Below are 71,742 nucleotides of genomic sequence, written 5' to 3'. Positions count from 1 at the left end.
TTTTGGGGCCCGGCACTCATTTCCAGTCGCCCAAACCCCCCCTCTCCCTCCTCACTTGACTTACCATAACCTGGCTCCTGCTCCCCATCTCCTCTTCTGCTGAGCTGTAGCCCAAAGGTCCCAGAGCAAAGGATTCTTCAACTCAAGATCCCGGCAGACAATTAAAATGCAGCACCAGCTGGTGAGCCAATTAGAGCTTGCGTACCGTCTGCCGCTCTGATTGGCTGCTGCCACGCAAGCTCTGATTGACTCAAAAGCTGGTGCAGCATTTTAATTGGCCGCCAGCGTCCTGGGTTGAATAAGCCTGCGCTCAGGGACATGCTTTGTTCAGCACAGCGGAGGCAGTTGGGGGGTTGTGGCGGTCAAAATGAGCTGCCTGGGCCCTTCCAGAGGTCGGGCCCCGACAGCTGTAACCATAGCACCCCCCTATTGGAGGCCCTGAGTAAAGGTAATAGATGAATAGGATTTAATGGATAAGTTACTGTCTACAAGAGCATGAGAGGCCAACAGCACTGTGGCTGATTGTTCTAACTGCCAGCACTGCTTGTTCTAACTGCCAGCACTGCTTGTTCTAACTGCTGGCAATGCTTTTTCTAATGGGCCCCATACATCAGCAATCACAATTTATGGATTTCCAGATCCAGGGATTTTTTGGCCAGATAAATGGATTTTACAATCTATCTGACTTTGCCCACACATTACAGATTTATTTCAGTGATCGCCAGATTTTTCCATCTAAAGATTGCATCTTCATATCTGGAAATTGCCCAATCGATTGCTGTTCATAATGTAAATAGATGGAGAAGACGAATTGGGAATGCCCACACATATAAAAAAGATCTGCAGATAATACCAGATTATTAAACATGTTTAAAAACCTGATTAAGCAATCGATTGGCGATTTTGATTGGGATTGCCAAAAGGGGGAGCCCACACATCTAAAATTAATTGTGGCAATCATCTCCATATCTGAAAATTGTCACATCTCCATATCTGAAAATTGTCACAATTAATTGCTGATGTATGGGGCCCTTAACTGCTGGTACTGCTTGTTCTAACTGCTGGCACTGCTTGTTCTTAAACATTTTAGCACCTCATGTGTGTGTACCTCTAGCATGTTAAACCTTAACTTAACTTATCTTAACATTAAACCTGAAATAAAGACTCGGAGACATAGGTTTGGCAGAAATTGTTAGCTGATTTATTATTTGAATATTTAAGCTAGTTTTTGATTTGATTAAACTAATTTAAATAAATGGTGGCCAAGAAAGAACGGCTACTAAACTAAACTCCACCCCCAAACTCAGCATACGTAATCAAACTACCCTACCAAGCGGTATACACTCGACCTACTACATTGACTACCACCCAGCCAGGTGGTCTCGCTGCCCCCAAGCGGGAGATCGAGCGAAAGGCATAAGTCAATGAATAGGCGAGCGCACCGAAAACAATCTATATACGTTGCATAAACGGGTAATGGACAGGGGCAAACGCAGGATTTTCAGAAGGGGGTTTCCAGAGGGGCGGAGCAAAGCACGGAGATGGACACTTAGGTGACCCAGTATATGCTTTGATGTCCCGCGGGTGGTAGGGGGTATTATATCAACCGCTCTGCCTGTACGGCCTGGATCAGTAATTTCCACTAATTACCCCTTTACTGCACAAATGGTGGGAGATGGGGTGGGAGAAGGGGGCATTGGGCTGAAAGAAGGGGCCCTGATACATAACTTCCAGGGTGGTAGAGGATGTTTAATATGCAGAGATGGGGTGTATAGTGGAGTGGGCTTATTATTCATAATTTTCTGGTGGGAGGACAGCTTGCTTGACTGCAGATATCTCCAGTTCCCGGAAATAGATTTCTTAGATTTTAATGGAATTAAAAACTAGAGAATCTCACCTACCAAATGGTATTGGGGACTAGGGGATCAGAGTTCAGGAGGCAGAGCAATCTGCCAATGAGTATATAAAACTACATACCAGGTGTGTGGAGCTGGAGCAGTAACCAGCTGCTGGAAGGCTGATATCTCTGGTTCTGGGCACAGTAGAGACAAGCTTCTAGTGTCTTTCAAAGGGGGAGAGTCCCAGCTTTTGGGATATACCCCCAGAAAAACTCTATGTCAGAAAAAACCTGAAATATCTGACTGGGAAGAGCAATTAACAGGCTTGGATGGGGACCACTGCTTTGAAGTCAGATATCTTCGGTTCCCAAGGTCCGATTTTAAAAAGACTCCTGGGGGGGTTTCTGGGTACCCGGAAACCCCCCCTGCGTGCGCTACTGTGGAGGCTAATAAACTATTAACCTGCCGTTCTTTCCCGCAAAGGCATGAACCCTGATCCCAGGGTACAGCCCCACCACCAGTCTAAGACACCCAAGCAACAACCAGAAGCAGATCCTCCAGAAACATAAACAGCCCCTCTGGAAATAAATGAACCCCATCAGGCCTATACAGGTGACGGCACTTAAACTTAATCCGAGTATGAGGTATAACAGCACCGCCGGCCGTTAAAACCCACCTTGTAACAGCCGAATTAAGCTTCTGTCTGGCCTCGTCAACCACCTTAGCATCTCTGGCCCCTCTCCAACAGATACGAGGCACAATAAAAGTCCACACTAACGTACAGTGTGCCCAGGCTGCACAAATGGCCTCCAGATCACTCAGGATCTGGGCCCGCAATCTCAATTGGGACATTTTCTCGAGGTCGTTGCCACCGAGATGAAGCACCAGGACTTCGGGCACCCCAAACCTGCGAACATTCACCATAAGGAATGACTTCAGGGTGCCCCAAGTCATTCCCCTAATACCCAACCACCTAATGTATTGGGAGCAAGGAAACTCAGGCCCCCCCCCCAGAGGCAACCAACCTAGCAGCCCAATAGATAAAGGAGTGACCCACTTGTGACAGTGCCCCTGTACGGTGTGGTGCAAGATGGCGTACCTTAATCTGGAGCTGGTGACGGCGGCGGCTTCTGGATTCTTCGCGGCTTCTGCTGGAGAACCTGTGGCAGGGAACGGCACAACCCAAGGGACCCACAAAAGACAACGCTACTTCGGGAAACAGCGACAAATATTTATTGAAGAAAAACAACTGCACTAGTCGCTGTGATATACTCCTACACATATGCAAACATCAATAACCAAGACAAAGACATTTAAAGAAAATACTATTAAAGAGAGAAATATTAAAGACAATAATATGACACTAAAATGCTTAACTACACCTGTACTACTATAAATCAGATTGTCCACTGGGTGGCGCTGCACACCCTGTAACTGCAGTCTCAGACACCATACAGAGTTCCTGAGGGCAATAACGGTCCCACGACGCACAAATCCTCACTCTGAATTAGGCCCTAACAGTGTGCACACTACTATGAATAGTACAGAACAAATGAACAATCCCCTTCAAAGGGGTACAGGCGGGTTCCCGTTACCTAGGGCAACTCCCTGCGAGGTTGGTGAGGAACAACTGTAAGGGGTGAGGTTGGGTGCAACAACACCCTGGCGATGGGGTCACTGGCTCCGCCAGTGGCTGATGGCAGCGGTGGCTAGTTCCCTTTGGCTGGGATAATGGGGCTGCAAAGTAGCCGGGCATATGCAGAGTTTTACACCTCACACCACTGTGAGGGTACTGTGTGGCAGTGTGGCCGACTGCTGGGCGGCATAGACTAGCCAGGTACAGGTCAGGCCAACAGTGTCCCAGGGGGACTGGGGTGTCAAGGGTGCAGACAGGAGGATTGAAATACCTGTTTCAGCTGCTGCTGCTGCCAGCTCCTGCTGGTCTCGAATCAGGCCCCTTCTGTGATGGCTGCTGCTGCTTCTTCTCACACTGGGCTGACCTCTGCCCTCTCTGCAGGTCTTTAGGCTGCCAAGTGTCCTCTCTCTCTCTCTGTGCACAATCTCTGCCTTCTCTCCACTGCAGCAAGTTTTCTCTGTCCCGTTCTGCTGGCTGACCCCTGACCTCTCAGCTTCCTGTCTTCACACACTCCAGGGCAGCCAATCAGGGGAATGTCAGGTTCTCTGCACGTGGATGTGAGCTGGGTCTGTTAACCCCTCACATCCCTGCAGTGTCTATGAAGCTGCAGTCTTTCCTAATAGCAGCATTGGCTGCCATTAAGCCTTTTTGAGGGCACAGGGGCACTCAGAGTGGATTGCCACATACCTCCCTGCTGGAAATTTGCCATCTTTAGGCATGTCTCACCTCTCGAACTTGCCTCTTCGACCTCTGTATCGCCTGCTGGATTCTGAGGGCGAATTCCTCTCCTGAGATGGTCGTATATTCACCACTTGTTACCGGCTTCCCACCGATGAAACAGATCTTGGCCTTGTCTTCTCTCTCTGGTGCTTCTACTTTGGCCTTGGATTCAGGCAGTGGCACCACTGGTTCTGCTTCTGACGGCTCCACTGTCTGTGTCACAGCCATGTGAACCTCAATCTCTGGGCTTCTCTGCTGGTCTACCATTCCGACATTTCTCGGCCTTAGATTCGCCACCCGGTAATCGGCATCGTCCATCCTGGGCACATACTCCCGCGTCGGTTCCGGAAGTTGAGGCCTGGTCGCTTCTTGCCAGTTCTGATGGACTGCCTCACTCCGCACTACCGGTTTCTTGCTTGACCTCGTGATGTCAGGTTCTGGTGGGCGGGGCATCTGTCCTGGTCGAGGAGGGTTGGTGTTGACCCTTTCGTTCTCCTGCTTGACCTCTCTCGGTTCAACTCTGCTTCCGCTATATTGGTGGTAGGGTGGAGGCTCTTTACGGTGCGGGTAGTGCCACTGTTGTTCCGGGGCATGTCTATTGCGTAGCACCGGCGTTCCATTCGGCCCAGTCACTTTTGCGGCCTTGGTGCCTTTCTTCCCGCTTGTTAATTCAAATTCGACGGTTTCACCATCGCTAAGGCTCCGGAAGCAATTCTGGGGGTCTTCGTTCTGTATGGCGGTGTAATGGACATAGACGCTACGCCCGTTGTCTGCACGTCTAATGTATCCATATCCGCGTGGCACATCAAACCACAGGACACGACCTGTGATCCTTCTTGGGCCGGTTCGCGGCCTATCGGTAATCTGAGTTACACCGGATGCTCTTGACGCGTTCTGGAACACTGCCGGTGGACCTCTTTTCCCGTGCCTTCTCATAGTCTGTGGGCATACATTGTCTCGGTCACTGTGTAGTCGTTCCGACCTCCATTGGTGATTCTGTTGGCATCTATGCCTTCTGCCACCTTCACGTCGCTGTCTTTCCTTTTCATCCTCCGCCCATTCCTGACGCATCTCACGGATCATCCTGGTCATTTCAGTCATCGCTTCGATGATTGCCCCAATCGAGTTCTGATTGGCTTGGGCTGGTGGGGTGGCGGTTCTTCGCATCTCCAGCGGTTCTATGTACTGCGATCGCCACATCTTGCCGTTCACAGGGGTCTTGTGCAATCCTGTTCGTAGACGCCAAGTGTGACAGTGCCCCTGTACGGTGTGGTGCAAGATGGCGTACCTTAATCTGGAGCTGGTGACGGCGGCGGCTTCTGGATTCTTCGCGGCTTCTGCTGGAGAACCTGTGGCAGGGAACGGCACAACCCAAGGGACCCACAAAAGACAACGCTACTTCGGGAAACAGCGACAAATATTTATTGAAGAAAAACAACTGCACTAGTCGCTGTGATATACTCCTACACATATGCAAACATCAATAACCAAGACAAAGACATTTAAAGAAAATACTATTAAAGAGAGAAATATTAAAGACAATAATATGACACTAAAATGCTTAACTACACCTGTACTACTATAAATCAGATTGTCCACTGGGTGGCGCTGCACACCCTGTAACTGCAGTCTCAGACACCATACAGAGTTCCTGAGGGCAATAACGGTCCCACGACGCACAAATCCTCACTCTGAATTAGGCCCTAACAGTGTGCACACTACTATGAATAGTACAGAACAAATGAACAATCCCCTTCAAAGGGGTACAGGCGGGTTCCCGTTACCTAGGGCAACTCCCTGCGAGGTTGGTGAGGAACAACTGTAAGGGGTGAGGTTGGGTGCAACAACACCCTGGCGATGGGGTCACTGGCTCCGCCAGTGGCTGATGGCAGCGGTGGCTAGTTCCCTTTGGCTGGGATAATGGGGCTGCAAAGTAGCCGGGCATATGCAGAGTTTTACACCTCACACCACTGTGAGGGTACTGTGTGGCAGTGTGGCCGACTGCTGGGCGGCATAGACTAGCCAGGTACAGGTCAGGCCAACAGTGTCCCAGGGGGACTGGGGTGTCAAGGGTGCAGACAGGAGGATTGAAATACCTGTTTCAGCTGCTGCTGCTGCCAGCTCCTGCTGGTCTCGAATCAGGCCCCTTCTGTGATGGCTGCTGCTGCTTCTTCTCACACTGGGCTGACCTCTGCCCTCTCTGCAGGTCTTTAGGCTGCCAAGTGTCCTCTCTCTCTCTCTGTGCACAATCTCTGCCTTCTCTCCACTGCAGCAAGTTTTCTCTGTCCCGTTCTGCTGGCTGACCCCTGACCTCTCAGCTTCCTGTCTTCACACACTCCAGGGCAGCCAATCAGGGGAATGTCAGGTTCTCTGCACGTGGATGTGAGCTGGGTCTGTTAACCCCTCACATCCCTGCAGTGTCTATGAAGCTGCAGTCTTTCCTAATAGCAGCATTGGCTGCCATTAAGCCTTTTTGAGGGCACAGGGGCACTCAGAGTGGATTGCCACACACTACCCACACCTTTAACCTATCGTACCCCACACCTATAAAGGAGAAGAAAAAAGAAGCCATTAGTACGGTTGAATTGTTATGAAGGGACATGGTATTGGACTAGAGGATCTGCCAAAAAAGAAAAAAAAATTTAGATTCTGATTGTGGCACATATTGGTGCCGGAGACATGCTTCAATCACAATTGAAGCCATACCAGGACACAAAAGGGAAGAGTCACAAACAATTGGGGGTAACAAATACGTTCTCGACCCCGGGCACGTGTTGCGCCCTGAACAATATGTTGAAGCGCAAACATTGAAGAAACAGATGGCTCAACACGCGCAACACAACAAGCGACTTGGCCCTCTGGTTGTTAATGGCGTGAACCGCCCCTAAATTATGACACCAGAAAAGCAGACTCCTGTTTGCCAGGCGAGGCCCCCAGATTTCCATGGAAACCATAATGGGGGACAACTCCAACAGCAGCAAGTCACGTGTCAGGCCCGACTCAAACCAAACAGAGGGCCAAGGAGCAACAGACCAACTACCAGCTAAAAAACAACCGAAACCAGTGGAAACTGCGGCATCAGTGAACAACTGCAACTGAAGATTGTCCACTACCGGAGCCAACCAGATCCGAAATGCTGGAGGAATGCAGCCCAGACCTCCAGGTCTCACCTGATCTCGCTCGACAGGCGGACTAGGTGATGCGCTCTGGCCACCCCAGCAGTGGCACGCTCCAACTTCCTACAAAACAACCTGCCCATAGGGATAACTTTGCACCGAAATTCAGCTGCCCCAGCAAAGACTGAGCTTGACGTAATGGGACTTTTCTGGCTTGGCGACACACTTCTATGGCCTCCCCGAGTTTCGTGACCTTATCCAGTGGCAGCGAGCAAAGCCCCTGCACTGAGTCAATCTGGATCCCCAGAAAGGAAAGGCACGTGACAGGGCCCTCCGTTTTCTCTTCCGCAATCGGAACCCCGAATTGATGGAAAAGAGAACGGATATTTTCTAGGATGGCTGCACAACGGGTGGACCCAGCCGGCCCCACACACAGAAAGTCATCGAGGTAATGAGCGATCCCGCTCTCCCCAGACGACTGCTCCACACACCAATGCAAAAAGGTACTGAACCTTTCAAAAAAGGCACAGGATACTGAACACCCCATCGGCAAGCATTTGTCGATGAAATACTCCTCTCCTATGCGAAAGCCCATTAACCTGAAAGCATTGGGGTGCAATGGGAGCAGCCGGAATGCGGACTCAACATCGATCTTAGCCATAAGGGCCCCTGCGCCGTATGACCTAACCATAGCCAGGGCGTCGTCAAATGACTGATAAGCCACTGAACAGCACGCTTCTGGGATGGCGTCATTGACAGAGAAACCCGCAGGGTAAGACAGATGTTGAATTAGGCGGAATTTGCCAGGGACCTTCTTGGGCACGACTCCTACGGGGGAGATAACCAAGCCATCAACTGGGGGCTGATCGAAAGGGCCAGCCATACGCCCCAACTGTAACTCTTTGTCCACTTTATCCCTTAACACTTCAGGGAGTGAACAAGCAGACTGCAGGTTTCTGAAGGAGCCCCCTCTAACTACACCCTGAACTGGCAACTGGAACCCCTGACTAAAACCCTGAAACAAAAACTCTGCAGTCGCCCTATAAGGGTATCGACTAAGCCAGCCGGCCATCGCCTCGACCCTAACCGGGGTATGAGCCCTATCGAGGGTTCCCGGAGGGAACCGCCTTGGAGGAGGAACCTGCGCCCGCCCCTCTACCGAGGCGACCCCCCCCGAAAGCAATTGGAGGCTGGGTGGTTCCCAAAACAATTGATGCAGACATGTTTAAACCTGCATTTCTGTCCCAGCTGGCAAGAGTTGTTGTTATAGGCAAAACACTTCCCCTTCGCCTGTCCTGTTCCCGCAGGCCTGGCCCCAGGGGCAGGACGTTGCGCCTGTGGGGTGCCCGGTGAAACCCTGGGAGCAGTGGAGGGGGCCGCGGCTGCCGCTGTAGCCACACCCTCGACTGCACTCAGATGGACCCTGAACACTTCCATCCACACCTCCACATCTCCACATCCTTACACCCCAGGTCCAATATGTGCAAGCAATCCTGCTTGCGTCGGAACTGCTCATCGTAAGTACGCCAATCAGTGCCCCCATACTTGAGGTGCATGTCATGGACCATATGGATGTACCTTATGACATTCATATGCTCCTCTGGCCTGTCCTCCAGGTAGCAGGCCGCGAAGACGCAGAAACCTGCCAGCCAATTATCGTAGGAGCGGTACGCCTCCGCCACTATCCCCCCTTTACCCTTGGCCTCTTTAAACGCCTTTTTGGACTCCTCCGTAAGGCTAAACACATACACAAAATCTCCTTTCTGAATTTTTACCCTACAGCTCTCTCTAAGGCCCCTCAGCACTGCCGTGTAGTCACAGTGCACCACCCCGGGAAGGTTACGCCTCTTGCGTGATAAGGCCGCCTTCTTCCTCCGTTTTGTCCCCTGCGCCAAGCGCCCTGCGGCCTTCTTAGCATACTTGGCGGCCCGCTTCGGGCCTTCGCCGTGCTGCCGTGGTCAGACCCACCAGCAGAAGAAGAGGAAGAAGAGGTGGATCGGGTACCCTGGGAACTGCCTGAAGACCCCCCAGAAGCAGACCCTTCCCCGTCCTCATCAGAGGCCTCACCTGCCGACTCTGGCTGAGCAGCCCAGGTATCATCATCCGTGTCGGTATCGTCAGCCGTGTCGACCTCCTCATCGACAACATCGTCGACATCTGGGAAATTCTCCTCCATGGCCGTATCATGCTCATCCGGGACGGGGGCTGAGCAGCCTGAGGCCCGGCATGAAGGACCCCGCCTACTGGCCCGCCGTGGGGTGGAATGAACGGTATTGGGGTTACGGGCAGACCTCCCCCCCAGCACCGCTACTGCGTCCCCCATATCCTGGATGGCCCGCATGAACTGGGAGCTCCCACTAGCACCGTCACCCCTCGCGTCCCGTGGCATTGCCTGCACCAAAGGAGCCAGAGCCCCAGAAACCGAGGACCAAGCAGCAGAGAGGGCCTCAGGGTCAAAGGCCATGTCGGCAGATCCCACTGCAGAGCCCCGACCAGTCCTCCGACCGTGTCGACCCCCGCGGGCGGAGCTACTGCCCCGAGCATGTCCAGAACGCCCAGGACCCCCCACACCTCCCCATGCCCTAGCTGGCATGCGCACAAGCAATGCCCTCCGAGCCCCAGCAGCAGGCTGGATGCTCTGAATCAGGCCCCTATCAGGCAGAGGAGACACGCTCCTCTGGGACCCCGCGGATTCACCCCTCCCGGGACCCCCCCGCCGACTCCTAGCAGGGGCCGGGGGAGCTGAGGCAGCATTAGGCCCACGCCCACCCGCGGACGCGCACCGCGACACGGCTCCACGCCGCCCACCAGCCGACACGGAGGAGGCTGCAGCCGCACCCGCAGCCCGGGGGCTGGGGCTAGCAGACACAGCCCTCCTCACACGCCGACCTGCGGGAGGCGCGGACGCCGTTGCCGCGGGCGACCGCGCGGTAAGCGTGGCGGCGGGCAGCTGGGCATCCTCAGCAAAACGGGCAGGCAGCCTGGCAGAACGCCGTGGGCGTGGGGACCGTGAGGACATGCTAGCAGAGGGAAAGGTGCTTAAATTAGGACAAGTGGAAGCTCAAGGGAGAAACGTCCACTCACCAAAATCTCAGCAGGAAAGAGAGGAAGACTCCTCCCTTTCCTGACCCCATATTCAGCTAGCTCTGCCATTCCCAAGCAGTTTATTTGATCCCCGAGTCACATGCTCCCTAATGGTCACACACACGCAGCCTGGGACCCATTCCATGCCTAGTGCTAGCATTACATTAATCAACTGCCGACATTGCTAGTTCTAACCGCTGGCGCTGCTTATTATAACTGCTGCCTCTACTTCTTATAACTGCTGCCTCTACTTAATGTAACTTAGGATGCTGCTCATTTCATTTGCTATGACGACTTGGCATTACTGCTGTGTACAATTGTAAATTGCCCAGATAAAGCAGTCCATATTGACATGTTATGTGGCATGAAAGGATACTAGTTTTTAGGGTCATAATAAGCATGCCCCTTAAGAAGAGTATGTCTGAGCTCTGTCATCCCAGGCCAGAAGAAGTGCACGGGTTTGGCTCTGTTATCTCTGTATTATATGTGTGCACCTGTCTGTATTTACATACATTCATACTCATCATGTTATCGACACATAGGTGATTTACTTAATGCTAAAGTGTTTAACATGTAACTCTTCCTCTCTCTCTCGGCGATACAGTATGTAGTAAACACAAAAAAATTATATAGTGGAGAGTGATAAAGTACCATCCAATCAGCCCCTAACTATCATGCTAAAGGCTGTTTGAAAAATAACAGTTAGAAGCTGATTGGTTGGTCATTTATCATTCTCCATGTTGTCAATTTTCAAAGCTTAGTACATCTGTCCCTCCCACAATCTCTCTCTCTCTCTCTGGATCTACCTCCATCTCTCTCTCTCTCCCTCTGCTTTGTCTGTCTCTTTTTCTTTCTCAGTCTGGATCTACTCCCGTCTGTGTCTCTGCACTAAGGTGGGAGATGTACTGAATATGGGATGGCAACCAGATTTTATCTATTATCTTCTAGAAGATGCTAAATAAATTGTCTCTGTCTATCACTTTTTCATTCTCTTACTCTGAACTTTGCAGGTCTCCAGAGGTTATCCTGGATTCACCGTATAATGAAGCCATTGACATGTGGTCTTTGGGCTGTATAATGGCTGAGCTGTTTTTGGGGTACACCCTGTATCCTGGGTGCTCGGAATATGACCAGGTAGGTAGTGCTGTGCCAGATAATCATGTTTTCTATGTGGTTTATATGTATACACTGAACTATTCAGTGCTGTATCTATATAAGGTGCAAAGAGTGCCATGTGCATATGTACATAGTAACATACATAGTAATTAAGGCTGAAAAAATACATTAGTCCATCGAGTTCAACCTATCTGACTTGTAACCACTGACTTGAGTAAGTCATATCTTTAGGATTCCCTTAGTGGCCAGAAATCAATTTTGATTTAAATTCATTAACAGTTGCTGTAACCACCCCCACCGGCCATGACTTCCAGAATGTTACTGCTCTAATGGTGAAGAATCTTCTTCTTAATTCAGTTTGGAATTTCTTTTCCTCGAGCCTCAGTAGATGCCTGCGTGTCCTAAGGGAAGCGGTACATCTGTCAGAACAGACTTAGGTCTACAGTCATTAGGTCGACCCCGGAAGGTCGACTGTCCCCAAGGTCGACAGGGTTAAAGGTCGACATGGCTCAAGGTCGACATGACTTAAGGTCGACATGGGCCAAGGTCGACATGGGTTTAGGTCGACAGTCATTAGGTCGACATGAGTTTTTCACTGGTTTTTGACCCGGATGTCGACACAGTCGACATGGACACAGTTGGAGTTGAACAGCAGCCCCTTGCATCGCTCGCAATGCTTCGGGCACGATGCCTCGCTGTGCTCGGCACACTATTTTATTCTCCCACCAAGCCCTAGTGGAGGGTAGGGCATGAAATACCGCCTGTCGGCACATGTCGGCTCAAAAAACAGTGAAAACTCATGTCGACCTAATGACTGTCGACCTAAAACCATGTCGACCTTAAGTCATGTCGACCTTGAGCCATGTTGACCTTTAACCCTGTCAACCTTGGGGACAGTCGACCTTCCGGGGTCGACCTAATGACTGTCGACCTAAGTCTGGTCTGACAGATGACCGTTTCCCATCCTAAGTATAGGCCTGTGGGACCACAGGGCTCGTCAGACCAGGGAGAACCACATTGCATACTCTGCACCCATATAATCATTACTTCTTCTCTGAAGTCCAACATCAGCGGCGGCACCACACTGCAAATCACAAGGTGGCCATTCTCCTGGTAATTCTGGAATCCTGGACCTTGTGTGCTGTGGGGTCCCGTTTTGAGGCCTAGTTAGGGATGGCCATCGATATGTAAAAACATCGCTGGTCATCCGTTGCATAGTTATACACTATCGATGGCCAGTTTTACTTTTGAAACGATGGCCATCCCTAGACCTAGTTGTTGCTCAAGGTGTTTGTAATTGTCTTTTTTGTGTAATAATGCGTGTCATGTGCATCCACACAGATCAGATTCATCTGTTGGACCCAGGGGCTGCCGCCAAAAAACACTCTCAACTCAGGGAGAAAAACCACCATGTTCTTCCATCGTGACTCTCCTGCTTCTCCGTGGTGGCTGAAGGTAGGAAAACTTTCCTTTTTAATCCATGTTGTGTAGCAAATAGGATACATAGTAATGTGACATCTAGGTGACATCATAGTCCGCACTGCTCGGCTATATTATATACTATATAGTGACATCATAGTCCGCTCTGCTCAGCTATATTATATACTATATGTTATTAATATCAGATCTCCAGTAATGTCAGATCTCCAGCACGTATAGTTCTCTGCTCTCTAACAATTGTTTCTTTGACGCAGAGACCTGAAAACTGTAGCCAAGAATCACAGGAGTTCAGCGATGACAGATTTCTTAGTCTGGATGACTTACCGAAGGTACTTCCCTATGAGACACTGTTTGGGGTATATTGGCTCGCTCTAAAGGTTTCATGTATGTACTTTGTGGCACAGATGTGCACTCTACAAACATGTGTATATGTAAGTGTAGGTTCACAGAAGTAGCCGCCAATCAGATTCTAGTTATCATTTATCTAGCACTTTCCACGAGATAATAGGTAGAATCTGATTTGTTGTAAACCTGTAAAAGTTATACTTTGGCTTCCATAGAGCACCTGATGGGACAGTGTGTGGCAGCGTGTGACTTTAGGTGTTCCATCTCTGGATATCCAGAGTGGTGAGCAAGGGTTTTTGCCAGAGGTGTTATGGGAGCCAGAGCCTGGGGGCTTATCGGTTTTGTTATTCTCTACAGACGGACAGACTGCATTACTGACGTAACATGTCCGCTTGGTCTCTTTGCAGGTGAATGAGCGAACAGATCTTGATGGCTTTGACTTTGTTGTTGAGCGGGCAGACAGAAGACAGCTGGTTGATCTGCTGAAAAAGATGTTGGACCTGAATGCGGCTACAAGAATGACACCCAGTGAGGCTCTGAGGCACCCGTTTCTCACCATGGCCCACTTCAAGGATTTCCAACACTGCTCATAGTACGGAATTTATTTGATGTTTTGCGGCGCACTGGGGAACATAGTGGTAGCAATATAGGGGGCACTGGGGAATATAGTGGTAGCAATAAAGGGGGCACTGGGGAACATAGTGGTAGCAATATAAGGGGCACTGGGGAACATAGTGGTTGCAATATAGGGGGCACTGGGGAATATAGTGGTAGCAATAAAGGGGGCACTGGGGAACATAGTGGTAGCAATATAAGGGGCACTGGGGAACATAGTGGTTGCAATATAGGGGGCACTGGGGAACATAGTGGTAGCAATATAGGGAGCACTGGGGGACATAGTGGTAGCAATATAGGGGGCACTGGGTAACATAGTGGTAGCAATATAGGGGGCACTGGGGAACATAGTGGTAGCAATATAGGGGGCACTGGGGAACATAGTGGTAGCAATATAGGGGGCACTGGGGAACATAGTGGTAGCAATATAGGGGGCACTGGGGAACATAGTGGTAGCAATATAGGGGTACAGGCAAATTGGCAGCGTTACTTCCAAACTGTCTGCAGCCCAAAATGTAAATCAATGTTTACTTAGAAGTCATGTTACTGCATGTGGGGCTATTTCATGTAGTGGGGTGACAGGGGTCCCAGAAAATTATTTTACGGGTAAAATGCAGATATTGAGGGTCAGCTGACAATGTAGTGGTTGAAGCTGTACATATACATATGTGTATAACTAAATGTTAATAGATATGAATTAATTATTTAGATAAGGGATGCCTTGTCCTTTGCTCGATCTGAGACAGAATATTCTCTGTATAGTGTGAAGGCTTTCTTCTGCCTCATATGATTTCTTGTTCACTCAGTGACATTGTGTCTTTCTTCCATCTTCCTTTCCCATTTTCGTCTCAATGCACAATTGAGTCCTTCCTTCTCTATAACGTCCCTCTTTCTCTCTCTATATCATAGTATAGACAGTTGTGTCCGGAATATGAGAATATGCAAGAGGCCAATGGATAACTGCAGCACTGCAACTAAGCTATCTCAGGTGCAGCAGAAGATGCAACCTCAACCGGTGCATCAGCATATCCCGCCTCGTCCAATGCCGAAGAATATCCAGCCTCGCCCAATGCAGCAGCATATCCAGCCTCGTCCAATGCAGCAGAATATCCCGCCTCGTCCAATGCAGCAGAATATCCCGCCTCGCCCAATGCAGCAGCATATCCCGCCTCCTCCCATGCAGCAGCATAAACCATCTTGCCAGATGCATCAACATATCCCGCCTCCTCCCATGCAGCAGCATAAACCATCTTGCCAGATGCATCAACATATCCCGCCTCCTCCCATGCAGCAGCATAAACCATCTTGCCAGATGCATCAACATATCCCGCCTCCTCCCATGCAGCAGCATAAACCATCTTGCCAGATGCATCAACATATCTCGCCTCCTCGGGTGCAGCAACGGCCTTTTCAACATGTAGAAACCAGAGACATACTGCGCCTTCTCGCACGTTTGGAAGCAGAGAAATATTATGCCTAATTCACACCTCTCAATGTATAACCTTAAAAGAACAATACAGATATCACCATTTCTTTCCAAATAGATTTTGCATTGGAGATTTCTCAGACGAGTGATAGTATCTGAAAAGATAACCACCAATTCTCACATAATATGTGAGTTGGTGGAATAGAGGACAATCATAGTGCAGGTTATCTTTGGTTAAAAAGAGGTTTTAATACAAGTCCGCACTTACAACAAGTAGACTTTTTCACAGCATGTATGATAAAACCCTCAGGCAAAGCTGCTGACAATCAGATGGAACAGGAACAAAACAGCATCGATAGGTCCATATACCAGTCCGGAACCAGATGATGGAAAATCTTTGCTGTACCGCCTTGTGGATCGCCAGACAGCCTCTTCTTCCTGGGGGGTCGTCACATCAACACTCAACGCGTTTCGATAATCTTCTTCAGGAGTGTATCATACACTCCTGAAGAAGATTATCGAAACGCGTTGAGTGTTGATGTGACGACCCCCCAGGAAGAAGAGGCTGTCTGGCGATCCACAAGGCGGTACAGCAAAGATTTTCCATCATCTGGTTCCGGACTGGTATATGGACCTATCGATGCTGTTTTGTTCCTGTTCCATCTGATTGTCAGCAGCTTTGCCTGAGGGTTTTATCATACATGCTGTGAAAAAGGCTACTTGTTGTAAGTGCGGACTTGTATTAAAACCTCTTTTTAACCAAAGATAACCTGCACTATGATTGTCCTCTATTCCACCAACTCACATATTATGTGAGAATTGGTGGTTATCTTTTCAGATACTATCACTCGTCTGAGAAATCTCCAATGCAAAATCTATTTGGAAAGAAATGGTGATATCTGTATTGTTCTTTTAAGGTTATACATTGAGCGCTGTGTGTTAACACCTTTTTTGTCTACTGTATCTATTTGGTGGTATTTTCTTGGATGTTATACCCTAGGTGATATACACTAGCTGCACTTTGTTTTAATTGCGCACTTGTGGTTGGTACATTTTTTGCTGTTTCCTAATTCACACCTCTGCCCAAATGTAATAGCAATATTACACTAAAAGTACAAAGGGCTCTTTGTACTTATCTGGTGATTGGAACCATCGCTTATAGAAAAAAAAAATCCAATGCTATTTTGAAGTGCATGTAATGTTATGCTTGATTAGCATTTTTATTAAACTTTTACGTTTAATTTTATCCTTATACTCACAGCGCCATCTGAACCGTTCTTTCTTTTTTCGCATATATACATACATACATACATACATACATATACACATATACACACCTACACAAATACATCATAAAGAGGAGAGGATAGGCAGCAGTAGGGGACTTGGGTGGAGAGCCGGCCTTAGGCATAGGCAAACTAGGCAATTGCCTAGGGCATTTGGAAGGAATGCCTAGGGGCATCAGCAGCTTCTGCTGATTAAAATGATATGCAGCATGCCTATATTCTGTGTGTGAGTGAGGCTGTATCTGCATATGAAATAGTGCATTCATGGAAATCACTGTAACATAGCATTCTGTATGCAGGTACAGCCACAGTTGCACACAGAATATAGGCATGCCGTATATCATTTTAATCATTGGAAGCTCCTTGTGTGTGCTGGTCATAACAATGCAAATAAGATGAATAGTCAGCAAAAATGGCACCCAACGTTAGCAGAACTGGGCAGGAGCTGCATGGCCTATTGAGGCAAGATGTATGAGGAAACATCTGTATCCAAGCAGAGGCAGAGGTCACAGTAGTAGCGGCTGTGCGAGTGCTGTCTGTGGGTGGGTTGGTTGTGCAATAGTGTTCGGCATCTGTGTAAGGGGCATTATGAGTGTCATGTTTAAATGCATTAATAATGTGTGACATATGTGTAACAGGCATTATGTGTGTCATGTGTGTAAGGACATTAATAATGTGCAACATATGTGTAATGGGCATAATGGGTCAGATGTATTAAGCCTTAACAAGAGATAAATGCAAGGGTGATAAGGAGAGATAAATGTCCAGACAAGTGACCTGCTAACTGCCATGTTACAGCCTGTGTTTGAAAAAAGTCAGTAAGGAGCTGATTGGCTGGACGTTTATCTCTCGTTATCACCCTTGCATTTATCTCTTGTTAAGGCTTAATACATCTGCCCCATGTGTGTCATGTGTATAAGGGCATTAATAATGTGCAACATATGTGTAAGGGGCATTATGAGTGTCATGTATAAATGCATTAATAATGTGTAACATATGTGTAACAGGCATTATGTGTGTCATGTGTATAAGGGCATTAATAATGTGCAACATATGTGTAATGGGCATTATATGTGTCATGTGTATAAGGGCATTAATAATGTGCAACATATGTGTAAGGGGCATTATGTGTGTCATTATGTGTATGAAGGGCATTAACAAAGGTTGGCATAATATGTAAGGGGCATTATGGTTATAAGGACATTAATAATTTGTGTCATGTGTAAGGGGCATAACTGTGTGGTATTATCAGGGGTGCCGAGAGAAAGGGGTAGGGGGTACAAATTACCCAGGCCAAAGTCTGATGGAAGGGCCCAGTGGGGGCCCCGGGCCCCCTCTCCTAAAGTGACAGCAGCAGCTGCAGCTCTTCTCCTCTGCCCAGCACACACTGCTTTGTGCTGGTTTGCAGTGTGGCCATGGAGGTGCTTAAAATACAATATTTTCTCAGGATATTTTTCAAAGGGTATAATGTGAATAATGTGAGGAGTAATGTACATAAGAGAAAGTGGTACTACTATATAATGTGAATAAAGGTGCACTACTGTGTGGCATAATATGAATTAGGGGTACTATTGTGTGGCCATGCCCCTTCCCAGCAAGAACACCCCCTGTTTGGGCTGAGCACCGAATGTGTGCACTGTTTCTATTTATAATATTGCGGGTAGGAGCACCAAAATGATGACTGCTATGATGAGGGTTGATGGTGCTGGTAAAGGGGAGCAGGGTCAGAGGCGGAACTAGTGGCGGTGCTAGGAGGCACCAGCCAAAATCTTGCCTAGGGCGTCATTTAGGCTAGGGCCGGCTCTGCTTGGGTGACATAAAAGATGAGTCAGAAAGATGAAGATTAGCAGCACAGGTGATATGAAGAATCAGTTTGTTAGAATGAGTAGATAACTGATCGACTGGGGCACACAGGATCATCGAGGATTGGGTTAGAGAGGAACAGTCAGGAAACACTGAGTTTAAGAAACTGTAGATTGGACCTTTGATCAATATGACCTAATGACCCTCATTCTGGTTTGCAAACTCACCTGTAGGTTTCTGCGGGGAATTGGATGTTGAAGCTCTGCGCATATTCACATATGTGCAGGGGTTCTATCTGGGTGCATTTGGAGACTTGCATTGTCACCGAGGTGCCCGCAGTGGGGGGAGTGTAGGAGGCAGGCAGGGGAAATTCGCAGGCCCTGCTTTTCCTGGGTGTATCCACAAAAATGCTGGGTGTGCCCAGGAAAACGCTGGGTGTCCCTATGTGAGCGCAGGCAGGCACCTGGCTTCCAAGGGCAGGCAGGTGATGTCCCCGGACGTCAGCTGTCTGCCCAGGTCTCTGAATGCCGCAGATCTAAGTCAGGAGAGACTGACTTCGCTTTTTGAGCACTGCAGAAATAATTCGATGGTAGGCGACCATCAAATGATTTCGGCCCACATGCGATTCTGCAACTGGATGTTTATGCAAGACATCCATTCACAGGGCACCGGGGGGTGGGGGGTGGGCATTCGCATGCCCAGAGGGCAGCGTTAAAAGGCCTGCAAAGCAGCAAACTACCGCTGCTTTGCGAGCCATCCTGGATTACCTCCAATGTGTGGACAGGACAACCAAGTATGGTGAAAAGCTGCCAACACGGATTGGAAACAGATGGGCAGATTTTATGCAGGTGAGTTGGGACTAGATACCAACAGGTATATATATTTTGGGTATGGATCAGTAGGTCTACAAGATGTTGGTCGACAAGCATTGGGTTGACACCATTAGATCAACATGCAGAAAGGTCAACATGGATCTAGGTCGACATGGGGTTTTTCACTGTTTTTTGAACCGACATGTGCTGACAGGCGGTACTGTATTTCATGCCATCCACTAGGGCATGGTGGGAGGATAAAATAGTGTGCCAATCCTGTGACGTCAGGCCACACCTCCATTCTGGAACCAGCCCGTCACCTACGTCAGGATTCCCGCGTACCTCCTCGGGAGGTTGCTTTGTGCAAATATCTGGGAATATAAAATATAATAAGAACAAATCAACAAAAAAATTAGTTAAGTATCGTGAAAACGTATGTCTAAAAAATATAACTACTGGCATTAAAGGTTCGCTCAAAAAAAGCTTTAATGTACATATAAAAATTAAGATTAAAACAGAAAACTCAATGTGAAATGGTCACATAATTGTGCAAGAGACATCATGTATAGTTTTAACACTTTTGTTAACCAACATCTAGAAACTAATGGCTAATCTTTAGAAAGTATGTTTGTAGTAAATTAGACAAAAGCACTCCAAGATTTATTTTCATTGAACCCATTGGGAACCAACGTAGATCCACTCAAATTCTCTTTGTGTCAACATTTTATGTTGATCACCTCCTTATGCAGGAGGTAGAATATGGTCAATTATTTTACATTTAAAGTTGGAAAGATAATGGCAAAATTGTTTAAAGTGCTTTTCAACAGGCTGATCCAGTGGCATAACTATAGCCCTGCAGCCCCCGCTGTGGCGGGGAGGCGCTGAGTAACTGTGGGCGCCGGTCTCCGGGGCTATGGTAACTAGTATGCATCTGTGTTTCCGGGATATATTGGCAGCACCGCCCCCCTCCCCCTAGCGTAGGAGTCGGGATTTTGACCGCCGGGATTATATACCAATCCCGTTTAAACGAATGTCCGGGTTCCATAAAACTACAGGCAGTACATGTGGGGCATTGGTAACACCCTGCTTTTTTATATTAAATAACATTTGTTGTTGTTTGGTGTTAACATTAGTTTTCACTACCAGGTCTTTGATATTTCTATCCCTGCGATAACTGAGCTTAATTGGAAAATGGGATATATATATATATATATATATATATAACAAATTTCCAGGGGATGGCCGGCACTCCAAACAGCAGCAATGTAGGACCGGGTGCCCTCCCAAAGGGAGAGAGAGACAGGCTCGCTCCAATATAACAGTATGACGCGGGTGGCACTCCAGGAATGAAGACAACAAAACGAGATCAAATTTCCAACGTTTCAAATGTTATTACAACACCCTGAGTAAAAATGTTGTAATAACATTTGAAACGTTGGAAATTTGATCTCGTTTTGTTGTCTTCATTCATGGAGTGCCACCCGCGTCGTACTGTTATATATATATATATATATATATATATATATATATATATAGTTATAGTTATGCTTCCCTTCCCTGTTGGAGATAGAGGTCTCAGAGAGAGGTTTTCCTTTATATTGGAGTGCTCTCGCACTTTAAAAAGTTTAGACCACCATTGGTGACACGACTCCAAATTCAGCTAAGAAGGAAGAGTTATCCCCCTTCCCCTGGAATCTGTCGAATTTCTTAAAGACATAATTTGAAGATGTATTATTCTGTTCCCCTGATGAATTCACTGTAGACGATACGCGTTGGGACTTTCTGCCTCCTTCTAGATCCTTTTGCCCTGTGGATTCCAGGGACCTCCATACAGAGAAAGAAGTAGCTGCAAGTTTTTATATGAACTTTGGTGCTATTATCCCCTGCTTCATATAACAGTGGACGTTGTATACTGGTGTTTCAACTGACATTACGGGCGCAGTTTATCAAACTTCTCCCCATTTCGTGTTGTTTTGCTGAATCCAATTGATATTTCTTGCTGCCTGTTTTGTATTGTTTTCCAGTTCACCTATCATTTGGTATTTTAACATATACGCAATGTTTAGGAGCAGTGAACTTAATACTAAGAGATCATTAGAATGTAATAGAATATTTGATGATAGAAACCCAGGTATGGCTAGTAATCATCTTGCTAATGAGACTGGTGGTAGCCTCCTTGATCTGGAACGCCTCCTAATCAGGGAGGCTAAGACATGGTGGGACATTAAGAGTCTTGACAGTTATGTTTCTTGTGGTAGGATTCCTAGGGGTCTAAGGTTGGTTAAACATCCTACAGTGAATATTGATAATGAACAGTTTATCAAAGATTGGAATAATGCTCTGGATGAGTGCTCCATGTCATTAATGCGATTACTAATTAATGAGAAAAAGAAATTATTTGCTGATATAGAACAACAAATTTCTACCCTAGTACCCACTTTAGAGGCTGCTTACTCAGCTGAAGTCCTTGCTGAAGCTAAGATTGAAATAGACAAAAAAGTCTCTAGTATTGAGTCAAAAATCATTGACACAAAACAGAAAAAATTTTCAAGGGATCGATGTGACTATGAAAATAATAGAGTCAGATCATGGCAAGTAGCTAAAAATAGAGATGTTGCTGATTCGCATATACCTGATACACAATATCCACCTAGACCTAACAGACAAAGGTCTTTGCAGAGACGGGGGTCATATAGAATGTCCTCTAACGATAACTATAGATCTGATAATCGTCCGGATAGATATCAGGCAAGATCGAGAGACAGACGTTATGAGAGATGGCAGAAAGTGCCTTTTAGGTCCCGTGGTAAAAATAACTACCGCCCTAATAATAATAAAAATCCCCGACGTTATTGGGATGAGCCAGTGTTTTCACATACTACACAGGAAAGAGGACCCAATAGTAATAGATTTGAGGTCCTTCGGCCTGAATATGAACATGCCCGTTTTTTAGATGCGGGTCGACACGACGATCTACGTATGTCGACACCGAACCGTACCCCCCTAAGAATAAAAAGAAGACTAGGGGAAGCCGAGGAAAGGGAAATACCAAGAAGGGAACCCAAACAGAGATTGGTACAACAACAGATAGTCCCGCCCCCTCTGTCACAGAGGTAGCGAGTGAGGATCCACAATACAATCTTAAAGGGGTATTTAATCTTTCCAAGCGGGTGTTAAATGACATAGAAATGTCGGTTCTCCAAAGAGGCCTGTCATTTGCACCTACTAAAGGCCTGAATAAGGTTGATGTACAGGTTGACCTCAATCTGTTTGCAAGACGCCTCACACTCAAACGCCATTTTCTCAAAAAACCACGTTTAGATGCCCCTTTAGATCCCCCTCTTGATTCACTTAATTCAAACCTCAAGCTTAAATCCACCTACTACCCGTTGGAGTCACGAGGCCCTTATATTGACTTGTTTGCCGAGTTGGTTAAAAAAGACCTATCAAAATTGAATACCAAAATTCAGGCTAAACCAAATATAAGCTATAAAGAAAATATGGCAATTAAGAGCCTACAAACCGATAGCTCCATTGTAATAAAGAGTGCGGATAAGGGTGGTGGTGTAGTTGTGCTCGACAGAGATGTGTATGTATCAGAAGCATATAAGTTATTGTTGGATGAGAAATCATATGTGAAGCTTACAGGTGACCCAACTAACGAATATCTGGTCCATCTTGATTTAATCCTCAGGAAGGGTCTCACTGATAACATTCTTTGCTCAAATGAATATAAATACTTGTACAACAAAACACCTAACCTGGCAACATTCTATCATTTGCCTAAGATACACAAGGGGGTAGTGCCCCCCCCGGGCAGGCCCATTGTCGCAGGGGTGGGGTCACTGACCTCGCGTGTATCTGAATATGTTGATACCTATATTAAAAAATATGTTCCAATGATCGAGACATATGTGCGGGATTCCTCACATTTATTGGAAATGCTCACAAATATTGAATGGAAGGAAAATTTTGCTTTAGCTACCATTGACGTACAGGCTCTGTACACGAGCATCCCACATGAAAAGGGAATCCAGGCTGTGGCTAATCGCCTGTGTCTTGACCCAGATATCTCTGTGCAAAGGCAGACATTCATCTGTGACTGTTTGAGGTTTGTTCTTCAGTTCAATTATTTTGAATTTTTGGGGGAGTGGTTTCTGCAAACGTGTGGCACGGCTATGGGCACTATTTGTGCCCCCAGCCTTGCCAATCTGTATATGGCAGAGTGGGAAACCACCACTATCAGGGATGAATTAAGTACTAACATCATCTTCCTTAAAAGATATATCGATGATATTATAATAATATGGGAGGGTGATGAGGATTCATTTAACAGGTTTGTGGAGTGTCTTAACATCAACACCTACAACCTGAGGTTTACATCATCATTTCATCGAACTAAAATTGAATTCCTCGATATTGTGCTTGATGTGGGTGATTTTCCTACCGAAAGAGCTATCCAGACATCCACATTCTTCAAACGTGTGGACGCGAACAGTTACCTCGAATACTCCAGCTGCCATTTAGGAGCTTGGAAGAATAACATCCCTTATTCGCAATTTTTGCGTCTGAGGAGGAACTGTTCGAGTCTGAAACGTTTTGATGAACAAGCGGCAGTGTATGTTGACAGGTTCAACGAAAAAGGCTATCCGAATAGTGTGATTGAAGGGGCCCTTCAAAGAGCTCGGTCATTAGAAAGAAATAAACTCTTTCAACCAAAAACTGCGGGCCAGGTATCGTTGCCAAACACCATCGATGGCAGCGACATTATGTTTGTGACACAATACAGTTCACATGAGAAAGAACTGAAGGGCATCTTTCAGAGGCATTGGGGTGTCCTTAAGTTGGATCCAGTCTTGGCGGGCCACATACCTGAGGTCCCCAAAATGGTGTTTCGCCGAGCCAAAACTCTTAAAACCATGATCTCAAAAAGTCAATTGGAGGGCACTAATAATCCCTCTGAAACATTCTTGAACATAAAGGGTAGCTACCCTTGTAATCATTGTAAGATCTGCCCCTTTATGAAAAAGGGTCCTCTGATAGAAGGTACCGACATTAAAGTGAATAGCTTTATTAACTGTAATTCCACTTCGGTTGTGTACCTCCTGACTTGTGGATGTGGTTTGAGATATGTTGGCAAGACCAAACGGTGCTTCAAGGTTAGAATCCTGGAGCACCTACGTAACATCAAGCATGGGGTTACCAACCACAGTGTGTCCAGACATTTCAAGGAGGTCCATAATTGTGACCCGAAAACCCTGACTTGTAGGGGAATTGAATTGGTACAACATAGTAAGAGAGGTGGTGATCACGACAAGTTTCTTCTTAAGCGTGAGACCACCTGGATCTTGAGATTGGACACACTGGTCCCGAGGGGACTTAACGAAGGATACGAGATAACCCCGTTTATAAACTAGTTCTGCTTTATCGGTATTATAAGCCCGACATTCTTTATTTATCAGTCTATACCATTTATGCTTGGGCTGATTTGTAATATGATTTTGTGGATATTTATCATGTGTATGATTACTGTGGCTGAATTTTGTACGCTATATTAATGAATTATGTAGCCTGCAATCTAATTGGGCTATTTTTATAAATGGTTTTTATGATATGTTTTTCATGATATGTTTCACATGAATTATGTTTTATATGAAGTTTGGTTTAGAAACTCTATTTCCCCTTTTTTGGGAATAATTAATATGAGATATTTCTAGCTAGATTGACGTCTGTCAACTAGCTGATATGGATTATTGTAATATGTGTTTTTTTGTGATGGGTTTTTATGTGAATTTTTATGTAAATTGATTTTTATGCCTCTATCCAATAGGTAGGCTGCTCACACAATGTATCTGTACCAGTGGTATATAATAACTCTTTATAGAGATATTTTTATATATCTGAGCTCATATAGTTGTTTATTTAGCACAGCATACAGTTGTGCCTCAAATGTCACACATTTTTTATGTGAGCTAATAATACTCCCTGTTTTATTCAGTAGTCTGTGACAGACGCTGATGTTTCTGTCGTCACACTTTTCCCCCCCTTTGCTTATATCAGGTTCTGAAATGGGTCACAGATACTTTATTGTTGCGTTGCTGATATAGAATATACAATCTTGTTTATATCTGTTGCCATGTTAGCATGGCCTAGCAACGCCCCTGTTGGGGTATAGTTTACTCGGCGGCTAATGGTTGATACGCCTGCCTGTCATTTTAGTGACGTATAATTCAGATGATGCGCTATACATTTATCCGCCCCTATACAAATTATGTCCAATAACAGTTAAGCATGCCCCGTCCGCGTCATGGTGACGTTGTAATACACACCCAGCAGCCCGCGTCACTTGGCTGACGCATCATGAGTGTATCCGCCCGCTTACCCGTGATATCTATATACTCTCCGTTCGCGTCATGGTGACGAGGTAAGACACACCCAGCAGCTCGCGTCACTTGATTGCCGCGTCACGCTGGTATTCGCCCGCTTACTAGCGGTGTCGAATCCCATTATGTTCTTTGTTTATGTCAGCGATCTATGCATGTTAACGCCCACCCGCCCTCTTTGTTTAGCTGTCCAATACGGCATACTTACCTAGTTTTGAGTGACAGGGATAGTTCCTTATAATCCAGTTGAGCGTACGTAGTAGCCACGCCCTCTGACGAAGTCCCCAGTGACGAAACGCGTCAGGGCGTGGCCTACGACGCTCCTACTACTCCGATCACTGGTCTCCTGGACGTGGTTTTCCTTCACACGCTTCCGTGCAAGCCAGCTCTGCAGCGTTTCGAGTGATACCAAGGTCCCGGTACAGTGTGAGCAGTTTGCCTTTGGTTTTAATTACCTAAGCCTTGTGGTACCCAGTCCACAGTGTTTTTACACATGGTACGAGTCTATGCTTAATTGTACCTTGGAAATTTTATTCTTAATAAATTTCTCACTATCAAAATACTGCACCATGAAGCGCCTTCTTTCTGCCTCCTTCTATATATATATATATATATATATATAGTTATAGTTATGCTTCCCTTCCCTGTTGGAGATAGAGGTCTCAGAGAGAGGTTTTCCTTTATATTGGAGTGCTCTCGCACTTTAAAAAGTTTAGACCACCATTGGTGACACGACTCCAAATTCAGCTAAGAAGGAAGAGTTATCCCCCTTCCCCTGGAATCTGTCGAATTTCTTAAAGACATAATTTGAAGATGTATTATTCTGTTCCCCTGATGAATTCACTGTAGACGATACGCGTTGGGACTTTTACTGTTTTGCCTGGGACAACAAGACCATCTAAAATAAACAAGTTTCCTGATTAACTATTTCTGTTTGCTTCATTGCACAACGGATCACCATATATATGGACATTATTGATTAGGCACCACACTACAATTGGTTTGTGTATTGTTAATCTTGTCCCATAACCCTCTGAGGACACTGTGGTGAGGCAGCCATTTCTACATATTTCTGCTTGAACAATTTCTGTAAGCGCCGTGTGGGATTACTGGGTAATATATATAATATATATAGGAACTAGAAAGCAGAGTCGTCTTGTTAAAGAATTTTTAGTGAAGAATGTCCAGTAACAAAACAGGGTACATCCAAACAGGTCAACGTTTTGATGCTGCCCGCATCGTTATCAAGACAGCATGTTACCCAATGATATACCATATATTTATATCTATAGCCCAATCCCTGCACTCTCATCTTCATATGAGGTAACCGCTGGGGTGTATAATAGTAAAAGCAGGTAAATACTTACAACCATATATAGATACAGAACAATTCCCCTAGGAAAAAAAACAGCATTCAGCAGGTTTGTAAATAATATCCATACGTACAGATTTAGTCAAAAAGTTTGCCGACATTTCAATCCCATAGAGGACCTTTCTCAAGGCAGCAGCAGTGTCAACCAAGTATCACAATGTCCACTTATCAAGGAAAAATAGAGAGGGGAACTGGGGACCAGGAAAGCTCTGCCTTGGGCCCTGCTTTTTAATAGGGTCTCTGTACACCCTACAGACTGGTTTTGTTGCTGCTGCCGCCATGTTTTCCACAAAAGTGGAATGCATGAAATCACTTCCTGTTGAAACCGGAAGTGTGGGCCAAGCTGGCAGTGCGGCCGGGATCACTAGATGTACCCATCCTATGGAATGCCCCTCCACACACAATAAGACTATCTACAAGCCACTTCTTCAGACAAGCCTATCATATTTAAGTTCTACACGCATAACCCTCTGAAGCACTTCTGTATTATATAGCTTTTCTTCTGGACTTGCAACTTGGTGGGACAGTTGCCAGGTTTCCATGAAAACCAGTTGTTAGTGTAGGACTTGCAGTGAAATGGGGTCCCTTGGCGATGGGCTGCAAGCTTAAATGCATTGATCAATTCATGAACTAAAACCCCATTATTTATTTAATTGATTATTTGAATGTTAAGGTGAGTCAGTTTGTTGTAGTGAGTGCTGGGTCCCCTGTGTTTGTATTTACTAGAGTGTGTGGTCACAGGCCACCGCACCCCATCCTGGGAAGTGGGTGCTGTTTGCACCCCATTCTTAGGAATGGCGAGTGTGTAGGTACTTCTGTATCTATATATATATATCTATATACAGGTTGAGTATCCCGTATCCAAAATGCTCGGGACCAGGAGAATTTTGGATAACGGATTATTCCGTATTTCGGAATATTTTAATATTTCAATGATGTATTTTGAAGTATCTTGCATTTATGCTGTATAAACACATCAAAGACATGAAATGCACACAATATATATTTTATTTGTCCAAAAAACAAGGTTTCAAAACATGAAACAAAATTTGTGTACTATCTCAGGCACCAAAAATAAGGTAATGGCAATGGATCGCACGATACTACTACAGACAAAACCGCAATTGAAAACCATGGAGGAAAAATTGCCATGGGTAACAACTTATAACCATCAGAGCCCTGAGACGGTTAAAATTGTAAGAAATCATTGGCCTGTAGTACAGGCAGACCTAGAGGTAGGCGTATCCAAAACCTCCTTGCTACCTAGCTTTAAAAGATCCAAAAATCTACGTGATAGAGGTAGAAAGTATCAAATGTGCTATAACCAGCGCTATCTGATACAGTACTTCGGAGTCTCAGCAAATATGAAAGCAGATGTATTAAAAAAAACAACAAGTAGTGCAATTTTGCTGCTTATCATTTTTTGGGGGCATGTTAGCAGGTGGCCGCTATGGGTCTTCTGGTGATGTTTGCGAGATCTTGCGAATGCAATGTGTACTGGCCAAGAGATAAAAAAAATGTTAACCGCACTGCTTATACGCTAAAGTTGCTTGTGGCACTGCATTAACATTTTATGTAATCCAAGACATTATCTCATGCGGTCAGATGTTACAGTGTATGCCGGGCAACTGCGTCACACACACCCTTGAAATTGTATGTGAACATTTTAATTTTGTTTTGATTTCTGATATGGAATGACCCATCTCTCTGCACCTACTATCCAGCCTCATTCAAAGTTGATAATGGTGATACGGTGCCATCTTCACTACTTACAATACGACAATGGATTGCAGAGATTTCTGCCTAGATATAGGGGCTGATTCATATATGATCGCATGGCTGCAGATTCTTAACTAGCCGTACACCTGAATTCGCAAGGCGGGTTTTCACTATAGTGGGGCGGCGTCTACCTGTTTGCTGGCTGTTGCACATTCGCAGCCAAGCGATGAGGTCTGAATTACCCCCATAGTACATAATATGTGGATAATGGCACTTAATACTGGGGTGTGTACTATGAATAGAAGTGGATATCTAGGACAAATACAAATATCTCATTAGAAAAACAATAGCGCTTCAAAAAAATCTTTAAAAATACTCCCCTGTGGACGTGCTCTTAGGCGGTCTCTTTTCTGAGGGTCTCAGGATGATATCAAGGGTATATGCAAAAGAAGAGAGAGAGTATACACTTCCCCTTGTGCAATACTGTTAGCCGGTATGGTAATTCACTATATAGATTACTTCAAAGGTATAAAAAAAATATTTAGTTTTTTTCGGGGTTCTATTCCCCTTCCTATTGCACTCACAGGTTAAATGGTTTCAACAGGCATTCAATAAAAGTGTGCTCCAAATGGTATCTTCTATCTTGAAAAAAATGTATATATGTGGTTTGGGGGCGGTCCCCTACATTAATTACTTACAAGCTAGTACTTGTATAACTGCATATCGGATGGGTCTTTTCTCCGGATTATCGTTTTTTCTCACTCCCTCATGCACTATCACTGGTTAATGATATATACAAGGGAAGCACTGTGTAAAGTTCTTAGTTATCTTTAATCACAGTACATACATTTACAGAAAAAACAAAAAAAGTGGGTACACTTAGCTTCAAAGGTATTTCTGGGACCAGGGTTCCTATGATGTTTACAGGATACGACGGGGCCCCGACAATCCCAAAAGGAGTCCCTTCTGTCCACACTTTGAGCCAGTTCCCACCACAAGCAATAATGGAAGAGTCTCCACCAACGCGTTTCGATCTAAACGTAGATCTTTTTCAAGGTGTATGGATACTCTTCCATTGAGGGTTTAAATAGCCCCTTAATTACACTTCAAGTCCATACATCTGTTGCACCTGGGCCCCATACCAGGTATATTCTAAAATAAATTAGTAGGTTCCGATTTGCAGTTATGTTTTTTACATGTTCTGGGTCCCGGCGACTTCCGGAAGTGCACGCAGCGTCACATCCGGCCATGTGCGGTCCGTCACTTCCGGTATTCTCGTGTGTCTCCTTCTCTTGAATGGTGTGTATGTTTATCCCGTGCAGCGCAGACTTCCTGTCCTATCCTCCGTCTATTACGCTGAGGGACCTCCGGTCACGTGATCTGGTCCAGTGATCGAGCGGCCATTTTTAGTGCTGGAAAAATGGCCGCTCGCTGCCATGGCGATAAACATACACACCATTCAAGAGCAGGAGACACGGGATAAACATACACACCATTCAAGAGAAGGAGACACACGAGAATACCGGAAGTGACGGACCGCACATGGCCGGATGTGACGCTGCGTGCACTTCCGGAAGTCGCCGGGACCCGGAACATGTAAAAAACATAACTGCAAATCGGAACCTACTAATTTATTTTAGAATATACCTGGTATGGGGCCCAGGTGCAACAGATGTATGGACTTGAAGTGTAATTAAGGGGCTATTTAAACCCTCAATGGAAGAGTATCCATACACCTTGAAAAAGATCTACGTTTAGATCGAAACGCGTTGGTGGAGACTCTTCCATTATTGCTTGTGGTGGGAACTGGCTCAAAGTGTGGACAGAAGGGACTCCTTTTGGGATTGTCGGGGCCCCGTCGTATCCTATAAACATCATAGGAACCCTGGTCCCAGAAATACCTTTGAAGCTAAGTGTACCCACTTTTTTTGTTTTTTTCTGTAAATTTATGTACTGTGATTAAAGATAACTAAGAACTTTACACAGTGCTTCCCTTGTATATATCATTATCCAGTGATAGTGCATGAGGGAGTGAGAAAAAACGATAATCCGGAGAAAAGACCCATCCGATATGCAGTTATACAAGTACTAGCTTGTAAGTAATTAATGTAGGGGACCGCCCCCAAACCACATATATAAATTTTTTTCAAGATAGAAGATACCATTTGGAGCACACTTTTATTGAATGCCTGTTGAAACCATTTAACCTGTGAGTGCAATAGGAAGGGGAATAGATCCCCGAAAAAAACAAAAATTTTTTTCATACCTTTTGAAGTAATCTATATAGTGAATTACCATACCGGCTAACAGTATTGCACAAGGGGAAGTGTATACTCTCTCTCTTCTTTTGCATATACCCTTGATATCATCCTGAGACCCTCAGAAAAGAGACCGCCTAAGAGCACGTCCACAGGGGAGTATTTTTAAAGATTTTTTTGAAGCGCTATTGTTTTTCTAATGAGATATTTGTATTTGTCCTAGTATTGTGGTGGGTCAAGTGATACCCTTCTTTCTCATAAAAAACATAAGCGAATCTTTTTTAGCGCAGACAACCTCCAATCCAAACTTTTTCCATAAGAAGTGGATATCTGTTTTCCTGGCACATGAGAATATAATGTAGGTTAAACATTATATTGTAAACAATGTACATGAATTACAAGGGATCTAAAAATGAATGAAATAAAAGATAGTGTGGGCAGCATGGGTGCGACAGTGCCTAGCAATACTGCCTCACAGCATTGATGTTTTGGGTTTCATTCTAACCAAGAATTGTACGTTCTCCCTGGGTATGCATGGGTATACATATGGTAGGTGATATAGATTCCAATCTCTAAACATGTGAATGACTCAGAATGTGTGCGCTGTATAAATGACTTCATAAACTCTGTGTAAATCTTCTTGTGTTGGTGTTCATTTGTCATTAGTCACTAAGTCGGATATTATATTGACTGTTGTGTGTTTGAACGGGATGCGGTCATTTGGTCTACTGCATTATGGTCGACAGTCATTAGGTCGAATCCATTAGGTCGACATGCTAAAAGGTCGACATGACTCTAGGTCGACATGGGAAAAGGTCGACATGATTCTAGTTCGAAAGGTCATTAGTTCGACAGGTCATTAGTTCGACAAGGTCATTAGTTCGACATTGTCTATGTCGACATTCACAAGGTCGACATGGAGTTTTTCACTGTTTTTTGAGCCAACATGTGCCGACAGGTGGTATTTCATGCCCTACCATCCACTAGGGCGTGGTGGGAGAATAAAATAGTGTGCCGAGCGTAGCGAGGCACCGTGCCCGACGCATTGCGAGCGCAGCGAGCGATGCGAGGGGATGCAGTGCACTTTAAACTGTGTCCATGTCAACTGTGTTGACAATCAGGTAAAAAAACAGTGAAAAACCCCATGTCGACCTTGTGAATGTCGACATAGACAATGTCGAACTAATGACCTTGTCGAACTAATGACCTGTCGAACTAATGACATTTTGACCTAGAATCATGTCGACCTTTTCCCATGTCGACCTAGAATCATGTCGACCTTTTAGCATGTCGACCTAATGGTTTCGACCTAATGACTTTCTACCATAATGCAATAGACCAAATGATCCCAACCCGTTTGAACTGTTACAGAAAGTCCTTCCTCCCGATTCTATGAAACCAGAGGCAAAGAGGCTCTTGGAAAGATTGCTTAAGTGGGGTCAAAGGAATGGCTTAAACCTTTCTGCTGAGATACAAGAGGTAAGGTTTATATCTGTTCTGTGTGGGACATTTATAAGCACTGGCCAGTTACACTCTATTAAAGTTTAAAAAATTCAAGCTGGTTGTTTGCTAAGGGCACCACCGCCCTTTTTTTCAGTCTCTTGTAAACTAATCATCATATTACCTAATGTATTCTCTCTGCCTGTGATACTTGTTTCCCTCCTTTCATCTGTTTTTTTCCATGCAGTATAGTCTCTTCTAAGGGCTTTTGTGTGTATGTTCATATGTGGGATTCGGTATGAAATCCCGACGGTCAAAATCCCGACATTTAAAATCCCGACAAGGTCAAAATACCAACATATAGAATGCACATGTGAAACAGTCAACATGACTTTGTGTCGACAGGTCGCGAGGTCGACATGGGTTTTTTCACCGTTTTTTTTACCCGAATATCAACATGGACACAGTTGGAAGTGAATATCAGCCCCTCGCATCGCTCACTATGCCTCGGGCGCGGTGCTTCGCTGAGCTCGGCACACTATTTTATTCTCCCACCACGTCCTAGTGGATGGTAGGGCAGGAAATACCGCCTGTCGGCACATGTCGGGTCAAAAAACAGTGAAAAAACCAATGCCGACCTGTCATGTTGACTGTTTCACCTGTACATTCTATATGTCGGTATTTTGACCATGTCAGGATTTTAAAAGTCGGGATTTTGTCCTTGTCTGTATTTTGACTGCATCCCCATATGTGACCCTAGCATTAATGGGTGTGGATTACTTGGTCACCAGCAAGTTGTTAGACAGTCATTTGGTCGACACCATCAGGTAGACATGCATTTAGGTTGACATGGTTGTAGGTTGACACAAGGTTAGGTTGACAGGGGTAAGGTCGACATGGTCATTTTGTCGACATGGGTAAGGTCGACATGGTCATTTTGTCGACATGGGTAAGGTCGACATGGTCATTAAGTCAACAGTGAAAAAGTCGACTTTAAAAAAAAAAATGGTACTTGTTTCCTAGAACGGCCACAATCGTGAGTGATCGTGGCTCTTAATTAAGGGACACGATCCTCACGATGTGGCCGATTTTTTACAATTTTTTCACTTTGATTGACAGAAATCGGGTCAATCGGTCGGTCGCGACCAATTAAAATCGGCCGCGATGCGACCGACCGATTGACCCGATTTTTCCATAGACTTCAATGTTAAAAAATCTTTTAACATTGAAATCGGTCGGTCTTGTGCCATTATAATGGCACAAGATGAGATGGGCTTGATTAAGTCCATCTCACATAGGGAAAAATGTTAAAAAAGGTGAAATGGGCCAATATGACCCATTTCACATTTTTTAGGTGGCCGCCATGACCCCACGATAGACGTCAACCCGAAGCGTGGCGAGCGCAGCGAGCCCGCGAGGGGCGGCGGTGCGCGTCCTCCGACCTTTTCATTCCCCTACTATCCACTAGGGCGTGGAGTGAGAATAGAATAGTGTGGCGAGCGCAGCGAGCCACCGAGCCCGAAGCGTGGCGAGCGCAGCGAGCCCCGCGAGGGGACGCGTATACCTGTGAAGTTATACGCGTCCCCTCGCGGGGCTCGCTGCGCTCGCCACGCTTCGGGCTCGGTGGCTCGCTACGCTCGCCACACTATTCTATTCTCACTCCACGCCCTAGTGGATAGTAGGGGAATGAAAAGGTCGGAGGACGCGCACCGCCGCCCCTCGCGGGCTCGCTGCGCTCGCCACGCTTCGGGTTGACGTCTATCGTGGGGTCTAGCCCACTTAGTAACATTTGGGGGGGCAATTGAAAATAATAAGGTGAAAAAAAAAAAAATCGGGTGAAAAATCGGTCGATCGGATCGGTCGCATCGTATGCGACCAAATCGCATGCGATGCGATCGATCCGATTTTTTATCTTACGACCACAACGATCTAAATCGTTGTGGCCGTTCTAGGAAACAAGTACCAAAAAAATTACCCTTATGTCCTAGTGGATGGTAGGGCATGAAATAACACCTGTCGGCGCATGTTGTGTCGACATGGACACCGAGCCGTACAACCACGTCCCCTCACATGCTACGCTCGGCACACTATTTTATTCTCCCACCACGCCATAGTAGATGGTAGGGCATGAAATACTGCCTGTCGGCTAAAAAAAAGTAAAAAAAAAAACATATCGACCTATCTGCATGTCGACCTAGTGGTGTCAACCTAATGCTTGTCGACCTACTTGGTGGTGACCCAATGACCGTATCCCGCATTAGTAGGGTGTAACCTGGGACACCATATATTGCTTTTTTTCCCCTTATTGTTAGTGGTGTGGGGTTACCACTTCTGGTGTATCCACCATAGGCTGCCAGGCGCACCAACTGATTTTTTTTCTTTCTGTTTATGCTGTAAAAAAACAGGTATGCAACTCCACTGATTTAAATTAAGGGTTGATCATTGTTATACTAAAAGGACAATCTGACCTCTATATTTCCTATAACTACAAATTACAGCAGCAGTACGTGTGCAATTAAGAGGTCACAGTAACGATAGAAGAGAAAAAGTGAATCAGTTAGGTGGGATGCACTCCTGTTCCACAAACTTAAAAAGAAGTTCTACCTATGAATAGGTGTATATTTTATTAAATCTCGTTTTTTTGTTTTTTGTATTTTTAGAGTTCTTTATTGAACTTAGGTTAGCTAGCAGGTCATCATTCTGTGTTGGTGTTGTATTATACAGTAAACAGTAATGTGAGACCTTTCAGATAAGTAGCGAAAATATTAAAAAAAGAGTTTATAGATATAAAGAGAAAAAGAAATATTAAAGATTAAAAATCACTCTGTGAATAGAGTAGCTAAATGTGATCTAAGTTACTGCTTAGACTTGGTATTGATGCTAGTAACTGTATCAGTTGCCTAAAGTGTTTTTGTGAGTAATATTCTCACTGTCTATTGAGAGAGTTGTCTGATGTGTCGTCAGAGTGCTCTGGGTCTGTATCCCTCTGTCCACAGCGGGTAATCCTACAGTTGTTTTATAGCAATTCACCAATGTGTTGCTGTCATGTATGTGTGCTTTCTTGTATTATTAAGCCACTATGTGTTGAATACACAACCACTCGGGCATACAATAATCAGAGGCGTCCACACACGGTAATCCTGATATTGGATCTGCCCTGGCACTGCTTAGTGCATAATATACATGTTGGTTGCCACATATATGAGTTATCTGGCGTCCACATGAGACAATCTCGTAGTGGGATCACCTGAACTCTGGGTTGTGCGTTATATGCAGTTTATATAACACAAATACACATGTGTAGCTATAGGATTGTGTGATTAATGCCTGAGGGATCTACCCTGGTACTGAGTTATGCACAATACACATAAGGGTTGTCACACACATAAATTGCCTTCTGTCCACATTCGGCAGTCTTGCGATAAATCACCTAGACACTGGGTTCTGCGCTCTGCATAATTTATGTCCAATTGATGCAAGTGTGGGCACAGGGCCGTCAGTGGCCTCTATGTTTTATTGCATTCAATCCGTTGTTCTGGTATTACCATGGAATAATCATGCACAGATAACCTGGTGTACACATGAGGCAATCCCGTGATTGGATCACTTAGGTACTGGGTAATGTGCTGCAATTAAGAGGTCAGCAATTTAAATGTGCCAATATGCTACATGAACGCAGCACTGATCCTTTCATTAAGCTGAGCAAGCACAGCCAGCGCATTAAGGCCCTTATTCAGATTCGAGCGGTACGGCCCGCGTGCGGCCGTACCGCCGATGTTTTCCGTCTGCACATGCGCAGAGGTCAATCTGCGCATGTGCAGGCGAATTCGCCGCACATAAATTTACTACGCCGCAAAGGGGGCGTATAGGGGCGTGAGGGGCTTCATGCCCTCATTTCCCTATGTATACGCCCCGCGTTTCATGGGCGTTCCCATGCAAACGCGGGGCGTATGCATGGTAATGAGGCTATGACGCCAGTGATGGGGGCGGAAAGCTGACATCGCCGGATGTCAGCTGCCCGCCCCAATACAAGCTTTCACACGGACGATTGTCCGTGTGCTCTAAGCTTGCGTGAGCGGGGGGAGCGTGCGGCCCTGCCTTCGATGGTCATCGACCATCGAATGCAGGGGGCAGCTCCCAACATGGTGGAGGCGTACGCCCCGCCATTTTCATGCGGATCGGCAGCCGTCCGTGTACGGACGGCCGTGCCGATCCGTCTTGTAGGCGGGGATTCGTCTGGTGCGGTCGGAGCCGCATATGCGGCTCCACCGCACCAACCAGAATAAGGGCCTAAGTCGGGATGCGGTCATTGGTCTACAGCAGGGCTGGGCAACACCGGCCCTCCAGATGTTGATGAACTACACATCCCAGCATGCCTTGCATCAGTTTCAGCATGGCCACGTAGCAAAACTAATGCAAAGCATCCTGGGATGTGTAGTTCACTAACATTTGGAGGGCCGGTGTTGCCCAGCCCTGGTCGACACCATAAGGTCAACATGGTTCTAGGTCCAAAGGTCATTAGTTCGATAGGTCATTAGTTTGACAGTGTCTAGGTCGACAGTGAAAAGGTCGACATGGGGTTTTTCACTGTTTTTTGAGCCGACATATGGCGAAAGACGTAATTTCATGCCCTACTAGCCACTAGGGCAGTGGTTCCCAACCCTGGTCCTCAAGTACCCCCAAAAGTGCATGTTTTGCAGGTCTCCACACAGAATCACAAGTGCTATAATTAGCTCCACCTGTGGATCTTTTCAAATGTGCCTGAATAATGAGTGCACCTGCCAGGTGACCTGGAAAACGTTGGGGGTACTTGAGGACCAGGGTTGGGAACCACTGCACTAGGTCGTGGTGGGAGAATAAAATAGTGTGCCGAGCATACCGAGGCACTGTGTCTGAAGCATAGCGAGCGATGCACTTTAAACGGTGTCCATGTCGACCGTGTCTACATTCGGGTCCTAAAACAGTGAAAAACCCCATGTTAACCTTTTGACTGTTGACCGAGACATTGTCACAATAATGACCTTTCGACCTTTTCCCATGTTGACCTTTTCCCATATCGACCTAATGACTGTCCACCATCATGCTGTAGACCAAATGATCCCAACCCATTAAGTCTACATGTTAGCTACTTTAGTAGCACATTGTACACGCATATAGCAATAATAACTTTCTGCCCAAGAATACAATGTTGCAAAGCATCACACTATTCATGAGATCCGTTCCTAATACACAACAGAGGCACACTATACAGTGTATATATTTAATGGAGATATTTATCTTAACCCTGTATCACTTGTATTGTCCCATGACTGCTTAACTTCAGGGTACAAAGCTATTAGCTCTGATTTGTTCCACAGTAGCCTGCACGTTCTTTTGTTTTGAAGTGGCTCGTGAGTCATGTGAATCTCATATGAAGGTAGACTCTTTGACATCAGAACAAATTAGATACCCTGCACGTATTCAAATTTATTGGATAAGATGCTTAATAATATTACTATACAAAGGAGATTGATTCTGGCACAATGGAATCCCCACACCGATACTCCAGGTATAAAGATCCAACGTAATTTTATTATAGGTGCCCATACATGGTGCGATGCAAAACGCACGTGTTGCGATGCAGCCCATAACGGGTGCGATCATTGCACCGTGTATGGGCACCTTAAGGCATTAGCGAAATGTACACAAATGGCCCAACAGCAGTTTTAACTGCACACAGCAGGCCCTTGAGGAAGACGTGTGTGTGCATTTCTCTCGTGCCTTAACAAAATGATGTTGGATCTTTATACCTGGAGTACCGGTTCTTCCACTATTCTGTCTACAGAAGGGTGAGTGTTATTACTTGCTCATACTTGTATCTACTAAACCAGGCATGACCAAACTATGATCCTCCAGCTGTTGTGAATGACAAGTCCCATCATGCCTTGCCACAGTTTTGCTATTAGGGAATGCTAAAACTATGGCAAGGCATGCTGGGATGTGTAGTTTCACAACAGCTGGAGGCCACAGTTTGGCCATAAATCATCATTGTTTATTTATTTCAGAAAATTAAGAGCATCAAGAAAAAGATTAGCACACTGTCCATTGACTTCAACAAGAATTTAAATGAAGTGACCACATTTTTATCTTTCTCCAGAGAAGAGCTAAGTGAGTTTTGAGTGCTTGGACAATAAAAGCATGTCTTTATTCTTGCAGAGGGTTTCAAGCTAGCACATTTATATACATTCTGGGCCTAATTCAGAGAGGTATGCAAACAGGATTCTTTATGTACATCACCCATGGTATGAGATCTGCGCATGAACAAATCTCGTTCTGTGAGATGACATAGTTACTATCTACTGCCATGGTGCCAGCCAGCAAGGCCATGTCGACATGTATTCTGGGTGTGCTGAGGCCTTTGGCAGCTACTCTGGCCATCCTGAGTAGCCTGACTGAAAACAGATGACCTATGTTCATGCAGATGATTCTAATTTGCATCTTCGGATGCAGCAGCAGATCACAGAACCATGCAGTAGGTGTCATTCTACTGCAGAAGCGGTGCCCAGAGTTGCATATTGTAGCACAGCCACTGCTTAAAAAGAAGCATCAGCTGGGTTACGGTGTCCACCCCTGTATCATGCCTGTTGTGAGACATATGCAGGAGATAATGTTGCTTTGCAGGAGATAATGTTGCGTTGTATTACAGGATTGTGAACTGACCTCAATTACTTTCTTATTTCAGTGTTTGGTACTTGTGTATTAGCCAGGCGCCCGGTACGTCAGGGACGTGCAGTCAGGGGAGGCAGGTGAGGCAGTGCCTCCCCTGTCATTAATGATTAATATAATAAAATAATACAAAAAATAAGTATATGCTTTGTATTATTATTATAATAATCATTTTTACTCCATTTTTCTTTATTTTTATTAGTTTAGGAGGCACCAAGTGCGGTGCCTCCAGCTGTCTGTAGTATAGTATTAGAGACAGGGAGAGGGCAGTGGGAGGGGCTGAGCACCCGGCTGCAAAAGCCCATTAAAAAAAGGTGCATATACGGCACCTATAGCGGTGCCTCAGTGAAAAGGATGTGCTTTCTGCCTACATGAAAGCACGCCCCTGTCACTGCGGCAGATGTGATTGGGGACAGTGGCACCTCCTCAGTGACAGGGGCGTGCTTTCATACAGGCAGAAAGCACGTCCCTCACTATCGCCGAGGCTCTTCTATAGGTGCCGCTTGTAACGATAAAGGGTGCAGGGGGTGCACTTGCTATGGGTCCAGGCCACCCTGTCATTTGGGGGGGGGGGGGGCCGTGGGCACAGCAAGGATCCCCCTGCACCAAGCGGAGCCGTGCCATAGCAGAGGCAGGGCACTGCCCTGTCTGCGGCTGCTGCTCCCTCCCATCCCCGTCTCCCCGCCGGCGGGGTCGGCAGCATCAGCGCACGGCAGCAACTTACACATCCCCGGCGCTGGCTGCTCAGTTAGCCGCTCCTCCCGCCTGCAATAAAGAAACAGGAGTGCACAGCAGCCCTACCAAAGCACCAGGATCGGTAAGTGCGCCGGGAGGTGGTGTCGGGGGAGGGGTACTGTCAGCCTGACTGACAGTACCCCTCCCTGTCAGTCCGGCATGGGCACACTGTAATTCGGGTCCCTCAGGATGCTGGGCAGTGGGGACGCTCCGGGGACCATCTCACATGTACACGGTGCTGGTGGTGCAGCAGGGTCATTTTGCGGTCCATTCGGGGTCCATACGGCGTCGGGGCAGTCCCTGCAGCTGATGGGAACTAATAGAACTAATATGCGCATATCTAATGAGTACCGTGCATATCAATGAGCCGCTAATTACATATGCGCATATGTAATTAGCGGCTCATTGATATGCACGGCGCTCAGTAGACATGCGCATAGTGGGAACTATTAGTTCCCATCAGCTGCAGGGACTGCCCCAACGCCTTATGGACCCCGAATGGACCGCGAAATGACCCTGCTGCACAACCAGCACCCACAGCACCTTGTACATGTGGGATGGTCCCCGGAGCGTCCCCACTGCCCAGCATCCTGAGGGACCCCAAGTACTGTGCCCATGCCGGACCAGATGCCTCCCCAGAAGTGCGTGAACCCCGCTGCCCGGATCCCCCACGCAGGTAAGTATCAGGGGAGGGTGGGCACAGGGAAGGGGGGGTATATTACTGGCTGAGAGCCTTCTTTGCATGTAACTGTATCCGCAGAACTTTGATTGACAATTGTACCGGCTCTGCGGGGAACTCCATGTCCCGCTTCTTCCTCCTACCTATGTGGAGGACCCTTAAATGGGACAAGTGGGACAGCTCCATCCCTTACAACTGGACTACTCCATGGTTCTACCTGGATGTGTCCAAGTTTGTGAGGGAGCACCAACTGGAGGGATTGAAACCCGACTTGTGGAAACCTAAAACTGTCCACAAGCTCATCAGAGCAAAAGACGTCATGGAACCGATTTCAGGGCTCCCTTCAGCAACTGCCAAGTTTGTCTGGGAGTATGTGGCCTCCAAAAGGCTCACAAATAGACACAAAGACTTGTCATGGATGGCCATTCAGGGGGGCTTACCTCACCGGTCATTCATGCACTCCCGAAACTTGTGTAGGTATAGACATTGTCCCTGGTGCTTTGTGCATGAAGAAACCTCCATGCACATCTTCTGGGACTGCACCTACGCACAGTTGTTGTTGGATGCCCTAGAGACTGAATTCAAGGACTCCGTGCCCAGGAACTGTCTTTCATACCTTTCGGTATTGTATGGACTATTCCCGGGCACCCACACGTATGGGGCGACCCAGGAAGCCTGGCGCCTTATAAACTGTGTTAAGGACGCTTTGTGGTTTGCCAGAAATCGACTCATATTGAGGAGGGAGAGAATGTCCGTTCAGGACTGCCGCAGGCTGGTTCACAGCCTGCTCAGAGACTATTCCATTCGGGATAGCCCTGAGGAAGAAGAGGACTAAACCCCTTTTCTTCTGGTCCTTTCCCCTTGTTTGGACTGTTTTATAAGACTTTGGGACCGTGGCCCCTTCCCCCTCACTTCACAATGTCTGTTGTTTTGTTGATGTATTTCTATTTATTGCCCTCCCCTTATATATGTCTGTCTGGTCAATAAAGCTTCGGGCATGTGATTCCTCCTCCCCCACCCCCTACCCTCCACACCCATAGTCTTGTATACTGTTGTGTAAATGTTACCGTTAGAATGCATAGTGCATAGTATAGTCTATAGTGTGAGTCTATCTTGTACTGTATTTTATAATATGTACTATACTGTCTGCATGTGTACTGTGTTTTGGCTGTGCTGCGACACGGTATATGTGTGATATTTGTTATCGTCTGTTTTTTGCATTCTTTATGTACAATAAAGACCTGCTTTTTCAATCAAAAATTACCGTTTTGTAGCTTTCACAAGGGGTTCAGTGTTAAAGGTACAAAACCGGTAATTAACCAGTAATATACCGTTTACTACATGCAGTGGGAAAGGGGTTTAACCTGCTTTGACCCGTTTAAAGAACCGTTTAAAAAAACGGGTCAAAGCAGGTTTGGCAGTGGGAAAGCAGCATAACAGACGTGTGATTTTGTGTACAGTGACAGAGGTTTGTGTAAAGTGATAGAGGTGTGTGTATGTGTAAAGTGATAGGTGTGCCTGTATCTGTGTGTTTCTGTAAAATAAGTGTGCTTTTATTGAAAGTTTCTAACTAAATTAAAGTATATGGGCCAAATGTACTAGCCGGAGTTCAGTGGCTGTTTGAGATGCCGGCTGAACTCAGAGGTTGTTTTCAAGAGGCAGACATTTACAAGGAAAAACCATGATTGCCTTTTAAAAAAAACCTCAGACTTCAGCCGGCATCCCACACAGCCCACACAGCCACTGAACTCTGGCTAGTACATTTGGCCACAAGTGTTCTTTTAAGGAAAAGAGGTATGTGGGCAGACAAATGGGCAGACCCTGTGGTGCCTTGGTGGAGTGAGCAACGGCGGGGTCTGTGGCAAGCACTGCGTCCGGGTTGCTTCTGCGCTGTCAAGCAGGAGCTGCTCTGCCGGTCTCTGCAGACAGGCAGCTCCTGCACCTGCCTGTCAGCGCAGAAGCAACCCGGACCCAACGCTCCCCACAGACCCCGTTGTCGCTCGCTCCACCAAGCCAGTGCCTCACCAACCACTAACCTCACCGCACGTCACTGCGGTACGTAGTTAGCGTAGCGGCGCTCTCAGAATCAGCGTAGTGTTTACGCGGCCAGCATAGTTAGCGTAGTCCGTGTCAGAATCAGCGTAGTGTTCCCGCATAGCGTACTCAGTCAGAATTAGTATAGTGTTGCCGCTGCCAGACAGTCAGTGTCCCTGTCATAGGTGAAGTGACAGTGTAATGGCTGCAGAACCTGATCTTTTCTCCTTTTATTATTAAAAAAAATCCAGTTAACACATGTTGTCATTACTGTCTCAGATGTATGATATGGCAGGTGTGAATGTGTGCCTGAAACACCCCCACTATCCACACCAGCCCGAAGCGTGGCGAGCGGATGCGTTACGCGTCCTCCCAACCTGTTGTTAACCCCACTATCCACGTCGGCGTGGAGTTGATTTTATAAAGTGTGGCGAGCCTCCGAGCCCAAAGCGTGGAGAGCGGACGCGGATTACTTCACATGTGTTCCGCGCCCCCTCGCGGGGCTCTCTGTGCTCGCCACGCTTCGGACTCGGTGGCTCGCTGTGCTCGCCACACTTTCTAAAATCAACTCCACGCCACCGTGGATAGTGGGGGTATGAACTGGTCGGGAGGACGCGTAACGCGTCCCCTCGCGGGGCTCACTGCGCTCGCCACTCTTCGGGCTGGCGTGGATAGTGGGGGTTTGAAAATGCCTCCGTTATTGTTCATAGGACGCACTTGTGCCCGCATACCCCCTGTATGCATGAAGCGTTAGTTACTGAGACGCACCTGCGTCTCAGACAGCTGAAGCACCTCTCCGCCGGCGCCCGCATGATCCCCTCTCTGCCGGCGTCTGTCAGTGCAGGGGATCTGGCGGTTACTGGAGCTGTGTGAGAGGAGCTCACTAGGCTTGGCATGGGTGCCGGGGACAGAGCAGGGCTGCCGTGGAGTCACTACACTAACTACGCTAAGCAACCGTTGGACTATGCTGACAGCGTAGCTTAGCCTACGCCTGCGTACTTATACTAATTCGGCGCCCATCTAATACACAAGTACCCAATGTTTTTAAAATTGTAATCACCTTGTAAAGGATTTCCTCTTTAAAATAAAATGTCCATGATCACCCTGCATCCCACAGATTTTGGTAATACCATTACATCATGCCGTCTCTTTTAACTCTTTCACTAGGTACAAGATACAGCAATAGACATTGGCGCATATCCTATTAGTTGTGAAACTTTGGCTGTAAAAATTAATGCAGCTTTTGCAATAAATTTTTCAATAACGTAATTATGCGTTCTCCCAATTGCTGCTCAATCCAATAGGAAAAAAGATTGTTGTAAAATGTTGGCTAACAAACTTGCACAGGAAATAATAATAAAAAAAAACAAATTGTAACCTCTTGTACCGTAAAATGAGGACCTATTTGGTGTAACTATATTGATGTCTATTACTATTCCATAGAAAAAATATTTAGTGCTAGTATAACTCTTTACAATGGCTGATTTCAGTTTTTTTTTTCTTTTTTTAAAGATGAAAACTTCCAAAGGATTTCCCAGAGTTTGCGCATGCTCTAAAATCACAAAACAAAAGCTGCAGTAATTCCTGTAGAAATTATCATTGCTGAATTTATCTCAGCCAATTGTACTGTAATGTACTACGTTGTTTTACACGTCTAGACCTTATGGTGTACACACGCGGTGAGATCCCCTTGCTATTCGACTTGATTCGAGTGCTATGCAATCTTTGCTATCTCTGTACTTTTTCCATACAATCCATACAATCTGCATTAGATTTGCACTATATAGTCATTGCTGCCCTGTCTATCTGGGTTTCGATTTGGGCTATCACGGGACAGCGCAAGCTAAAAAACCTGTGCGATCTGCATGCGATTTTGACTATATAGTCAAAATCTAATGTCAAATCTCACCGTGTGTACACAGCATTACTTAAACATTAATTGTTGTGATTTGGGTTGCAGTGGGCCTTCCAGATGACTTCCTAAACTCCCTGGAGAAAACAGAATCAGGAGAGCTAAAGGTCACTTTAAAGTATCCCCACTACTTCCCACTCATGAAGAAGTGTTCTGTTCCTGAGACAAGGCAGAAGCTAGAGTTAGCTTTCAACTCCCGCTGCAAAGAGGTTTGAGATCATACTTGTTGCTTAGACTTTAGTCCAGTGGTTCCCAAACTTTTTGAATCACGGCACCCTAGCATATCAGATTTTATCATGGCTCCCCTAGCAATAAAATATTTTATTGATGAATTTGAAATAAGAGATTAAATTAAGCAAATGGTGCCTTTTTTTGTCATTTTTAGGTTAAGTTATGTGCTGGCGTACATGTGTGCTTCTGATTATTCACATGTTTTAAGATTGGCAGCCACTAACACTTGATTTGGCCATCACTGTAAACCCCATCAATTTTTTTAATTGGTCCTGGACCACCAACCTGAGGCACCCCTGGAAGTGTCTCGCGACACCCCATAGTGCCACGGCAACACAGTGTGGGAACCACTGCTGTAGTCTAAAATCCACCAACATAACCTTTCTAATTTTGATGCGGTCTGTTTTAGGACAATGACCATATCTTACGGGAACTTGTGAAACTTAGGGAAGAAAAGACTCTCTTGCTTGGATTTGAAACGCATGCTGATTTTGTCTTGGAGATGAACATGGCGAAGAACAGCAAGACCGTGAAAAGTTTCTTAGGCAAGTGTGTGTTTTTCTTAATAAATTGAAGACCGCACAGTTTCCTCCTGTAGTAAATGCTTATATTTGTGTTGCACAGTTCATAAAAGATAAATATTTACACTCACCCTCCTGTAGACAGAATAGTGGAAGAACGGCACTCCAGGTATAAAGATCCAGCGTAATTTTATTAAGGCATGAGAGAAATGTACATACATGGCCCAACAGCCGTTTCAACTACACACAGCAGTCTTCCTAAGCGGCCCTTGTGTACAGTTGAAACGGCTGTTGGGCCTTGTGTACATATCTCTCATGCCTTAATAAAATTACATTTGATCTTTATACCTGGAGTGCCGGTTCTTCCACTATTCTGTCTGCAGGAGATATATTGAAGTAAACACACTGAGGTTCCTATTGCACCAAGCATTTAAGAGTATCACATATGGATATTCTTTGAGATTAATTATCACTAGGTGTTTGTGATTTAAACTATATTTTGAAAATTGTTTTAAATCTGTGTTTTATCAGATGAATTATCCCAAAAGCTGAAGCCCCTTGGTGAGAAGGAGAGAGCAGTCATTTTAGAACTAAAAAAAAAGTAATGTGAGAAGAGGGGACTTGATTTTGATGGGCAGATTAATGCGTGGGACATGAGGTACTACATGAACCAAGTGGAGGAAACCACGTACAGTGTGGACCAGAACATTCTCAAGGAATATTTTCCTATGGAAGTAGTGACCGCCGGGCTGCTAGATATTTACCAGGAGCTGCTGGGCCTGACATTTGAGCTAGAGAAAGGTGCTCCAGTGTGGCATGAGGATGTGTCTATGTTCTCTGTAAGAGATGCAAGGACAGGACAGCTGGTTGGAAAGTTCTACCTTGACTTATTTCCTCGGTAAGCCATAAAAAAAAAAAAATTCATATTTTTGTGATCCACTGTTTTTTTGTTGGACATGTCTTAGAATAAAGAGACTAACGGGGGTGTTCAGTCAGGTGTTGCATCCCTTGTAAATCCACAAAATTGCTGCAAATTCATCTGGTTTTGATGAACTTGCGGACATTTTTGCCCATGCCGATTTACCCCCCAAAAAAGGGCGAAAATGTACTAAAAGGCATGTGAAACTGCCCGTGATGGAATACTGATAGGCCAGTCGCTGACTTATTTTTTTTTTGCCTTTTGATCTCATCCTTAGGGAAGGAAAATATTCCCATGCAGCTTGCTTTGGGTTACAGCCTGGGTGTCTACTACCTGATGGTGCCAGACAGATATCTGTGGCTGCCATGGTTGCCAACTTCACTAAACCCACTCAGGATGCCCCATCCCTTCTGCAGCATGATGAAGTGGAGACGTATTTTCATGAATTTGGTCATGTAATGCATCAGCTCTGTGCGGAGGTAGGTGTCACCAGGTACATATTGTGAAATGTAAATGTATACACTTTGGGCCAAATATAATAGGGTGAGAGTTTCAGAAAGTGAGAGATTTTTGGAGAGTTTTCCCATGTTTTTTAAAGCAGCAATCAACTACATGGCAAAATCAACCTGGGTTTGCAGTGTAATTGATTGCTGTTTTAAAAAAAAGGGGAACACTCTCCCAAAATCTCTCACTTTCTGAAACTCTCACCCTATTACATTTGGCCCATCGTGTTTACTGTAGCTTTAAAATCATATATGTTCCACAGGCAGACTTTGCAATGTTCAGTGGAACGCAGGTGGAGAGAGACTTTGTTGAAGCTCCTTCACAGATGTTGGAAAATTGGGTATGGGAGAGAGAATCTTTGCAGCGAATGTCAAAACATTATAAAACTGGCAGGCCCATTCCGGAGGATACGGTGGAGAAGCTCATAAAATCTCGTCTTGCAAACACAGGTATGATGTATTTACATTATTAGCCTACAGTATTGGTTTATCTGATCAGTGTTTTGTTTATTATGAGCTCACTTATCATTATTATTATTATAATTTTATTATTATTATTATATTTTTTTTCTTAATTTTTTTTTCTTGACCACTTTCTTCTGCCCCAAAATCTGTCTCTCAGTATTTACATACTATTTTCACACGCTAATAGTATTCCTTCATAAATGCATAAACGCCGAAAAAGTATGATGGGGGGGGGGGGGGGCGCCGAAAAAGTTTGGCGGGGGGGCGCAAATTATATAGTTACGCCACTGATGTCGACAAAAGTAATCGGACACTGACAGCAAATAGATCAGTTAGATGTTATTGATGTCAGTGCTTTGTAGGTCTGCCAGGTGCATTGGTTACGGCAGACACCCTTGTAGGCAGAAAAGATTGCCCAGATGGGTAAATCAAGCGCAGTTTTGGTATATATATACAAAATGGGTTGAATCTATATAGAGGTATAACTCCAATCCACAGCTTAGGTGCTGCTCCCAAAAAAGACTAATGAGTCTTTCTGGCGACGCAAAATATAACAAAAATGAAGAGAGCGCAATGTGTTGATCTTTGTTATTACTTTTTACTTAATAGTTATTTTTAATACAGTAAATACACATTAAAATACAAAATTATAAAATACATACATATACACATTTAAAATAAATTAGAATTCCGACTAGCACCACTTAAGGCCCATTGGTTATAGTTGCCAACCATATGAAAAGTTCCCAAATAGGAATTGGTAAAGTAGATATCACTTTGAATTAAGGATATTGTGGTAAACCGGTTTATTTAGGAAGCAATGTTTATATGAGTATATATTACCGGCTGATGTTTTGATGATGAGGGCGGCAGAGATCAGATAGCTGCGTGTCCGCTACCACCGGTGTTGCTCCGATGGACTGGGAGCCGGTACCGGGAGCAGGCACTCCTGAAGCAGGTTTGTAGCTGGTCTGCTGACAACCAGCGTAGCCCCGATGTTGGGGGAGCCGGCGCTGGGAGCTGACACAGATGTACGGTGCTGTACCTCTCCGGGAGCAGGCAGTCTTAAGGCGGGTAATGTCCGGTCTGCTCACTACCAGCGTAGCCCCGAGATGGAGAGAGGCGGCGCTGGGAGCTGACACAGGAGCAAGATGGTAATGACGCCCAGGTATCTGCGATGGAAGGAGCACCTCTTTATCTTTAGTATGACGCTTTGGATAGATCAGATGAGCGGTGGAGTAATTCAGTCTGGCTGGTTGGAAACTGGGCAGTAAATGGATAGTGGGAGTCAGAATGGTAAAGATAGAGTCTTGACACGTTTCTCTGTCTGTTAGTTCTGACGGTTTCCTCAGAAGATGATGACCCTTGTAGGCAAACTGTCCACAAGGTCCTGGACATCAGGAGGTGGTATGGTTTCTGCCCTAAGTACAGTGACCACCTTTGACATGGAAGAAGGGCAAGCCGGCCTAGAACGCACCTGTCACTCCAGTTCTTTAAAAAGGTTCTCAGTGGGGTTAAGATCTAGACCACAGGTCTTCAACCTGTGGCCCTCCAGATGTTGTAGAACTACATGTCCCAGCATGCCCTGACAGTTTTAGCATGCTCTTATAGGAAAAAATGTGGCAATGCATGTTGGAACATGTAGTTTCACAACATCTGGAGGGCCATAGCTTGAAGACCCAGTCTATCCGCATTATTGGATTTTCGGTACTTGTGTATTATCATGGCGCCCACTACGGCATTTGCGTAGTGGGCTATTCACGGTAGTGAAATCGCATCGCATGCCATTATTGTATGGCATGCGATGCGATTTTCCTATATAATGTATTCACTGCTCTGTGTCAGTGAATCCATTATAAAAATAGGGTGCGATAAAAAATCGCATCGCATGCCATTATTGTATGGCATGGGGTGCGATAAAAAATCGCATTGCATGCCATTATTGTATACGGGGGGGGGGGGGGGTGTGTGTGTGAATAAATAACATTATGGGGAAATTTACTAAAGGAATTTGTAAAAAAAATAGGTGTATTTGTATCCAGAAATACACTTATTTTTGACATTTACTATCCCGAAAATACGGCAATTCATAGTCGTATTGATGTGCTATCAATACGAATATGAATTGCCGTATTTTCGGGATAGTAAATGTCAAAAATAAGTGTATTTCTGGATACAAATACACCTATTTTTTTACAAATTTCCCCCTATATGTCATTTAATGGTATAATACATTAAATGCCATTATAACTGTTTAAAATTGCATCGCATGCCATACCATAATGGCATGCGATTTTACTATGTTTGTCTTCGTAGTAAAATCGGGCGCTGTGATAATACACAAGTACCGTATTTTCTATATAACAATGCAGTGTCACCTTAGCAGCATGACATTGTCTTTCTGGTAAAAAAACATTCATCGTTTCAGTAGAACTGCCACAATGTGGAGAGAATAGTGTTATTGAGAACCTATCTATAATTATCATTGCTAATGTGACCATGCATTAGAACTAGTGGATCTGTACCACACCAGCTGATAGAGCCCCACAGCATAATGCCACCACCTCAATGCTATACTCATAGCATTAGCCAGCAGTGTCCCACTTTCCAGTTTGTGTGCTCTTTACACCATGCTGTACTTTTCTTTGTTAATGAGCCGCTGCTCGCCCATAATATTCAAGTGCGTAGGCCTCCCTAGTTTTTGTCGAAACAGACTCATTAGTGCCAACTTGTGTACAGTGTTACACATGCGGCTGAACGGGGGAGAAATTCAATGCTCGCACACCATCGAATGATTTTCCTCCTCTCCGGTAATAAGTCAGTGTAGTCTGACTTTTTTATTCTGGCTGTTATCCCCTGATCTTGGGGCGGGCGCTAATGTCATGTGCCGTCAACCGCCCACCATGAGTAGGTGTGTTCGTAGGAGAACGCCCAGGGAGGGCTAGGCATTTCCCTGCCTAGCCCTCCCTTCCCAGTGTGAAACTCACCGAAGTCACTCCCAGGGTTTTTACATGAACATCGGAGATGGGAGACTAATTCGGACCCAAACAAATTCCCTGAGCTCAAGTACAGTGAAGTAGTCCTCCCTTCGTTCTGGGATCTCCTTTCAGATCTGTAGGTAAATGTGTGTTAGCGGGTATTCTACTGCACAAAGAAAAGCTGGAATTGAATAGTCTTGGATATAAAAGCCTGAGACTACCACCCTTTTCCCAGCTTTGTACATTGCTGCATGTAATTCAATTCACCCCTAAAGCTGCTTCAATACAAAAGTTGGACATTTCAGACAGGAAATTGTTCTGCTTTAAAATTGATTCTATTTTGTTAGCCCGTCATTTCATACTGAGGACAATTTATATGTGTACCTGTTTTTTATGATGTTGCTTGAGTTGCTCTTAATATACATGCAACAGACATTTTCTCCTTTGCAGGTAGGTTAGGAATCTACACTTAGGGCATAATTCAGTCCCGCTTGCTAAGCGCCTTAACTCCACTCATCCAACCGCCCCGTTCCCCTCTGCCACCAGATCCCCTTGGTAACGTGCTAGGGGACTAAGTCAGTTACAACTGCTGAGGTCATGTGAGACGTCAGCCGCCTGCCCCCAGCAGGCATTGACCCACCTGCGTTCCTAGGGGAATTCTTCTAAAATTCTGGGAGTCCCCCTGCTCTAGCCCCGTTTCCGCGCCCATCCCTCCCTCCTCGCAACGAATGGCCCGGCTAGTGCGTAACTTGCCGAAGCCGTTCCGTGCCTGGGTTTGCACATGCACAGAAATTTGCATGCACAAACCCAACATCGGGACTGGGGCCGAATTCTGTTTGCTACGAGTGATACTGAATCAGCCCCTTAATTCTGTGAAGTTGCAAGAGAATTCCTTTGTAAGTGAAGAATAAAGTTGCCATAATAAACACCAAAATGTTGGTGTGGTCCAGAACAACTTATCAGATTAGTTGCATTCTAGAATCTGCTATGGGCAGCACCACTACAGTCCTCGTTATATAAGCTTTAGTAATCTGCTGCCAATATTAAGAACTTTATGGTCCGCTTTGATAATATAGTATTGGGTAGAGTTTTTTTTTCATATATTTTTTGTTTATTGATGGAAATGTAATCACTTATACTGATAATATATGTTATGTTGATGTTATGTTGATGTTTTGTTTTGCAGGTCTTTTGAATCTTCGGCAGATAGTTCTGGCCAAAATCGACCAAGTCATACACACACAGAAAGATTTAGACCCTGTAGATGAATACAAAAAATTGTGCGGAGACATTCTTGGAGTCCCTGCAACACCCGATGAGAGGATAAAACCGCTCTAAGGCAACAGCCCCATCTAACCACTAACCATCATCTCTTTACTGGATATGATTAAACCATCTTTTTTTCTACTTAGAATAAGACAGTCTCATGTATCATAATAGTATAGGCAGCCTGACTGATGTCTGTATTTCGAAAAACTGATATTTATTATCCGTATCTACGCTCTAAAGGCCCACATACACTAGTCCAACTTGACCTGAGGACAAGTCGGACCAATTTCCCTTCAGCTCCCCCAGCAGTTCCCCAGGAGAGCTACCTAACTATTTGGCACTTGATGTGCCATTTTTTTACATGGGATAAATCACATGTGATTTATCCAATGTTAAACTCTTGGGGAGCTGTGGGGGCAGAAGAGTTCAAAAAAACAAACAAACCCTGTGGTGTAGCGGAGGTGCGGGTCTGCGCTGATCGCCTGGGGGGGTGTGGGTGACCGGCATGCAGCGGCGGAGCGGGCAGTTTGCAGTGTCCGGGAAGCGCGGAGCTGACCTGCAGCAACCTCGACTCTGATAGGTTGAGAGAGAGAGCACTCTGAGCCAATCAACCGCTACTGCAGATCCGCTCAGCGCTTCCCGGACACTGTGCACTGCAGCGACGCTGCACGCCAGTGCAACCCAGACCCTACCGCTGCCCGCCCCTGCACATAAGTGTGTGCCAGCATTGCTTCACCGCTGGCACGCACCTACGGATCAGACCAACAAATCGCGGGTGCTAATAAGCACCCGCAATGTGCCGCTGATGGGTCCGATACGACAGATTAACCTGCAGCTGATTCAATCTGTAGGGTCCAACCCGATGCACACAGGACCGTGTATCCGGTCAAACACATTTGATTTGGGACGATTTCTTGGCCTGATCTATTGGGATCGGGTGAAATTGGCCCAAATCGGATCAGTGTATTGGGCACCTTTTAGAGTAGTCACTGATGTGATAGGTCTGCCTTTAAACCAGTATTAATATAATTACAGATGCAGAGTAATGCATATATGTTGAGGCAATAAGACTTTAGAATTCAGTTGTTGGGATGGTGCTACCACTAAGTGTGTTGTGTGGCTATGCTCCCCTCATTTTGTACATATCAATGGTGCGCCGTTAAACGTGCACTGGGCACATAGCTGTGGCAGTGGGAGAGTCACCCCTTAAGAGGCCCATGTCATTTGTACCCACGGAACCAACTTACTCACTTGGATTTGTGCAAGTATAAGATTATATATATCTCATGAAACAGGAAAGAAATATGCCAGCACTTGGTTATACCCATATCATACATGGAGGCAGATGTATTTAGCCTGATAAAGCAGAGATAAAGTGGAAGGAGATCACGCACCAGCCAATCAACCCCCAACAGTCATTGTACAAACATAGCTGATTGGCTGGTGCATTATCTCCTTTCACTTTATCTCCACCTTATCTCTTCATCAAGCTTAATACATCTGTCTCATGGTACAATCTGTGTGGCAAAATGTATGTGATATCGTCATTTCTACCTGTCTTGCCAACTACCATTCTGTTGTTCCAGGAACAAATATGCCTGCGACTTTTGGACATCTTGCTGGCGGATATGATGCCCAGTATTATGGGTATTTGTGGAGTGAGGTTTATTCTATGGACATGTTTTACACCCGCTTCAAACAGGAAGGGGTCATGAACCAAAAGGTAAGAATAGTAGTCTCAATCCAGTAAAGTTGATTTATTATATTTACCAGTACAATTGAAACCCAATATAATTATACTGCAGATCAGTGGTTCCTAAACCTTTTTTGAATCACTGCACCTTAGAGTATCAGAATTATTTTCACGGTCACCCTAGGATAAAAATTCTTACTGAGAAATGTAAAAAAAAATATTCATTTTAAATTGTGTTTATAGGTCATCCTTGGGTGGTTTGGGGCAGGACTCACTTCTGTTTCAGTATATGATAGGCAAAACCATTGCTGGCAGCTGCCAATCACAATGATTGTAAATAATTTGCAATGATCCTGGACCACCAACCCGAGGCTCCCCTGCAAGGGCCTGAGGCACCCTAGGGTGCCACGGCACAGTTTGGAAACAACAGCCTCAGGCAGTAGCAATATTTTAAGTGATTAATGATAGGCAGCATGGTTTGTGACATTACTTGCTTAGGGCAGTATACATATTTTATTTTATTTATTTTTCTCATTTCCCTTCAGGTGGGCTTAGATTACAGAAATTGTATCCTGAAACCTGGAGGATCTTTGGACGCCAGTGATATGCTGCGTAACTTCCTGGGTCGTGACCCAAAACAGGAAGCATTCCTTCAGAGCAAAGGACTCACCAACCTGACCTGCTCTGTGCCTTCAGCCTGTTAATAAACCAGAGTATTGGCTATCCACCAGACCGAATGCCTTGGGCACATGAACTGTCATTTGTAACCGGTTTCATACACAACAAAACCTCAAAGTTGCTGTAAATTAATTATTCTGCCATCAGTATTTTAAGGTTCAAAATAAAAGAATTTTGATAATTTGTATAAGTCATATGAACACTATTAAAAAATATGTAGATATTTGGAAACCCTTCATGTAATGCTCACAGTTATCACTGGGGTTGTCTGAAACTACACAGACCATTTTAATTTCTCATAACTGAGAGAATGTAATAATCAAGATCTCTTCCTAAATAAATAAAATATCCAAGACCAATATACTACCTAATTTTTCTTTTGTATTTTGTATTAATGCTTCTGCAATCTGTCACTTTGAGCTCTCAAACTCCACCCCCATTCCCTATCTGCTTTTACCTCCAGTCTCTGTCTTCAAATCTCCCTTTGAATGGATCACCGTTCCTGCAAAAATTGCTTTCGCTTTCTGTTATGACATCTTTTAGCACACAAAGGAGTCATTTTGTTATGTTGAGTGGCCTCTTGTGGTCACTGGTAGTACTACGCCTCATGGCGGTGATGAGTGGTTAGCCTTTTAGCTAGATAGATATCGAATATATGACCTACACGTTCATTTAATGTGTTTCTGTTATGCAGAGACATTAGGTGCAGATTTATATTTTTGCAATTATATTGCCAGGCGTTTTTGCTCAATAGCTAAGTAGCAAATCTGGATCTCTCTTGGCACAGTGGTTAGCACCGCAGCTTCCCAGTCCTGGCTTTATGGGTTTGATTGTGACCAGGGCCAGATCTGTGTTTATATGTTCTTGTATGTTATCTGGGTGCACCAGTGTTCCAGAGCATTGTGGTATACATTGTCAACATACGGGATATTGATATGTTGACGCAATGCATGTCAACACTGCTATTCTACCCTATTCTCAACACAAAGTTAACACTCCTATGTTCAATATGTACACCCACATAAGGTTAACATGTTTATAATATTGACAAGCAACATGGTGACATTGCGAATGTTGACCTAGAAATCACATACAGTACCCTCCAAAGATATACGGGTAGTTGAAGTCAGCGGGTTTAAGAGAGTAATGTTGGATCAAACCTGTACCCTCCAAATGAAAGTGCATATGGCTAATGTTAAGTACCAAGGAAATCACTAACAGGGTTACCACATCATTCCTTTAATTCCGGACACATATTAATTACACAGGTTCTGTGGCAGTTTAAAACCAGGTGAAATGGTGTCTTGAAGTCAGCCAGCCACAGAACCTGTGTAATTAATATGTGTCCGGAATTAATGGGATGAGGTGGTAACCCTACTAACAGTACTTCATATTTTATTTTTCGAGACGTCATGGTGAAAACGTTCTATCTAAGATCATGGTTATTAATGTCACCCAGGGCCATTAAGATAGCTGTGGGGCCCTAGTATTTACATGGGCATGGCAAAATCTGGGATGTTTGGCCATGTCCCTCCAAAATAATAATAATGGGAAATACTATGTGTGGCAATAAGTAGCTATAAAGGGGGTAATTTGTTCACCTGAGCAGCTGGCCATACTATTATGATCTCACTGTGATGTCAGACCTTTTTGAATGGTTGCTAGGCAACGCACCAAACAGAACTAAAAGAAATAGCACAATCCAGCATTTAGCGTGCAGACTCCAGAGGAACTGCAAGCATTATTTTGTCAGCGTAGACTATTCTATCAGCATAGACTATTCTATCAGCGTAGACTATTCTATCAGCGTAGACTATTCCAATATGGATCAGCCTAAGTTACTCAATCGACAAGCACAGGAACACCGGTCAGTAAATGATTCTCTTCTGTAAATCGGAGAACACCCATTATTTGCTTTTCAGTGTTTAAAAGATCTTTTTACACAACTTGAGGGGAGATGTATTAAGCCTATGAAAGATATCAAATGGAGAGACACCAACTGTAACTGCGATCTCACAGGCTGTGCTTTATAAATAACAGTAGCGGATTGCTTGGTACTTTTATCTCTCTCCACTCTGGCTCTCTCTCCAAGGTTTAATACATAAGTATAGCAGGAGAATGGAATTGACTACTGTACACAAACCCAATACCGCCGTGCAGTGCCAGGTGTGGTTAATGCTAACACTTTACCAGCTGTTTTAGAAATGTAGACCTTTTTATTGACGTGTATTACATTTCCCCCTGGCAAAGTGTCTAACATTTGTGTACCCTTGGTTGGTGCCCCTGCTCCTTAGGTGTGATATAAGTTAGACACTGCCTCCAAAACTAAGTAGAGGGGTGGGATTCAATGCCACCTGAGTTCGGCAGCTGTCCAGGGTACCTGTCGAAGGTTTTTTTAAAGAGGCAATCGCTTACAAGCATGGTTTTGCCTTGTAAGTGATTGGCCTTTAAAAAATGGCTGTGTTCAGCCAGCATTATATCTTCCCTGTAATGTTATAATATGAATGCAAATGTCAATTGTAAAATCAGTGTTACCCTCTTCTCAACTCCACTGAAAGCCGACCATCTGGGACAGATTTAGGGTCAAAGTCAACATAGTAGGAGCTCAGATCAGGATGTCCAACACTTTCCCTTTACAAGTTTAATAACTCGTACATAGAATATTGACAAGAATCTTCCCTGCAAATTCCTAGCTGTCACTGCATAAATGTTTAGCATTTACGTTACAATAACACCCACTACAAGTCTTAAGGTGCCCATACACTAGTAAGATTTATCTTCAGATCTGGCTGGTTGGAACAAAAACATGGTTATGGATGAGTGACAGTTTGTCAGTTTTCCAGCATTTCCAAGCAAATGGTCAACTGTAATTTGCTCTCATCCATAACCATGTTTTTGTTCCAACCAAACAGATCTGAAGATAAATCTGCGTGTGTATGACCACCTTTAGTCCCTGCATCCAATTCTTTGTCTCGGCATGCCTCCGGGTTGCATGTGCGATAAACTTGGACACAGAACATTGGCCAACTGCACACATTTCGTCACTGTGACTACCTCTGAATCACTCCCTGTGTTTTCTGTAACATTTACAAGTATGCAGCATCCCTTATTTCTGCTTGGGGTAAATGTTAATGGTGATCTATGGTTATGAGAATTGTTTAATCACGATGTTGGACCCTGTGTTACATAGAACTCTGCATTTCCATGTAACAGTTATGTGTTACAGTGTATCAGAGATTATGAGGTGACAGTTGGGACAGCTGAGTCAGGGCAGTACATGGGCCCTCATTCAGGTGCGAATACTTCAAGGAATTTAAGGATTTTATTTAACAACTCTCCTCTCTTAAGTACCAAGAAACTCAAAAGCGGTACCTCATATGTTAGTTTGGGAGAGGTCATGTTGAAAACGTTATATCTAAGATCATGGTTATTAATGTCATGCCAGGTCATTAAGATAGCTGGGGGGCCCCAGTACTAAACGGAACATGGCAAAATCTGGGATGTGTGACCATATCCCTCCAAAATAATAATGGAAAATACTATGTGTGGCAATAAGTAGCTATAAAGGGGGTTATTTGTTCACCTGAGCAGCTGGCCACACTATTTTGATGTCATTGTGATGTCATGGAGCTTTCTGAATTGTTGCTAGGCAACGTACCAAACAGAACTAAAAGATATAGCAAAATCCAGCATTTCGCGTGCAGACTCCAGAGTAACTGCAAGCATTATTTGGATCAGTATAGACTATTCCAATATGGATCAGCCTAAACAACTACTCAAACGACAAGCACAGGATCACGGGTCAGTGAATGATTCTCTTCTGTACATCGGATAATAATTTTTACATAACTTGAGGGGAGTTGTATTAAGCCTTTGAATGGAGAGAGACAACAACTGTAACTGCCATCTTTATAAGCCATCTGTGCTTTATAAGTAACAGAAGCGGATTGCTTGGTACCTGGTAACTCCTATTTGGGTTTCTTTGTGTATAATGGTTCAACTCCAAATATTCTCCCAAATGTTGACGTATCACATAAGACATCCCCAAAAAATGGAGTTGTAATACTTATGTTATGGTTTAAAAATGTATTTGTACCAACAAAAGTCTCAAAGTTGGGAAAAAACACATAAAATAATTACAAACTAAAAGTATTCCCCAAAAATAGTAAAAATATTTATTTCAATAAAAGAACAGGAAAGTACGAATAGTATACATCACATGTATAGGTAAAAGGTAGCGCGGGACTCCTTTACCTTTAGTAGATTAAAAAACATTTTATCAGTGCCTCAGGCCGACCGGTATCACCTCGCTAGGAGACTTTGGGCCTTATTCAGATCTGAGCTCAGTACAAATTTGTTTGGAAAATGGGCAAAACCATGTGCACTGCAGGAGGAGCAGATGTAACCTGTATAGAGAGAGTTAGATTTGGTTGAGTTATTTTGTTTCTGTGCAGGGTAAATACTGGCTGCATTATTTTTACACTGCAATTTTGATTTCAGTTTCAGCACACCCCACCCAAATTTAACACTCTTTGCTCCGGTTACATCTGCTCCTCCTGCAGTGCACATGGTTTTGCCCATTTTCCAAACAAATTTGTACTGAGCTCAGATCTGAATAAGGCCCTTTATCAAGAGTATAAAGTGAAGCGCTCACATGATAGTACTGTGCCTGCAAAATCTTGTTGGTGCAACTGCAACTCATTCTGAATCGGATATCAATGCCGCTTTGTGACTACACCTGAATAAGGGACATGAAGCATAATATTCATATCACCTGGACCAAAAATCTTTTCTTGCATTTGTTTACTACACACAAAAAAGTAGTTTGGGGGAAATTTACTAAGATGTGTATTCTACTTCACATGTGATGTTGCTATGGCAACCAATATGATTCTGACTACTTTCTTCTAGAGCAGGGGTGGGGAACCTTTTTTGTGCCAAGGGCCATTTGTGTGGGGAAAAAATTCTTCGGGGGCCATATGTAAAAATTTCTCTTACAAATTGTCCTGCTGCAGCCGTCCCTCGCTCCGGCGGCTGCCACTGAATAGGAGTGACAGTCTCCGGCTACTGCTGATTAAGAGGAATCTCGCCAGAACTACCGACCTCTCGTGAGAATTCCCCTGTACTTCCGGCAAAGCTGCCAGGTGGGTGGGAGGGCCACTCAGACCGGTTAGTTCCCCACCCCTGTTCTAGAGGGTGCTAAATAAATGAGAAGTAGATTCTGATTGGTTGCCCATAGCAACACCACATGTGAAGTAGAATACACATCTTAGTAAATTTCCCCCTTTGTCTTCTTTTTTTTATAGAAATATTCTCTTCCCATAAATCCCATCTCAGAAATGCAAAGTTCTGTACTGATAAACTTGACCCTTATCCCTTTATGTTTTTTTTTATTATAACAGTGATGAAAATTACTGCCCTGTGCAAAATGAAGTACTTTCTTCCCTGAAACACTCATACCAAGTGCTAGAGTTTCTGGGACAAGGATCTTTCGGCAAGGTGGTGAAATGCTGCGAAAGAGGCACCGGGAGGAACGTAGCAATTAAGATCTTTAAGAACACCCCTTACTTTGCCAAGGAGGGACAAATGGAGGCAAATATAATGACGTGGCTCAACAGGAATGGAGCATATGAATACAACATTGTTCAAGCATATGAGAAGTTTAGCCACAAGAACCACACATGCATTGTTTATGAGCTGCTGGGACAGGACCTCTACCAATTTATGAGGCAGAATAGGTTCAAGCCAACACCACTTGTAGACATCCGACCGATCATACACCAAGTGTGCACTGCTCTCGACAAGATGAAAACCCTGGGCATCATCCACACAGACCTAAAGCCCGAGAACATAATGCTGGTGGACCCTATAAAAGAGCCTAACAGGGTAAAGGTCATTGATTTTGGATCTGCCATAGTGAAGTCCAATGCAAAGCATCCCAGCTATGTGACAACCAGGTATTACAGGTGAGACATAGTCAGATTAGCCCCTTGTAAGACTCAGATTAGTGTCTCAGGACAGCAGTTTTACGTAACATGAGGAATAATATGGCGGTGGGATCTTGTATACTACTTTATTTCATGTTTGTGTCAGTGTTATATAACTCCTTTTGTGCTTCTGTTGCTGAGTAACTATCGCTGTTACTCTTATACATAGCTCGGTTCTTGTAGATGCTGTCAGAAAGCGGTAAATTTAGGCCCGCCATCAGGAATTTTGGGGCCCGGCACTCATTTCCAGTCGCCCAAACCCCCCCTCTCCCTCCTCACTTGACTTACCATAACCTGGCTCCTGCTCCCCATCTCCTCTTCTGCTGAGCTGTAGCCCAAAGGTCCCAGAGCAAAGGATTCTTCAACTCAAGATCCCGGCAGACAATTAAAATGCAGCACCAGCTGGTGAGCCAATTAGAGCTTGCGTACCGTCTGCCGCTCTGATTGGCTGCTGCCACGCAAGCTCTGATTGACTCAAAAGCTGGTGCAGCATTTTAATTGGCCGCCAGCGTCCTGGGTTGAATAAGCCTGCGCTCAGGGACATGCTTTGTTCAGCACAGCGGAGGCAGTTGGGGGGTTGTGGCGGTCAAAATGAGCTGCCTGGGCCCTTCCAGAGGTCGGGCCCCGACAGCTGTAACCATAGCACCCCCCTATTGGAGGCCCTGAGTAAAGGTAATAGATGAATAGGATTTAATGGATAAGTTACTGTCTACAAGAGCATGAGAGGCCAACAGCACTGTGGCTGATTGTTCTAACTGCCAGCACTGCTTGTTCTAACTGCCAGCACTGCTTGTTCTAACTGCTGGCAATGCTTTTTCTAATGGGCCCCATACATCAGCAATCACAATTTATGGATTTCCAGATCCAGGGATTTTTTGGCCAGATAAATGGATTTTACAATCTATCTGACTTTGCCCACACATTACAGGTTTATTTCAGTGATCGCCAGATTTTTCCATCTAAAGATTGCATCTTCATATCTGGAAATTGCCCAATCGATTGCTGTTCATAATGTAAATAGATGGAGAAGACGAATTGGGAATGCCCACACATATAAAAAAGATCTGCAGATAATACCAGATTATTAAACATGTTTAAAAACCTGATTAAGCAATCGATTGGCGATTTTGATTGGGATTGCCAAAAGGGGGAGCCCACACATCTAAAATTAATTGTGGCAATCATCTCCATATCTGAAAATTGTCACATCTCCATATCTGAAAATTGTCACAATTAATTGCTGATGTATGGGGTCCTTAACTGCTGGTACTGCTTGTTCTAACTGCTGGCACTGCTTGTTCTTAAACATTTTAGCACCTCATGTGTGTGTACCTCTAGCATGTTAAACCTTAACTTAACTTATCTTAACATTAAACCTGAAATAAAGAATCAGAGACATAGGTTTGGCAGAAATTGTTAGCTGATTTATTATTTGAATATTTAAGCTAGTTTTTGATTTGATTAAACTAATTTAAATAAATGGTGGCCAAGAAAGAACGGCTACTAAACTAAACTCCACCCCCAAACTCAGCATACGTAATCAAACTACCCTACCAAGCGGTATCCACTCGACCTACTACATTGACTACCACCCAGCCAGGTGGTCTCGCTGCCCCCAAGCGGGAGATCGAGCGAAAGGCATAAGTCAATGAATAGGCGAGCGCACCGAAAACAATCTATATACGTTGCATAAACGGGTAATGGACAGGGGCAAACGCAGGATTTTCAGAAGGGGGTTTCCAGAGGGGCGGAGCAAAGCACGGAGATGGACACTTAGGTGACCCAGTATATGCTTTGATGTCCCGCGGGTGGTAGGGGGTATTATATCAACCGCTCTGCCTGTACGGCCTGGATCAGTAATTTCCACTAATTACCCCTTTACTGCACAAATGGTGGGAGATGGGGTGGGAGAAGGGGGCATTGGGCTGAAAGAAGGGGCCCTGATACATAACTTCCAGGGTGGTAGAGGATGTTTAATATGCAGAGATGGGGTGTATAGTGGAGTGGGCTTATTATTCATAATTTTCTGGTGGGAGGACAGCTTGCTTGACTGCAGATATCTCCAGTTCCCGGAAATAGATTTCTTAGATTTTAATGGAATTAAAAACTAGAGAATCTCACCTACCAAATGGTATTGGGGACTAGGGGATCAGAGTTCAGGAGGCAGAGCAATCTGCCAATGAGTATATAAAACTACATACCAGGTGTGTGGAGCTGGAGCAGTAACCAGCTGCTGGAAGGCTGATATCTCTGGTTCTGGGCACAGTAGAGACAAGCTTCTAGTGTCTTTCAAAGGGGGAGAGTCCCAGCTTTTGGGATATACCCCCAGAAAAACTCTATGTCAGAAAAAACCTGAAATATCTGACTGGGAAGAGCAATTAACAGGCTTGGATGGGGACCACTGCTTTGAAGTCAGATATCTTCGGTTCCCAAGGTCCGATTTTAAAAAGACTCCTGGGGGGGTTTCTGGGTACTCGGAAACCCCCCCTGCGTGCGCTACTGTGGAGGCTAATAAACTATTAACCTGCCGTTCTTTCCCGCAAAGGCATGAACCCTGATCCCAGGGTACAGCCCCACCACCAGTCTAAGACACCCAAGCAACAACCAGAAGCAGATCCTCCAGAAACATAAACAGCCCCTCTGGAAATAAATGAACCCCATCAGGCCTATACAGGTGACGGCACTTAAACTTAATCCGAGTATGAGGTATAACAGCACCGCCGGCCGTTAAAACCCACCTTGTAACAGCCGAATTAAGCTTCTGTCTGGCCTCGTCAACCACCTTAGCATCTCTGGCCCCTCTCCAACAGATACGAGGCACAATAAAAGTCCACACTAACGTACAGTGTGCCCAGGCTGCACAAATTTCCTCCAGATCACTCAGGATCACGGCCCGCAATCTCAATTGGGACATTTTCTCGAGGTCGTTGCCACCGAGATGAAGCACCAGGACTTCGGGCACCCCAAACCTGCGAACATTCACCATAAGGAATGAATTCAGGGTGCCCCAAGTCATTCCCCTAATACCCAACCACCTAATGTATTGGGAGCAAGGAAACTCAGCCCCCCCCCCCCCCAGAGGCAACCAACCTAGCAGCCCAATAGATAAAGGAGTGACCCACTACCCACACCTTTAACCTATCGTACCCCACACCTATAAAGGAGAAGAAAAAAGAAGCCATTAGTACGGTTGAATTGTTATGAAGGGACATGGTATTGGACTAGAGGATCTGCCAAAAAAGAAAAAAAAATTTAGATTCTGATTGTGGCACATATTGGTGCCGGAGACATGCTTCAATCACAATTGAAGCCATACCAGGACACAAAAGGGAAGAGTCACAAACAATTGGGGGTAACAAATAGGTTCTCGACCCCGGGCACGTGTTGCGCCCTGAACAATATGTTGAAGCGCAAACATTGAAGAAACAGATGGCTCAACACGCGCAACACAACAAGCGACTTGGCCCTCTGGTTGTTAATGGCGTGAACCGCCCCTAAATTATGACACCAGAAAAGCAGACTCCTGTTTGCCAGGCGAGGCCCCCAGATTTCCATGGAAACCATAATGGGGGACAACTCCAACAGCAGCAAGTCACGTGTCAGGCCCGACTCAAACCAAACAGAGGGCCAAGGAGCAACAGACCAACTACCAGCTAAAAAACAACCGAAACCAGTGGAAACTGCGGCATCAGTGAACAACTGCAACTGAAGATTGTCCACTACCGGAGCCAACCAGATCCGAAATGCTGGAGGAATGCAGCCCAGACCTCCAGGTCTCACCTGATCTCGCTCGACAGGCGGACTAGGTGATGCGCTCTGGCCACCCCAGCAGTGGCACGCTCCAACTTCCTACAAAACAACCTGCCCATAGGGATAACTTTGCACCGAAATTCAGCTGCCCCAGCAAAGACTGAGCTTGACGTAATGGGACTTTTCTGGCTTGGCGACACACTTCTATGGCCTCCCCGAGTTTCGTGACCTTATCCAGTGGCAGCGAGCAAAGCCCCTGCACTGAGTCAATCTGGATCCCCAGAAAGGAAAGGCACGTGACAGGGCCCTCCGTTTTCTCTTCCGCAATCGGAACCCCGAATTGATGGAAAAGAGAACGGATATTTTCTAGGATGGCTGCACAACCGGTGGACCCAGCCGGCCCCACACACAGAAAGTCATCGAGGTAATGAGCGATCCCGCTCTCCCCAGACGACTGCTCCACACACCAATGCAAAAAGGTACTGAACCTTTCCAAAAAGGCACAGGATACTGAACACCCCATCGGCAAGCATTTGTCGATGAAATACTCCTCTCCTATACGAAAGCCCATTAACCTGAAAGCATTGGGGTGCAATGGGAGCAGCCGGAATGCGGACTCAACATCGATCTTAGCCATAAGGGCCCCTGCGCCGTATGACCTAACCATAGCCAGGGCGTCGTCAAATGACTGATAAGCCACTGAACAGCACGGTTCTGGGATGGCGTCATTGACAGAGAAACCCGCAGGGTAAGACAGATGTTGAATTAGGCGGAATTTGCCAGGGACCTTCTTGGGCACGACTCCTACGGGGGAGATAACCAAGCCATCAACTGGGGGCTGATCGAAAGGGCCAGCCATACGCCCCAACTGTAACTCTTTGTCCACTTTATCCCTTAACACTTCAGGGAGTGAACAAGCAGACTGCAGGTTTCTGAAGGAGCCCCCTCTAACTACACCCTGAACTGGCAACTGGAACCCCTGACTAAAACCCTGAAACAAAAACTCTGCAGTCGCCCTATCTGGGTATCGACTAAGCCAGCCGGCCATCGCCTCGACCCTAACCGGGGTATGAGCCCTATCGAGGGTTCCCGGAGGGAACCGCCTTGGAGGAGGAACCTGCGCCCGCCCCTCTACCGAGGCGACCCCCCCCCCCCCCCCCGAAAGCAATTGGAGGCTGGGTGGTTCCCAGAACAATTGATGCAGACATGTTTAAACCTGCATTTCTGTCCTAGCTGGCAAGAGTTGTTGTTATAGGCAAAACACTTCCCCTTCGCCTGTCCTGTTCCCGCAGGCCTGGCCCCAGGGGCAGGACGTTGCGCTTGTGGGGTGCCCGGTGAAACCCTGGGAGCAGTGGAGGGGGCCGCGGCTGCCGCTGTAGCCACACCCTCGACTGCACTCAGATGGACCCTGACCACTTCCATCCACACCTCCACATCTCCACATCCTTACACCCCAGGTCCAATATGTGCAAGCAATCCTGCTTGCGTCGGAACTGCTCATCGTAAGTACGCCAAGCAGTGCCCCCATACTTGAGGTGCATGTCATGGACCATATGGATGTACCTTATGACATTCATATGCTCCTCTGGCCTGTCCTCCAGGTAGCAGGCCGCGAAGACGCAGAAACCTGCCAGCCAATTATCGTAGGAGCGGTACGCCTCCGCCCCTATCCCCCCTTTACCCTTGGCCTCTTTAAACGCCTTTTTGGACTCCTCCGTAAGGCTAAACACATACACAAAATCTCCTTTCTGAATTTTTACCCTACAGCTCTCTCTAAGGCCCCTCAGCACTGCCGTGTAGTCACAGTGCACCACCCCGGGAAGGTTACGCCTCTTGCGTGATAAGGCCGCCTTCTTCCTCCGTTTTGTCCCCTGCGCCAAGCGCCCTGCGGCCTTCTTAGCATACTTGGCGGCCCGCTTCGGGCCTTCGCCGTGCTGCCGTGGTCAGACCCACCAGCAGAAGAAGAGGAAGAAGAGGGGGATCGGGTACCCTGGGAACTGCCTGAAGACCCCCCAGAAGCAGACCCTTCCCCGTCCTCATCAGAGGCCTCACCTGCCGACTCTGGCTGAGCAGCCCAGGTATCATCATCCGTGTCGGCATCGTCAGCCGTGTCGACCTTCTCATCGACAACATCGTCGACATCTGGGAAATCCTCCTCCATGGCCGTATCATGCTCATCCGGGACGGGGGCTGAGCAGCCTGAGGCCCGGCATGAAGGACCCCGCCTACTGGCCCGCCGTGGGGTGGAATGAACGGTATTGGGGTTACGGGCAGACCTCCCCCCCAGCACCGCTACTGCGTCCCCCATATCCTGGATGGCCCGCATGAACTGGGAGCTCCCACTAGCACCGTCACCCCTCGCGTCCCGTGGCATTGCCTGCACCAAAGGAGCCAGAGCCCCAGAAACCGAGGACCAAGCAGCAGAGAGGGCCTCAGGGTCAAAGGCCATGTCGGCAGATCCCACTGCAGAGCCCCGACCAGTCTTCCGACCGTGTCGACCCCCGCGGGCGGAGCTACTGCCCCGAGCATGTCCAGAACGCCCAGGACCCCCCTCCGCAGCGTCACCCCCCGGCAAGCCGGGACCTATTGCCCAGCAAGGTGGGCATATATGGCCTCGGTGACCCCGGTGGGGAATCCCTCGATATTCCCAGATACCGCCGTGCCCCCACACCTCCCCATGCCCTAGCTGGCATGCGCACAAGCAATGCCCTCCGAGCCCCAGCAGCAGGCTGGATGCTCTGAATCAGGCCCCTATCAGGCAGAGGAGACACGCTCCTCTGGGACCCCGCGGATTCACCCCTCTCGGGACCCCCCCGCCGACTCCTAGCAGGGGCCGGGGGAGCTGAGGCAGCATTAGACCCACGCCCACCCGCGGACGCGCACCGCGACACGGCTCCACGCCGCCCACCAGCCGACACGGAGGAGGCTGCAGCCGCACCCGCAGCCCGGGGGCTGGGGCTAGCAGACACAGCCCTCCTCACACGCCGACCTGCGGGAGGCGCGGACGCCGTTGCCGCGGGCGACCGCGCGGTAAGCGTGGCGGCGGGCAGCTGGGCATCCTCAGCAAAACGGGCAGGCAGCCTGGCAGAACGCCGTGGGCGTGGGGACCGTGAGGACATGCTAGCAGAGGGAAAGGTGCTTAAATTAGGACAAGTGGAAGCTCAAGGGAGAAACGTCCACTCACCAAAATCTCAGCAGGAAAGAGAGGAAGACTCCTCCCTTTCCTGACCCCATATTCAGCTAGCTCTGCCATTCCCAAGCAGTTTATTTGATCCCCGAGTCACATGCTCCCTAATGGTCACACACACACAGCCTGGGACCCATTCCATGCCTAGTGCTAGCATTACATTAATCAACTGCCGACATTGCTAGTTCTAACTGCTGGCACTGCTTATTATAACCGCTGGCGCTGCTTATTATAACTGCTGCCTCTACTTCTTATAACTGCTGCCTCTACTTAATGTAACTTAGGATGCTGCTCATTTCATTTGCTATGACGACTTGGCATTACTGCTGTGTACAATTGTAAATTGCCCAGATAAAGCAGTCCATATTGACATGTTATGTGGCATGAAAGGATACTAGTTTTTAGGGTCATAATAAGCATGCCCCTTAAGAAGAGTATGTCTGAGCTCTGTCATCCCAGGCCAGAAGAAGTGCACGGGTTTGGCTCTGTTATCTCTGTATTATATGTGTGCACCTGTCTGTATTTACATACATTCATACTCATCATGTTATCGACACATAGGTGATTTACTTAATGCTAAAGTGTTTAACATGTAACTCTTCCTCTCTCTCTCGGCGATACAGTATGTAGTAAACACAAAAAAATTATATAGTGGAGAGTGATAAAGTACCATCCAATCAGCCCCTAACTATCATGCTAAAGGCTGTTTGAAAAATAACAGTTAGAAGCTGATTGGTTGGTCATTTATCATTCTCCATGTTGTCAATTTTCAAAGCTTAGTACATCTGTCCCTCCCACAATCTCTCTCTCTCTCTGGATCTACCTCCATCTCTCTCTCTCTCCCTCTGCTTTGTCTGTCTCTTTTTCTTTCTCAGTCTGGATCTACTCCCGTCTGTGTCTCTGCACTAAGGTGGGAGATGTACTGAATATGGGATGGCAACCAGATTTTATCTATTATCTTCTAGAAGATGCTAAATAAATTGTCTCTGTCTATCACTTTTTCATTCTCTTACTCTGAACTTTGCAGGTCTCCAGAGGTTATCCTGGATTCGCCGTATAATGAAGCCATTGACATGTGGTCTTTGGGCTGTATAATGGCTGAGCTGTTTTTGGGGTACACCCTGTATCCTGGGTGCTCGGAATATGACCAGGTAGGTAGTGCTGTGCCAGATAATCATGTTTTCTATGTGGTTTATATGTATACACTGAACTATTCAGTGCTGTATCTATATAAGGTGCAAAGAGTGCCATGTGCATATGTACATAGTAACATACATAGTAATTAAGGCTGAAAAAATACATTAGTCCATCGAGTTCAACCTATCTGACTTGTAACCACTGACTCGAGTAAGTCATATCTTTAGGATTCCCTTAGTGGCCAGAAATCAATTTTGATTTAAATTCATTAACAGTTGCTGTAACCACCCCCACCGGCCATGACTTCCAGAATGTTACTGCTCTAATGGTGAAGAATCTTCTTCTTAATTCAGTTTGGAATTTCTTTTCCTCGAGCCTCAGTAGATGCCTGCGTGTCCTAAGGGAAGCGGTACATCTGTCAGAACAGACTTAGGTCTACAGTCATTAGGTCGACCCCGGAAGGTCGACTGTCCCCAAGGTCGACAGGGTTAAAGGTCGACATGGCTCAAGGTCGACATGACTTAAGGTCGACATGGGCCAAGGTCGACATGGGTTTAGGTCGACAGTCATTAGGTCGACATGAGTTTTTCACTGGTTTTTGACCCGGATGTCGACACAGTCGACATGGACACAGTTGGAGTTGAACAGCAGCCCCTTGCATCGCTCGCAATGCTTCGGGCACGGTGCCTCGCTGTGCTCGGCACACTATTTTAATCTCCCACCAAGCCCTAGTGGATGGTAGGGCATGAAATACCGCCTGTCGGCACATGTCGGCTCAAAAAACAGTGAAAACTCATGTCGACCTAATGACTGTCGACCTAGAACCATGTCGACCTTAAGTCATGTCGACCTTGAGCCATGTTGACCTTTAACCCTGTCGACCTTGGGGACAGTCGACCTTCCGGGGTCGACCTAATGACTGTCGACCTAAGTCTGGTCTGACAGATGACCGTTTCCCATCCTAAGTATAGGCCTGTGGGACCACAGGGCTCGTCAGACCAGGGAGAACCACATTGCATACTCTGCACCCATATAATCATTACTTCTTCTCTGAAGTCCAACATCAGCGGCGGCACCACACTGCAAATCACAAGGTGGCCATTCTCCTGGTGATTCTGGAATCCTGGACCTTGTGTGCTGTGGGGTCCCGTTTTGAGGCCTAGTTAGGGATGGCCATCGATATGTAAAAACATCGCTGGTCATCCGTTGCATAGTTATACACTATCGATGGCCAGTTTTACTTTTGAAACGATGGCCATCCCTAGACCTAGTTGTTGCTCAAGGTGTTTGTAATTGTCTTTTTTGTGTAATAATGCGTGTCATGTGCATCCACACAGATCAGATTCATCTGTTGGACCCAGGGGCTGCCGCCAAAAAACACTCTCAACTCAGGGAGAAAAACCACCATGTTCTTCCATCGTGACTCTCCTGCTTCTCCGTGGTGGCTGAAGGTAGGAAAACTTTCCTTTTTAATCCATGTTGTGTAGCAAATAGGATACATAGTAATGTGACATCTAGGTGACATCATAGTCCGCACTGCTCGGCTATATTATATACTATATAGTGACATCATAGTCCGCTCTGCTCAGCTATATTATATACTATATGTTATTAATATCAGATCTCCAGTAATGTCAGATCTCCAGCACGTATAGTTCTCTGCTCTCTAACAATTGTTTCCTTGACGCAGAGACCTGAAAACTGTAGCCAAGAATCACAGGAGTTCAGCGATGACAGATTTCTTAGTCTGGATGACTTACCGAAGGTACTTCCCTATGAGACACTGTTTGGGGTATATTGGCTCGCTCTAAAGGTTTCATGTATGTACTTTGTGGCACAGATGTGCACTCTACAAACATGTGTATATGTAAGTGTAGGTTCACAGAAGTAGCCGCCAATCAGATTCTAGTTATCATTTATCTAGCACTTTCCACGAGATAATAGGTAGAATCTGATTTGTTGTAAACCTGTAAAAGTTATACTTTGGCTTCCATAGAGCACCTGATGGGACAGTGTGTGGCAGCGTGTGACTTTAGGTGTTCCATCTCTGGATATCCAGAGTGGTGAGCAAGGGTTTTTGCCAGAGGTGTTATGGGAGCCAGAGCCTGGGGGCTTATCGGTTTTGTTATTCTCTACAGACGGACAGACTGCATTACTGACGTAACATGTCCGCTTGGTCTCTTTGCAGGTGAATGAGCGAACAGATCTTGATGGCTTTGACTTTGTTGTTGAGCGGGCAGACAGAAGACAGCTGGTTGATCTGCTGAAAAAGATGTTGGACCTGAATGCGGCTACAAGAATGACACCCAGTGAGGCTCTGAGGCACCCGTTTCTCACCATGGCCCACTTCAAGGATTTCCAACACTGCTCATAGTACGGAATTTATTTGATGTTTTGCGGCGCACTGGGGAACATAGTGGTAGCAATATAGGGGGCACTGGGGAATATAGTGGTAGCAATAAAGGGGGCACTGGGGAACATAGTGGTAGCAATATAAGGGGCACTGGGGAACATAGTGGTTGCAATATAGGGGGCACTGGGGAACATAGTGGTAGCAATATAGGGAGCACTGTGGGACATAGTGGTAGCAATATAGGGGGCACTGGGTAACATAGTGGTAGCAATATAGGGGGCACTGGGGAACATAGTGGTAGCAATATAGGGGGCACTGGGGAACATAGTGGTAGCAATATAGGGGGCACTGGGGAACATAGTGGTAGCAATATAGGGGGCACTGGGGAACATAGTGGTAGCAATATAGGGGTACAGGCAAATTGGCAGCGTTACTTCCAAACTGTCTGCAGCCCAAAATGTAAATCAATGTTTACTTAGAAGTCATGTTACTGCATGTGGGGCTATTTCATGTAGTGGGGTGACAGGGGTCCCAGAAAATTATTTTACGGGTAAAATGCAGATATTGAGGGTCAGCTGACAATGTAGTGGTTGAAGCTGTACATATACATATGTGTATAACTAAATGTTAATAGATATGAATTAATTATTTAGATAAGGGATGCCTTGTCCTTTGCTCGATCTGAGACAGAATATTCTCTGTATAGTGTGAAGGCTTTCTTCTGCCTCATATGATTTCTTGTTCACTCAGTGACCATGTGTCTTTCTTCCATCTTCCTTTCCCATTTTCGTCTCAATGCACAATTGAGTCCTTCCTTCTCTATAACGTCCCTCTTTCTCTCTCTATATCATAGTATAGACAGTTGTGTCCGGAATATGAGAATATGCAAGAGGCCAATGGATAACTGCAGCACTGCAACTAAGCTATCTCAGGTGCAGCAGAAGATGCAACCTCAACCGGTGCATCAGCATATCCCGCCTCGTCCAATGCCGAAGAATATCCAGCCTCGCCCAATGCAGCAGCATATCCAGCCTCGTCCAATGCAGCAGAATATCCCGCCTCGTCCAATGCAGCAGAATATCCCGCCTCGCCCAATGCAGCAGCATATCCCGCCTCCTCCCATGCAGCAGCATAAACCATCTTGCCAGATGCATCAACATATCCCGCCTCCTCCCATGCAGCAGCATAAACCATCTTGCCAGATGCATCAACATATCCCGCCTCCTCCCATGCAGCAGCATAAACCATCTTGCCAGATGCATCAACATATCCCGCCTCCTCCCATGCAGCAGCATAAACCATCTTGCCAGATGCATCAACATATCTCGCCTCCTCGGGTGCAGCAACGGCCTTTTCAAAATGTAGAAACCAGAGACATACTGCGCCTTCTCGCACGTTTGGAAGCAGAGAAATATTATGCCTAATTTACACCTCTCAATGTATAACCTTAAAAGAACAATACAGATATCACCATTTCTTTCCAAATAGATTTTGCATTGGAGATTTCTCAGACGAGTGATAGTATCTGAAAAGATAACCACCAATTCTCACATAATATGTGAGTTGGTGGAATAGAGGACAATCATAGTGCAGGTTA

General features: G+C 45.8%; 1 protein-coding gene and 1 pseudogene across 1 annotated transcript; both read left to right on the top strand.

Moving 5' to 3' along the window:
- The first annotated feature begins 25,650 nt into the window (after nucleotides 1-25,650).
- On the top strand, nucleotides 25,651-54,097 carry LOC146071761 (thimet oligopeptidase-like; annotated as a pseudogene).
- Nucleotides 54,098-59,125: 5,028 nt separating this feature from the next.
- On the top strand, nucleotides 59,126-71,569 carry LOC146071745 (homeodomain-interacting protein kinase 2-like; the record flags this gene model as incomplete). The annotated part of the gene is made up of 6 exons (XM_083179458.1): nucleotides 59,126-59,697; nucleotides 67,683-67,806; nucleotides 69,130-69,243; nucleotides 69,483-69,557; nucleotides 69,981-70,165; nucleotides 70,999-71,569. Coding segments are annotated over 6 exons (1,641 nt in total), but the record flags the coding sequence as incomplete, so codon positions are not given.
- Nucleotides 71,570-71,742: the final 173 nt, after the last annotated feature.

This window comes from Crinia signifera, chromosome 1 (assembly GCF_055691185.1).
Source record: "Crinia signifera chromosome 1, ASM5569118v1, whole genome shotgun sequence".
NCBI classification, from domain to species: domain Eukaryota; kingdom Metazoa; phylum Chordata; class Amphibia; order Anura; family Myobatrachidae; genus Crinia; species Crinia signifera.
Note: the sequence above shows the minus strand (reverse complement) of the source record. Positions and strands in the feature narration are given on the sequence as shown.